We start from the raw sequence: 70,657 nt of genomic DNA on the forward strand, positions 1-70,657 counted from the left end.
TACTAGTAAAACTGAAGTCAGTGGAAAATTTCCACATGCGAGAATTAAAGTATTGGATCCTTTAAAACAACAACATGTGCACACACAGCCTCAGTGTTTCTGAATGTCTGGAAAGCCTGGTCAGGAATCCGAAAAGCAGGAAGTCAAGATCTTTTGCACCAACTGTGTTCCAAAAAATTTTTGCAGCGTGTGTTTTAATACCAAAAAAATGGTTTGGTTAGACTTAGCTTACTCTCATTTCCAGAGAGGATTTCTTCTTAATTATTGCTTTAAAAACATCTTACTCTACATCATAAAATAATAGACATCGGGTTCATGTCTTGGATTCTTTTTAAAAGTTAGGTAAATAGTGTAGAATGTGGTAATAAAGTATTGCTGGCTTTTGTAAAATAGCTAATGGGAAAGAACCAATCTTTCTTTGTTTTTGTTGTTGTCGTTTGTTTCTTCATCCACTCTCCCTTCTTCCTTAGTTGCTTAAACAACCATAATTAAGACTAACAGTTCACAAAAGACACTCTCTTTGGATATCTATTCCTGCTCTCAGATGGCAACTGTATACCTCTTATTTTGACTAAAAATGTCTTAGAATCTGGAAACAGGTGTTGAGTAGAAAACTAGAAAGGTACTAATTTTCAATGTTTGCCTTTGCTGTTTGGTCATCTCAGTTCCGCATGCCATGGTCTGATGCTTTCTTAATAGTTGTCCTGCCTTGAAATCGTTCTCTCCACTCAGACTCATTTTCATCTAGGTAAAGTCTTTTTTTCCTTTAAAAACCCATAGTTTCCATTACTGCGGGAACCTAAGTGCAGGTGGGGAGAGGTGGAAATGGAGGGTTATAGGATGGACCTAAGAGTGGGCTTGGGAAAAAAAGGTGACAAGCCAGTGGAGGGTGTAGGGATGGAATCACCATTGATCCAGGTCAGACTTATATGCGACGGGAAAGGAACTGGTGATGCTAAAAAGTTCCCAATTCAAACTGGGCTGGCCAATCAATTGATTGAGGTCCCTCTGCAGGAGATGCCATGAGCAGTGTCAGTACTGACATCAGGGGTGCTTGGTAATGGGTGTCTCCTCATTCCAACTCCACATCCAAACCATTGGCAAATCCTGTTGACTCTACTTCCCAAAGATGTTTTAAATCTGATATTCTCACCGCCTCTGCCATTAACCCTTGATGGGAGTCACGCTCCTCTCTTAGTTGGTTATCAAAGTATCTCCTAACTGGCTTCCCTGCTTCTGCTTTTGCCCCTGCATCTTGGTCTCAACCCAGCAGCCAGAGTAATTCTGTTAAAACCCAGTCAGGTCATATCACTCCTCAATGGCTCAAAGTAAAAGTCAAAATCCATACCAGGATTTGCAGGGCCCTCCACGGTCTCATCGTCATGTGCTCTCTCTCCCTCTCTCTGTCCTGGCGCCATGGTCTGTCTGCTGTTTTCCTTTTCATTCCAGGTACACACCCACCTCCATGCTCTGCTCTTCCCTCTGACCGGAGCGCCTTCCTCCCAGAATGCAGACCGGGCTGTTCCCCAGCTCCTCCGGGTCTTTGCTCACAGGTCACCTTCCTGGTGCGTCTTCCCTGGCTGCACCTTTAAACATGGCAGCCCCAACACTGGCTTATTCTGTACCTCTTTCTTGCCTTACTTTTCTCCATAGCACTCATCACTGTCTGATATACTATATAATTTACTTTTTTTTCTTTCTCAGCAGAATGTAAGGCTGTTTGCTTTGTAATATATCCCCAAAACTTAAAACAGTGCACAGCATAGCAAACACTTGATAAATATTTGTTTAATGAATGAAAGAGTTCATTAAACAGGCCCTCATTAATGAGAGGGAGAACAAAACAGCTCAGACAATGTTGGTGGCAGTGAACAGGATCTTCAAGGTCCCGATGCAGAGGAACAAGGATAGACTTTGGAAATACGAAAGCAGATGAGAGATCGTCCATGTTTCTCAGGTGCTCCCAAGGGAGGAGTCATGCACAGGGTGTTATCAGTCTGCCAGAGAATGATCAATGCCTATGGTCAGATGGGTCAAACACAGCCAAAGACTGGCACTTCAGGACTGTAGTTCTTTTGTGAACCTCTTTAAAAGTCACTGTTCCATCCATCCATCCATCCATCCATCCATCCATCCATCCATCCATCCATCTTGTCTTACGACAGTTATTTATCCGATGTCTTTCCAAATCCAGCTCTACGTTGTTCAGATTTTTCAGAGCCTCTTTCCTACAGAACTATACATTTTTGCAAGCAGGAACCCCCACAGCACCAAATCTTGACTCCTTTTATTCCCTAATATGATGCCTTGAATGAGTGAAAGAAAGTTCAGCAAGAGATTGTGCCTTGCTCTTTATAACCCAAGCAAAAGAATAATAAGAATAGATAAATTAATATGTCAAAGGCCTCAGAATTTTTAAAAGTTAGAATTCAAATTTCCTAATTGGTGCCAAACACTCTCAGTGTGTGTGCACTCCAAGCGAGATGTCTGGTTTCCCATGAGCAATTCCTTTTGTTTGGGACCATGATAAGCCCAAGTCTGGTCTCGACACTAGAAAAGAGGCTTTGTTCCTGGTTATTTATTCCATTGATTGCTAGGTAGTTTTTGTTCATCTCACTGACTTCATTTCTCTTTCTTATTCTATATTCTGCTTGTTATTAAATAACAGTTGCCTTTTCAAATATAAAGCTCTAAAATGGGTGTGTTAGCACTCCTCCAAACAGAATTTAATTCCTCGTTGTCTGTCTTAGTCTGTTCTGGCTGCCGTAACAATATATCACTGACTGTGCAGCTTGAACAATGGAAATTCATTTCTCATAGTTCTGGAGGCGAGAAGTCTGGGACCAGGGTGCCGGCATGGCTAGGTTCCGGTGAGAGCTCTCTTCCTGACTTGTAAATGGCCACCTTCTTGCTGTGTCCTCATACAGTTATTCTTCTTATAAGGCCACTGCTCCTATTGGATTAGGATTCTGCCCTTATGGCCTCATTTGACCTTAATTACCTCCCTTAAGGTCCTATTTTTGAATATAGTCACAGTGCAAGGGGTTTAGTTAATTTGGTGATGGGAAAATGTGGAAGTTCTTTTCCACTTTCCCAGTGAAATAAGACATAAAATATTGTCTTACATTTCTCCTATTAATAATTATTAATTATTGATAAGTCAAAAATAATTATTGACAAAAAATGACAGCTTTCTCATTTGTACTTGGCTCTTGCCAAGGACCCCAAATACTTTTGGATATGTACGTTTGTCTCCCCATTTCCCCTGTGCACAGGGGATTGAGACTCTGACTTGTTTAAATTTATTTGCAGACAGCTCTTTTGAACTGCCTGTGCCGTTCCCAGGCTGAAGTGCTGGTATTTTGATGTTTTTAACCCGTCACATATTTCTCTCCGTTGAGATAAACTTCTTCCAGAAGAAGCTGCCCATCTTGACAAGTCTGTTTTGCGTCTGTGCTCCACTGCACAGGAAGACCTGAAAGTGACAGGAACTGACAAACTCTCTGAACTTGTCCCATTGGATTTGTCTAATGGGCCTTTCTCTGACATAGACGAAAATGTCATTGACAGAAACAGACCATTTACCATGAACCTGGGCAGAGGTATAAGCAGCAACAGATGAAATAGGACTCAAAATAAAGCTGAGAATTTCAGGACGCATATGATGAGCCCAAGGAGATTCCTGTTTTCAAATGCCAAGATGAAATAGATGATACTGAGTTTTGCAGACTCGAGTCATCTGGCTGGTTAGTAAGAAAGCCAGGCCCCCTCCTTGCCTCTCTCTCCCTACACTCCACTAGAGAGAAGCTGCTAAGTGGTGACTTGGAGGTCAGGGATGGCTTTCAACAGGACAGTCCAGGCTTGAGGGGCTGAGTTCTCTTTCCAATGGTAGGGAGACTAAAGAGAAAAAAAGGACTATTTAAAATTGTGCAGCCAAAGAGCCATTCTAGTCTGTTGGCAGAACTCATGTTGAAGAAAGCTTTCAAAACAGGAGTCACATCTTAGGAGTGATATTTTTAGGTTCTGTCATCAACACTTAACGTGAACATCATATAAACTCAGTATTACCCTTGAAAAGCCCTTAGAGCACCCATAAAACATACAACCCAGAATTCTAATTTCTATTCACACTGAAATTTGAAAATCATTGCAGAGAGGAAAAAACGGAGAGGAAATCTGTGTGCAGATGTTTGGCCTTCAGACCACTAAGGCAGATATCAGACCCCTAACTGTGAGCACTGTTTGGAGAATGGCAAGTATTCTTGTCAGGCCACAGGTTTTACTTTGTTCCTTTTAAAATATTAAGCCCTGACAACTTTATAGATGGTAAAGGATGTGTCTGCAATTGTGAGGGTTAAATGGAATAGAGTCAATGCCTCACATCCAGGTTAGGGCTGAAGTCTGAGTGTTGATTGATGCTGAGATAGTACCACCTTACTCTACTTTTTTTAAGAAAAATATTTAGATAATCCTGTGAACATGTGAAGGTGAGGCCTAAGTCTCCTCTAAAAGGAGTACATTGGCTCAATGAAGAGTTAAAATTGTTTTATCAAGGCAATTTAATTTATTAAAATATTAAGGCGATTAATTTCTTAACCTAAAAAAAAAAAAAATACAACTCAGGGTAAGAGGGTCCCATGCCAAAAGATGGCAGATTGGTTACTTTTCAAAAGGGAAGAGAAGGACATCTCCAATAGCGGCCCAGCATCGAAGTCTGGAAAGTAGCCCTTTGAAGGGAGAGGGAGATGGTAGGATAAAAGAGGCCCTTGGGAGGAAGAGAGCCTGAGCATCATCATGGGCCATGGACAGGGAGAGAGGCCCAGCAAGGGCCTCTTCATGATAAGGCAGTGCTGAGGGACTCAGGGAATAGAGATATCAGGCCTTGATTTTTGTTTTGGTTTTCTGGCTTTTGAAACTCCCTGTGTTCTTCTCAACACTTTGGGGGTGTCAGTGACCTGGAGTGGTGGGGAAGTATGCAATAGGTCAGAGTCCAAGCTGGAAAATGGGGAATGGTGCCTAATCTTCCCATAATCCCCATCCCCTAAGGGTGAAACCAGCACCGTATTAAAGATAGATGGTTGTTGCAAGTCCAAGGAGGTGATGAATAGCAAAACCACTGGAGAAGTCCAAGGTAGAGCAGAGAAAGGAAATTAGGAGCTGGGCAATAGAGAGAACAGAGCTGGAGGACCAATGGAAGAGCAGACTGAGACTCTTCTCTCAAATATGCACATTCTCTCGAATATGCTCGAGTTAGAGTTGTTAACTCGAATGCCTGCGGGTGCCAGCCAGTAGCATAAATGATTGGAGGGACTTCAAGCCCTTCTATTTTTTCTACTGTGGTTAAACTTCACATCTGCTAAGTTACTTTGGCTTTTAAAACATTGTGAGGATGAGTCAAACAGTGTAACTAAACACTTTTTTGGGCTTCATATGCTGCAAATTTCCGGGCTACAGCCACTGTACTGGGAAGGCAGCCCTCCAAAGGGAAGTGCCATTCTGCTATGATGCGGATAGGACTTGTGCCTGTCATCTGTGTTTTCGATGAGGAGTCTGAGAACTAGGACTGCCTGTTCACCCTCTCAAGAGGGCATTTGGGACTGGGGGCCTGTGGATCTCAGCCTTTGGTCATTACAGAGATGAGCAGAAATCTGCTCTATTTATTTAGCATTTCAGGGCATTAAGGAAAATGTGCTCTCAAGCTTCCACCAGCATTTCTTGGTCCGCCACCACCAAGGCTGACTCATCTCTGTCTTGGTCTGAGTTCTCTTGGAAACAGAGTCTCGGTTGAGGATTGAGAGCAGATAATTACTTGGGATCTGATTCCAGGAAGCAGGAGTGAGGGAGTGGGAAGACTAAGGCAGGGAAGAAGGAAAAGCCAACATAAGGATGCGTGATGGAGATCTCTACTGTAGGTATACCGAAAGGGGCGAAGACACTTGGCCTTTGGCTTTTTCAGGAAAGGCCCCCAGGAGGAATAGCATAGAGTGTGGGCCATAAGAACAAGCATGAGTTAGGCATTGTCAGTGTGAGCCTGAATTTATGTGAGGGGGTGTGATGCAGGGCACCAAAAGTATCTGCTGCCATCTCTATTGCAAGAATCAGGATCCACCATTCCTAGGATGTGCCAGATTCTGGGTGCTGCTGACCTGACCTGGGCTTGGCTTCATGACACCTCTTTGCTGTTCCCTGCTGCTCCGTTGCTTAACCTAAGGTTTCCTCGCCGAGACTGTGCTTGTCCTCCTTGGTTTTCATATCACTCCCTCTCAATGCGTTTTCCACGCATTGATAGACGTGATGAGCCCAGTGTGTGGCAGTAACCCAGGGGACATGAGTTTTCTTCTGTTTCCTCTTTTACCTTCGAATGACCTTTCTGTTTCCTCTTTCTGTTCATCATAAAATATGGTTGTCTGTCTGGTTTGAGTCCTTCAGACTCTTACCTTCTTTCTCCCCACTTCCTCAAGCAACCACTTGGTCCCTAGTTTCGGCTCTCACCCCTGTGTCAGTACCTCCATCAGAATATCCTCATTGTAGAGTCTCTCTTTGCAGCTCTGGCCCTGTGTTCATCCTCACCTACCTCAGAGCCACCTGACTATGTTCATGCTAATTCAAATTTGTGAAATCCCTCCTTCTCTAGTGTGGAATCTCCAATGGTGAGTTGAACTTTTCTTTATGGCTGTCTCCCACTCACCTCAGTTTAATATTCCTAAAAGTGACCTTGCTTTCTACTCCCACCTCGTGCCTTCCTCACTCTCCCCAATAACCCTGCCCTCACTGGGGGGCGGGGGGACACTCACTCTGTTTCTGTTCATGTTTTTGCTAATTCATGTCTACATGTGTTCAAAGCTCTGGAACCACATTTAATTTCTCAGCCCATTCGGGAGGGCCAGTTGCATGCTATTCATAGACCACAGTGTGGGTTAGACAGAGGCACTGGCAAGACAGTCTGGGAAGATAGGTCAGGTGAATAGTCAAGTTCACTCAGGCGTCAGTGGGGGCTGTGGAGTCAGAATGCCCAAACTAGAAGGATCATGAGAGATCGGCTTGGATGACCCCTCGTTACCTAATGAAGAAACTAAAGCCCAGAGAGATGAAGAGCTGGACCCAGAGTGACAGCGCTCTGCCTTCCTTCCCAGAGTCCTTTCCACAATGACACAATTCAACAAGGAGCTCATGTCGGGGGAATTTTAAATGCAAGAAACAGAATACAGAGTTCAAAACATAAAGGAAATTTATTTCATATATGTGAAACCTTTAGAGGTGTCTGGCTTCAGGGGACATTTAAACCTGGGGATATTTAATGTCAAAGTATATCAACAAGAACAGGTAGATGGAGTGCCCTAATGAGCTTAACCTAGGCCATGGAACCCCCTGCATCATATGTGAGACTCAAGTAGAAATAAGGGTTGTTGGAGAGGGGGAAGGGAGACACAGAATGCTTCACAGGGGCAGTAAAAAGTTACTACAAGATCCAGAATTAAACCAAAGTTTGTGATCTGAAGTCTCAATGATGAAGGTTATGGCCAGACCATGTTCATTTCAGTACAGCCAGGGTAGAAATCTTGTTTTGAGGTTGAAGCATGAAGGGATTACAAAAGCCAGAGGGAGCTCTGGGACTTTTTGTTTGACATTGACCTTTCATAATTAATCCCTGTGCCCTGAACAGTCTACCTGTCTATTCAGAGGGCAGGGCTGCATTCCTGGGATGACCTGGAACTCCCGCTGGAGAGCCTGGTGTATTGGGTGATTCTACTACTGCTAAGAGGTGGAGAGGGGGAAGTAGGGAAAAGAGCTGGTCACCTAGACCTAGACCTTCCCTCTGGACAGTTGTCTTTCTCTGGGAGCTGGTCAGTGATCAGGACTCTGTTCCCTGTCCCCGACAGTCACTAAGACTCGAAGTTCCTCCTGTTTTTCACAGCACCTGCATCATCTGTCCCGTCCTCTTCTCATCACTGCCAACCTTCAGCTCAGGTGTGAGTCGCCTGGGCCTGGGCCACTGCCAGAGTCTGCAGGCTGGTCTCTCAGCTTTGCCTTTTACCTGCTCCAGTGTATCTTGTCCCCTGTGCCAGGGCGCTCACCTTTGACATAAGTTTTGTTATAATGTCATTCTCCCTGCTCAAAAGCCTTCGGTGAGCCCACATTGCTTTTAAGAACTGGTCCAAGCCCCTAATCCAAGCTCAAATATCACCTCCTCTGAGACTCCTTTACTGTGGCCATCATTTCTGCCTCTGAAACCCAATAGCACCGACTGTCTGTCCCGCTGAGTTGGAACTGATCAGTTTTTCCTGCTTTCCATCATTAATTATGGTTCACGTGTCTGTGTCTCCTTACTCCATTTCCATGATCCTGGAGGACAGAGATGTATATATCTAATTATTGCCCAGTGTATAGCCCTGTGCCTTGTACTTAGTGGATAAACAAATAGTGGATAATTCATTGGGGTTAGCTCTTTGGCTTGGAATCTCGGTCAATTAAGACTTCCTTATTGTCATATTTAAAAACCTCTAGAAATTTAGGTTTGAATTATGAGCTAGAAAGGAGACATATGGGAGATACTTTCCCACCCCTTTCTTACAATTAATTTTCCTTGTCTGCTTGAGTATATGTCAGCAATAATACCTAGTTTTGACTTGATTTTATCAGAAGATGCTCTTAAAGTCTAACCAGTGTGCATTCCTAGAATTCAAATGGGAATATGGATTGAAATATATGTCATATTTCCAGCATGCTGACTCAGAGGAGGATTTCAAAAAACAACACACACACACACACACACACACACACACACACACACACACACACGTTTAGGGCCAGAACGATTTTAAATGGGAATTTTTGAAGCTTTAAAACACATCACAGGAGTACTCTTTGTTGATTCTTACTCATTTAACTGTTCTGTAGTAATGATGCTGGAAGTCACTTCCTGAGAGGTCTCAGCATCCTCATCACAGTAATGGGCAGGCAGTTGGTCCTTTCCTGAACAAGGATACGTTTCAATTGGTACAAGCGTCTGCTCTGGGAAAAGAGGAGAAGAAGTAAAGAGGCTCCTTAAAGTAAATTTTGGCTGGGACAATGGCAACCAGGCCACCTGATGGGATCGGAGGGCTCCCTGGAAGAGGAGCAACATAGAATGGAGAGAGTCAGGTATAAACCTGCCATGTGGAGTTTTCCTGCAACTCGTGTTGCTCAAATGCTGAGTCCCCGTTTATGTTCAAAACAAATGGAACCTCATTCTGTGACCAAAATAGACTGCTCTGATGTGGTGTTGATAAAGAGGCAGCCGGGCAGAAGCCGCCTTCATGTAAAGGGACCGGCTACCTAAGAGAGGGAGCCTGCTAGCAGGAACGAAGAAATAAGGGGCCAGAAGTTAATCGGCCCCCAGAATGGTTATTCTTGACACTTATCCTCCTCCGCAGGTGGAACGATTCACTAAAAAATTAATACCTAAAAAAAAAATACCTTCTTTTCTTCTAGCACTACCTGAAACCTCGTCGAATTCTTTGGTCTCGCCTTGGTGGGGGGCGGGGGTGGGGGAGGCTAGTGCTGCCTGTGGGGACGCAGACACAGCAAGGGCAGATCCCGAGTCTCCCTGTGTCAGGAGCAGGGTCTGTGTTTACCAGAACATTTATGCAAACAGCTAATGTTTGGTCCTGGAACACAAAAATATAATTGTTGTTATAGGCGTTTTATCTTTTCCAAATCACATGTTGAAGTCCTAACCCCTAGGATGTGAGAGTGTCACTGCATTTGGAAACGGAGTCTTTAAAGGGGTAATTGAGGTAAAATGAGATCATATGGGTGGGCCCTAATCCACTGTGACTGGTGTCATTATAAGGAGAGGAGATAAGGACACAGTCTCACACGGAGTAAAGATCACGTAAAGACACAGGGAGAAGGCGGCCATCTATAAGCCAGAGAGAGGCCTTAGAAGGAATCAACCCTGCCAACACCATGATCTAGGAAGTCCAGCCTCCAAAACTGCGGAAAATAAGTTTCTGTTGTTTAAGCTGCCAGTCTGTGGTACTTTTTTATGGCAACTTGAGTAGGCTGCTATAGCTGTTAAGAAGGAGTGGAGGCAGATAGACTTCGAATGGAGAAACACAACTTCTGGGAAGCCCTGAGTCTTATTATGAATGAGTAAAAAAAGAATGTCTTTGGCACATACTTTTAGTTCAGACCCATGGAGGGCGGCACGCAGCAGCCGGAAGCTTTTCCTTTCACTTCCCTCAATAGAGAAAATGAAACGCACGAGGTAGGTTTAATAACCTCTGGCCACCAGCTGCTGCACCTCGTCTCTGGGAGGCAAGGATAAATCTGGTGATCCACTGATTACTGAACACATAATCATGATCACTGGAATGAAATAATTCTTATCTTTCCATATTTCCACCAGATCAATCCTTGCAGACCCAATGTTATCCCCGAGCTTCAAGTTCTCAGCCTGTATATAGTCCTAATTCAAATTGTGAATGTTCAAAATAGATAAAACATTTAATGCCTTTTTATTTGCCCCTCTGAGCAATATGCAGGTCCTGGTTGGCCTCACTCAGGGAGTATGGACAAGTGGCTCGCTCACTTAGCTGCTCTTACAAGCTGCCTTGCAAATGGCTCTGGCAGGTGGTGCTGTGTAGGGGGAGGGTTTGCAGTCTGTCTCTGGAGACTCAGTGAGTGTCTCCGGATAAAGTGCCATCTCGCAGGCTTGAGAAGCCCAAGCTCCCTGCGCCCCCCTCCTTCGGCTTATTTCTCTCTCCTGACTCATGTCTGCTGCCTCATTTGAGTTACTGTGCAAACGTTTAGCCAAGAAGCCATACCAGGCCTCATGCTTATTTACGACCGCCCCCAGGAGTTTACAGAGGAGGCACTGAGGCAGCGTTCCATGCTGAGCCTTCTGGTCAAATAAGGACAAAGCGAACCACGCCTTCCATTCTTGGCAGTGAAGCACGTGCCTTAGAACGCCGTGTGCTGGTGAAGCGGCCTCCTCCACTCGGGGCCCGTTCTTTCTTGGCTCCCAGAGACTCCAGAGTTGCAGGGCTGTTAATTAGAGAAAGAAGTGCGGACTGTTGCGCAGGGAGCATTAACGGTGCTGGAAGAGAAGAGGCCTCCTTGTTTCTTCCTCTTTCTGGACTTCCTGCAGGATTTGCATGGTGCATTCTTGTTGTTCTAAGGCAAATGTGATATTGGCATTGTGTATGTCCTGTTTGTCAGCAGGAAGCCTTCTAGAAAAACCCCTCAAAAGGGGCACGAAACAATGCAGTGTGTGTGTGTGCGCGTGTGCACGCGCATATACACATGTACACACATAACCAAAAAAAGACCCCAAAGGAACCAAGACATAGCTACCATTCTGGAGGAATGACCACAGAAGAAATCAACCTCAGAGGCTGGGGTTTTGAAAATGCGGTGGCTGCGGCAGGGTTTCTCACTCAGAAAGACTCAAGGTGTGCTTGCAACCAACCGGAAAATTTGAATTTGCTCTCTATAGCCCCCCGCTTTGTAGTCTTGTTGGGGACACAGAACCTCCCCACTCCGAGTCCGAGGCCAGGAGGAGTTTATAATTCTTCGACAATTTACGGCCAGCCAGCACTATGGGTGGATCTGGTGACCAGGTGAGCTGAACCCTTTTGGAAGTCCCAGTGCTGTGCTGTCATTCCATTTGCTTAAAAAAAAAAAAAAAAAGTTAAGCCTGGTGTCTAAGCGGTTAGACTAAGTGTGTTCAAACTCCCAGAGCCAGGGTGTCTGGTGGAAATAGTGTCAGCTGTGACTATGCCATCTATTGGGTCTTGCACGGAGCCCAGCCTATCTGGAGAACAGGCCTAATGCTACCAACTCTGTACTTCAAGGGCAGACAGAAGGAAAAAGCGAACAAAATCATGGGCATGATGATGCTCGGAACACTGAACGTGCTTTACAGGCATTTGAAGACGAGAGGGTAAACGGCCTTCCATTTCCTCCCCATACATTAGTGCTCGGCAAATATTTGGATGACCACGATGGGCAGGGTTTTTAAAGGAATCCTTCTAGGGTGGGAATGGAGAATGCTTCTTTATAAGATAAATATTTATAGCTAAAATAAAAGAGCAAGAGGAAAAGGAAATAGACCCTAGGCATCCCATAAATATTTCCCTTTCTCGTGGCCCTTTCTTTTTGGAGGCATTTTTTGTCTGTTTCATCCTCTCCACCCCCAGCCCTCTATGTGCTGCTTCTGCCTTATCTCCAGGAAAGTTTCTCCCCTCAGCCCTCCATTCACAGCCGTCCCAGGAGTCCAGGAGCCCCCACTCCCACTGGCTCGCTGAGGTGAAAGGAGCAGGCTGACGGAAGCTGCTTTTCCATCCTTTAATCAGCTTCCTTCCCAGTGTTTCCAAAAGCCTCCCTGACACACATGCTTTCCCAGCTTGGATAACAAGGGCCAGCTCTGCCTCACCCCCCTTCCCATCCTTCTTCTCGATCCCCTCTCGTCCCTCCTCCTGCCATGCGGGCTTTATCTAGAGAGCAGCCTTCAGGAGCACTGGAGATGTCCCACTGACAGGCACCCTTGGGAGGCCTTCGGGAGGCTGCACACTTCCACAGAGCACAGATCCTTGCGGGCAGTGTGAATTGCCACGTATACATGCAGGATACATTTGTGAAGGATTCTTTTTGGAGGAGGGGGTAGGAAAAGGAGGAAACAAAGGAAGACAAAAGGAGAAAGGTGGATAGCTCAGGACCTCACTTCTTCATTGTTCATTTCCAAATGAGATGGCAAAGCTCTGTCAAGTCCATAGAGGCTGTGTCTGGCATGAGTCAGCAACCAGTACGATTTACTGCCAGTTGATTAAATTAGCATTTGTTATAAGCCAGAAAGAAGGTTGGGGGGGGGGGGCGGAGTGGTGTGTGTAGGGATAGATGGAGAATGAAGAAAATCTTCTTCATGCCTTTTGAATTATTTATGGCCTGGAACTTTACATGCTAAAACCTAACCAGACTTGATAGAGAAAGCCTGTGAAGGATTCTCTCTTCCCTTAAAGCCATAGAGCACATGCTTTCGGTCCCCTGGGAGGAAGAGGAGAGCGCTAACAATGACAGACTATAGCAGAGAAAGTGGAACTGTTAATTTTACTGTGACCTTGAAAACAGAAATGCTGCATAGAAATCCTGCTTCCACTAGGCACAGGAAGACTTAGCTTTCTCAGTAACCTTTTGAGCGATGGACATGAATGTCTAAAAGCATTCCACTTTGATTTTGCCGAGTGGGAACACGGGATGACTGTCAGATCAGTGGACAAAGGATGGGTCTCTTCGATCTTCCCCTCTGGCTTCCAGCCAGATGGGAGAGAAACAAAGACTGGGAGCCTCTGCCTTCTTCCCCCACTCCTCTCCCTCCTCCCTCCTTTCTCTCCTCCTGCCTTAAATGCTTCGAGCCAATTATTTGGATAGAGTGTGCTGATTATTCCTACATTTTGGGAAATCACGTCTAATTGTTTAGGGTGTAAAAATGAAGCGATTCAATCTCAGAAAAAGACCGTCCTTTTGGGGGTTGCGTGCCTGCAGAAGAGAGCGAACTCCATGCTGGGTGGTGTGTGTAGGGAGCTAGGCAGGGCGGAGGGGAGTGAGGTGCAGGGGAGCCGGCGCCTGGAAGATACCCAGTGCTCTAACCGGGTACCAGGGTGGCCTGGCGAGCATCTTTTGTTCTTGGGTCTTATGACTGCTGGGAGCAGCAGAACAGTCCACATGCCAGCCCAAAGGAGCCCTCTGTTCATTGTCAATATTTGAAGCTTTTGTCTGTGAGTCCCAGTAAAGAGGCAAATTGTTGGGGTCCTCCTGTAGACTCATAGCCTGCTTCCAAAATAGCTTTGGGATTGAGAGGGCTTCTGGACCGCATTGTGATCCAAGATTTTCCACCGAACTAAAGCATCCAGGGGCGTGTGATTCCATCCCGAGAGATAGAGGAAGAATGGGGTAACGGAAGAGTGGCTGAATGAAAGAAAGACAAAAGCAAACGTGGCAGATCGCGGGACTGGAGTCAGACAAAGAACTGGGACATGTGCTTTGGCAAAAAAGCAGGGAACACAGTCATTTCCTCGCTTTAGCACTACCCGCTCAATTTACCCATCATGTAAAAATATACAGGAATAAACCAAGTGTAAGGCTGACCCTTTAGTAAGAACTGAGTCAATGGTTACTGTAATTCCTACATTTTCACCTGTGTGTTAGTGAAACAAAGCAGGTGATGTTTGTTGTAGTCCTGGTAGATGCAAAATGAGTAAATGATGAACACCCACAAATTTATAATGGAAAACAGGAGCGATCATAGTCCTGAACAACAAGGGGTTTCCTCTCTACCCCCATCCCAGCACCAAAGAGGATTCACGTACCCCAGGCCACAGGGGAAGGGCTCGGTTCTTACAGCCCAGCTGCCATGCGGTGCCCACTTGTCCCTTAGCTACACCAAGAAGTAAATTGAGGTCATTTTCATAATTTAGGCAAAACTTCCCTTGAATTAATGAGATATTTCAGGCAAATGCAGATTTCAAAAAAAAAAAATTTAAATGGCAGAATCTGAGTTTGGGAACTCATTAAGAAGCAGTGAGACTTCCTGTATTGCATCAATTATAAACAATTGGATGGAAAGAGAGGTTGTTTTTTTCTTTTTAAAGAAATTACCTGGAAAATCACCCAGGTCTTTGCTTCCTCTTTTCAGATGAGATATGGACAGGCTATATTAGATATAATAACTCATTAGGATGGGTTTAGATGATAAAACCAGGAGAAGAAACCAAGAAGCCCAGACTCTGCCCTTAGGCGTTTCTCTAACTAGCCTGGCCTCTGATTGGTCGGTTCATCTCTCCAGGCATTAGTGTCTTTTTTTCCCCCATTGATATCTAGCCAACCCCCTTCACCACTTGTCTACTTTATAGGAATGCTCTAAAAATTATTATTCACTCTAAAACCAGCAGAGCCTCAGAGGAATAATCCTATCTCAATACGAAGCATTATTAGTTTTGTTTTGCCTGCCACTCTGAGTTGGCATTGATATATTGTTCAGAATTTTTCTAAAAAAAAAAAAAAAAAAAAAAAATCTACTTTCTTTTTTGACCCGCATGACCAATAATGTCTGGAAACAGCGTACAAGAATAAATCCAAGAAAAAATTTTTTGCTTGTCAATCAACTCGGCCAATATGGTTTAATGTGACTATGATCATTTTAAGTGGTTCAATGAACGTATAAGCTATGTGCTATTGAAGAAGCGTCAGTCTCTGCCAATCTTATCTTTCCTTGCCCAGGTTTTTCTTAGTGTTTAAATTGGTATGGAGAGGAGGATGGAGATTTGAGTCTTAGGGATTTGGGGAGGTAAGTCATGCTGAAGGGCTATGTGATTTTACTCACTAAATGTTTCTAGAATCTACCCTCACCCTTTCCATCTCTAATACCCCACTGTGGTTTGGGCTCTTATCGTCTCTTGCCTGGATGTCTGAAGCAGCCTTGGAACCCATTCTCTTGACTCTAGTGTTATGTGCTAAAGAATTCTCCACACCGCTGCAAAGAGTCCTTCCAGAAAGCAGGCTTTGTCATGTTGGTGCCTCCATTGCCCAGAAGATACATCCCAGCTCTCTCGGGGGATAGACTTCCAGGCTCTGTTGACACCTTAGCTGCCTATGTCTCCAGCTTCAGCTCCTGCCATTCCCTGCCTTACAGATCCTTGTTCAGCGACAGCAGATTGCGTAAGCTTTCATGACATGGACATGCTATTGTTGATCTTTGGGCCTTTGCTCTTGCGGTGTTCCTGGCCAGGCGTATCTCAAAGTAAGCAGACAAAAACAAACAACAAACGAGGAGCGCCCATAGCAACTCTCCATTCTTCGGAACTCAGCTCATGTGGCACAGATCCTCTTTCCGTCTCCCATTTCTTGCCTTCTACTCCAGGGTGTGTCCGTTTTCTGAATCCCTTCCTTCCCCAGCTCTCCACACCCTGGGCAAAGCTATAGCATTAAGCTGACATGTAAAGTTATATGGATCTTGGGATATGCTTGCCCACCCACTGAATGAGGAGCTCTTTGACAAAGGGGGAACCTTTTTCGTCTTGCATCTTGAGCAATACCTGGCTCCAGAGGGATTCAAAAAATAGCTAAATATACACTTCTTAAGTAGCCTCTATGTGTAAGGCCCTGTGCTAGGTGTTTGGAGGAAGTCTCTAACACTAGGCTGTTCAAAGGGGAAAACTGATAAGTATATCAGTGCATACTTAAGTGAATTCTTTATTTTCCTTGGAATGAATGATCCAGAGTTATGCAAATAATTAGCAGTTGTGGGGAACCCTATGTCAACAGCAGGCCATCTGGTGGTGTGAAGTCATAGCAGGTTGCTTCTCTTTGCTGCTACTGTTCTGGGGCCTGGAGCTTTCTTGTGGCTGTGGCCTTGGGTATAGAGACCTCCCCCTTCTCTGGAGTTCTCTGCCTTGTGTTCTGTCGCCATGGCAACAACCCACTTTCATTCTGGACTTCCTATATGAGAGAGGGGAACCCTTTACTATCATGGCATAAATGATGAGGGTTTTTTAAAATATAATTTGACAAGGTTAATAATCAACACATTATACTAGGACAACAAATTCTGATTTAGTGGTAGAATAGTTTGTTAGGTGTTTTTGGCAATACTGAAAAATGGATTATCAGATATGAGATTTGGTGTATCCTTTGTTTAAATGTCTATGTGCCTGTTGGGATTCTATTTTTGATGCAAAAAATATTTTTATTTTCAAAGTATGTGGAAAACCTGTTCTCAGCCAATCCAACATATCAAAGAAGAGAGCAAAATTTCTAGAAGGGAGGCTGAGTGATCTTGCAACATAAGGGAGGCTAGGATTAAACCAAGATACTAACACCTGTCCAGCACTATAACAGATCTGTTCAAATCTGTTAAGAGATTATGTGGAAACATAGTAATGTATCCTTTAAGTACTTATTTGGAATAGAGTCAACTTAAAAAAAAAAAAAGAAATTGCTAGCAGACTTGCTTTTTAAACACCTTTATATATTCAGGTGAGCAAGTGCAGATATATATTGCAGAGCCTAGTTGATTATTCAAGGTCTGCAGAAGCCTGATATAGAGATCCCATGTGCTCTAAGCAAGATGTCTTAGTCTGGCTCTGTGAGCTCAGCCTCCTTATAGCTCAGCATCTCTTCCCTTTTCTCCCAGAGAAATTGGGACTCCCCTCCTAGTTCAAACACGATCTTCCCTGAGTTATTTTTGTCACTTTACCCAGGCAGCTTCTCTTTTCTGGTTTCCAGCTTTTACACCCAACACAGATGGAGGACCCTAGTTTATTGAAGTGGCAGGTCTCTGCTGAGCTGCAGCATGGAATGACTTGGTTCTCTGTCTCTTGCCTCTTGCGGATGCCTGAGTTTCTCTTTGATCAGATATACCTTGCAATCAGCCCATTTGTCTTTTCTTGGAGGAGCCAGACAAGACTCTCACTTACTCACCCCCAATCAGCTATCCCAATCGCATGGAGGCACGTGCATGAGCGTTATTACGCTGGGGGCGCTGTATACTTAGGGCATGGGCTTGTCTGAGACAGAACTGATCAATGGACAGTTTTTCCGATCAAAATGAAGCTGATACTCTGCTTACTAAGTATCGTTCTCAGTGGCTGCCCAGGGCCTGGCCCTGTGTGGGCCACCATATTTAGTTCCTTATGACTCAACAGGTAGCCACAGCTGATCGGATAGGGGAGGGGGGCAACCTAATGGACTGATCCAATTAGATTTTGTCCATTCGGGTTCTCAACTCAGAGATTCCCAGAGAGGTAGGGAGCAGTGGGGAGGCTGGAGTAGCCAAGACGGGCCAGCTCCAGGCTGCAGGTGTAAGGGAGCAGAAACTACAACTAAGTAGAAGCTGTTGAGTAGAGGAAGGCAACACAGAGCCTACAAAAAGCTATTCAGTAGCCAAAAGAGAACAGAGTAGACACAAGAAAAGAAGAATAGAAGTGCTGAGAGAGACAAAGAGAAGTGGAGGGAGAGGAGTGGAAAGAGAAGGGTGGAGGAAGAGAAAGAGTGGAAGGAGAGAGGAAGGGGGAATACTCAGTTCCATTCACGTTCCCATGGGGCAGCACAGTACTCAAAGAATATAGACTAGTGCTCGAAGGAACATTCCTCGGAACCAGCCTCTCTTAATTCAAATCCTGACTCGCCACTTTCTAGCTTTGTAACTTTGGGCAAGGCTCTTAATCTCTCTTAGTTTCCTCATCAGTAAAATGGACATAAGTACAGTGTGTACTTCGTAGGGATATTATAAGGAACAAATGACTTAGTACATGTAAAGCACTTATCAGGGTGCCTGACACAATATGTAAGTGTGATCTATTTCGTTACTAAGTTCTTGATTTCAACCGGATGCCTCTCTTATTACCTCATGCAGATCCCCATCTGAGTTGAACACATTTGTGAATATCTGCTCCCTTTGATAAAAAAAAAGACAGCATAACTAACATCCTAAATGTAATTTCTAAATTCTGAAGGTTAAAAAAAAAGTTATTTTCTTCTGAATATTATAAATTTAGGATAAAATGAGAAAGTGTGTGCCTATGGGAACAGAGTCAAAGAGGAACCTTGTAAAATGTATACATTGTCAAAACAAACCATCTTTAATTTGGGCAAACAGAGTGAAGTTGCTGCACCTCCCCTTCCCCCAGGGTTACTTCTTGGGGCTGAAGCCACGTGGGCAACACTTTCCTTTACAGAAAGCTTTCCTTGCTACTTCTGTATTGAATGAACACACTAAGTTTTTACTCCCCTCCATCACATCGTCTCATTTATCCCCTGAAGCTTGCAGCCTTCTCTCCTCCATTTCTGGGCAAAAATGGGATTCTTACATCATCACCCTACTAGCTGACAGCACTTACCTTGTGTGTTTTTGTTCCAGACACGGGCGTTTTCTGAGTAGTACTCATGGCTCTCGAAGCCTCCAAGTACAAGCCAGAGGTCAGAATTTTTATTCCAGCCTGCTGGAGCACAGGTCTCAGCGCTGGCATGGACCTCGAGGCCAGGCCCTCCCTCCTCTGCTTCTGCGCCCTCGCCTTGATCTCTGCCTTCATTCTCACATGACATTCTCCCTGTGAGTATGTCTCTCTGTCCTCTTTTTGTAAGGACACCCATTCATATTAGGATCCACCTTAATGGCCTCATTTTAAGTTGATTATCTCTATAAAGTCCCGTGTTCAGATTAGGTCATCATTCTGAGGTATTGGGGGTTAGGACTCCACGTAACTTATTTCGTTGACACAATTCTACCCATAATACTGATGCATCTGAGAGTGAACACTGAGATGGCTCTTGGGGTTGACAGGTTGGTGATTGAGTTGAATGCTGTTTGCGGTTAATGCGGTATTAGTGAAGCAAGCCCAATGAGTACAAAAAATCGTGAATCATATCCTCATTGCCTCACACCCTTAGCACTCTTTTGGCTTTTGTAATTTCATACTTCCCTGTTTTTTCTCTACTGCTTTTTCTTCCTTAGCAGTCTCTGCTGAACTTCTAAGTGTTGGTTTACCCCAGGATCTGCACTTCGACCCTTTTCTTCTCCATCTGTATCCTCTCTTTGGGCGTCTCATCCAATTCCATGGCTTTAAATACCATCATTAGGCTGACATCTCTCAAATTGATATTATATGTCTTTAGCTCTGATCCCTTCCCTGAAATCCATACTCGTATATCCCATTATGTATTGCCTCCTAGTCATGTTCACTTGGATATTTAATAGCATCTTAAACTTTTAATGTCCAGAGCTAAAATCTTGATTTTCTCCAATCAGTGTGTCCCTTCTCCTGTCTGTTTTTTTCCTCAGTAAATGGCATCTCTGTGGCTCAAGTCTAGTCCTATGAACCCCCCGTGATCCCATGCCTTTCATCATCACCTCCCTCCAACATTCAATCCAGTTGTAAGTCCTGTTGATTTGTACTCTGCGATCTCTCTCGCATCTGTTTACCTCTCATCCTCCCTGCAGCCCCCATGGTCATCCAGGCCATCAGTATCTCTCACCTGGATGATCACAATAGCCCCTAAATGATCTCCCTCCCTTTTTTCTTATTACCCCAAAACAGCCCTTCCTGATGTTGTTCAGTCACGTAGGTCAGATCTTATTTCCTGCTTTGCAATGAATTATCCATAGCTCCTCATTGCACGAGAAGAAAATACAAGCTCTCTACTCTGACCAAATGGCATGCAATGGTCAGACCTCTGCCCAGCACTCTCCCATTCCTTGTGTAAAGCCCCTAAGTCCATTCCTGTCTTAGGGCCATCACTAGCTACTTTCTCTTTCTAGAAAGCTCTTAGAGGTTCAGTTGACTGAAGTCTTTGTCATTGAAGTCTCAGCTTAAATTTTACTTCCCCAGAGAGGCCCTCTCTCACTACTTAATATAAAGCAGATCACCACCATCCCAAATTTATTTCCCATCATTTCTTCCTGATTAACTGTAATCTTAGCACTTAATCAACTGCCTGCTATTTTTTTTTTTCTTTCAGAAAAGTAAAGCTGGAGTTTTTGAAGGAGCAAGGCATGAAGCCATTCCATCCTGTATGAGATATCTTAATCTGGTCAAGAATCTTTGGTAGCAAAGACCCCCTTCAGTAACTTTAAATACCCTCAAAAGTTGTAGGACACATTATAAAGGTATGCTATTTTGTATTTATAGTTTGAAACCATCTATAAAAATGATTTAGAGGAGGTTGTTGAGCTTCGCAGTGTCCAAATGAAAAACGAATTCAGGAGGTGTTCTAATTACTGCTGTGAGCTTACATCTAATTTTATTTGATCATGACATGTGGCCAAGTAAATTAAGGTATTAACATGTAATCCCCCCACGTGCCTGAAATTCTCAAAAGTTGAGCATTTTTAAGATCAGACTTGGTGGAAACATTTGTATTTTACAATTTTTAATGAATTAAGTCTATTTCAATTAAGTTAACTTAGTAAATGAGGTAAGCAGACATTTTAGTTTGCCTGCTATCTGTTTATTCATTCACAGTTTGTCTTCTCCTACTAGACTAGGAGCCAGGTAACACCAGGTGCATTGTCCTACTTATTGGGTTTGTATCCTCAGGGCCTGAAGCAATGCCTTGCACAATTTAAGCACCAGTGCTTATATGTTGTATGAATGAATGAAGAGTTCATGGGCAAGAAAAGTGAAAGGAACCTACAGCTAGCATGTATAACAATGTGTCAGGCCTATTTTGAACCTTTACCACCAGCATCCATCTTGATCCTCATAAAATCCTCTTAGTGAGGTGTTATCCACATTTGACAAATGAGGAAACTGAGGCTCTGAGAAACTAAATAAGGAGACTGATCCAATAGTTTATAAATTATAGAGCTGACGTTCTTAACTGGTTTCCTCATACTTTCTACTATGACAGGAGCCGGAGGGGATAAGTACATAATATATCCAATGTTTTAGACATAAGAGTGTAAGCAAATTATTGAAAAGTATTAAGAACAATGTTTAATTCTGCTCAACTAAAGAAGATACTCTTTTGTACCAAATCTTTCTATAGCAGGAAAAACTAATTGAAGGATTAAAGATTTTTACAGTAGAAGGTATGTATGTTCAGGGCAGATGATCTGAAATGTGAGCTTTAAATTTAGTGAAAACAAAGGTATTAAAAGGAAAAAAAAAACAGTGGAATATTTTTAATATACTTTTTTGGGATTTAAGACCAAGAGACACATTGTAAGTCTTGACTGGTCCTGGTGGGAGCGAGGTGAAGAGGACGTGCTCTATGCCCAGCATGGCCTTACTCAGGCAGAGCACCATGGCAGGGGCTCAGGAATGTCAGCTGAGTGAATGAATGGGGAGGATCGATTAAAGTATATGTGACTTTATGTGGACACTCATTCCCTCCTCCCATGTGCCCTTTACTGTGAGCAGACATGGAGCTGGGGAGACTTCATGCATCTAGGTGGCTGGAAATCGGTCAAGAGACTGCACCAGAATGCACAGGCAAGCCCCAGCACTCAGTGTGTGAATGAATACTCCCCTCCCCGCTCCTGGACCCCATCCCCTGTCACTTGCACATTTATCCCGTGTATGCCTGTGAGAGTGTGAAGACTTGACGTGTCGCTATGCAAAGATCACTAACTCTCTCTCCTATTACGCTCTAATGACCCAGCATCCCTCTTTTGTTGGTCGTAGTTATGTTCTGAAAGAGCACAATTTAATCCATGATATAGTGTATTGTTGGTGATAATGAGCTATAAAGAAAGGGTTCCTACTGGAACTTATTTCCGTACATTTCAAATTACTATATAGAAATGCTAGGAATAATCTCATGAATAAAAGAAATAAAACAGGAATTTATGAGATCTTTACATTCCCTAAGGAAATAATTCAAGTACCAAAAGAAGAAACTAAATTTTGATAATCGAAAATTCAAGGTGTTTAAAGAAGAGCTGTTGTTTTACAAGACCTGAAACAACCACTTGGAATGCAATAAAAAGTGGGAAGGACGCCAGCTTACAGAGAACCTGTAGCATGAGCCAATACGACCATGTACGGGTAAAGTTATCCAGGTCACATCAAACTAGGTGATTAAATTTACAAAGGACGTAAAAGGCAATAGGAAAAGATATTTTTTTGTGCAGAGCAGAAAAGCACCAGGGAAGCTCTACCTCTTGATTAGATGTTGAGCTGCCAAGACAGATAACACCGAAGACAAATTTTCATAGAAAGTTGTGCTAACATTGGAACCGTAGGCCAGGTTCCCATGATTTGCATGCAGGTGATCTGGGAAGAGTGCTCTGGGGAACAACCCCTGTCAGGGAAAGCGGGAAATCAGATGGGGCAGAGGAGAAACGGAATTGTGGTATAGCTGCAATAAGGCCTCAGTGGGTCCCACCTGGAGCTCTAGAGCTGGATGGTCCTTCAGAGATCTCCGGAACTGAGGTAAAATAGTAGGCCTTTGTACCCTATATTGACTAATTAATTAATTGTGATGTTTCCAGGAAGGAGAGTGTATCTTAGAGCAGTTGTCTGCAAACTTTTTGCACCAGGGACCGGTGCTCATATGAGAATCTAATGCCTGATGATCTGAGGTGGAGCTGAATTGGTGATGCCAGCGCCGAGGAGTGCTTACGAATACAGATGAAGCTTTGCTCATTCACCTGCCACTCACCTCCTGCTGTGCGGCCTGGTTCCCAACAGGCCTCAGACCATTACCGGTCTGCTGGTTGGGAATTGGGGACCCCTGTCTTAGAGCAAGGCAGCTCCTGCCAGTAATTCTTGGGGAGGGACTCAGCTGTGAGCTATTGACAGCCAACGATTTTGGAAGTTGAGGGGATAAATCCTGAGAGGCCAGATGTTGGCGAAGCACCATGAGGTCTAGTTTACTGGAACCAGCACTGGGGGCTTGAAAAGGAAGATGGTAGAAAGTCGTATTTTCTAAATGTATTTTCTAAATGTGATACTCTGTTGACCGTTCATCCACTTACCCCCGAGCCACTATAATAGCCTAACTATAGCTCTCTCCCTTCCACAGCTGACCCCCTTCAGACTACAGGTAGAACATTCTGTAAATGTAAATCCAATCCTGTCATACCTCTGATTAATAATACCCTTCAATGATTTTCCATCTTACATATTATAAAATCCCAGCCTTTTACATGAATCGGGTGACCGTATTATTTATTGTGCAAATCAGGACTCTTTTGAGAGTGAAAGGAGGCCCTGTAGAGAGTTATACAGGGACAAAGGTTTAAACCTGGACTGTTCCTTGGAAACTGGAATGCATGTTCACCCTACTTGTAAGGCTCCTGATAACATGGCCATGCCTCACCGACATCCACCTTTTTCTCAAAATCCACTTCCACTTGTCTTCCATTAGGTCCTAGACCAAATGGACCTTTATGATCATCACTTCCTTCCACCTACTTCTTAAGGCTGTGCCTCCCCCTTTTATACTTCACATCCCAACTTAAAATTTTTCTATTCAGAGAGGCCTTCCCATTTGTTCTTCATTATAGGACCTGTTTATTTTACCCATAGTCTTAACTACAATTTGAAATTACAATCATGAGATTTTAAGCTCCAAAAGGACATAAATCTGCTCTGTCCTGCACACCAATATAATGCCAGCGATTAGCCTAATGCTAGTTAGGACTAGTCGGTCCGTACATTTTTGGTACTCAATAAATACAAAGAAGTGTATGAATGATGAGCGTGGGAAATTACTGTAAGGGACTTATTTTCAAACAAAAATTGCATAAGTGTGTGTATCTTCAATGAAATGCCCAAAGATCAGCAAAGGACAAAACCTACACTGGGATCCATAGATGTGGGAGATGTAGCTGCTGACCCTGGCAGTGTGGACATAGAGGAATGAAAAACATTAAACAGTCAATTTGCAAACACCCAGAGGACCACAGGCTTTAGAATAATAACCAGTAGTTTAGTGATGAGGCAATATTGCCAGGACAATCTAATTTCCTTTTAAGACAGAAGGACCTTCATCAAAAGCATTTATTAAGTGTCTGCACACAGCCAAGAGAAGCCTGTCGGAAGTGGAGGGGCTTTGAAGCATCAGATTTAATATATGTCTTGACTTCAGCTAAAATCTGATTTTGCTTCTGTGATAATTTCCTTTCTCAGGCCAAGCAAATATGAGTTCCTTACAGTAAAAGGTGGTAGCAGAATAGAGTTAAGCTCAGAGTAATTACTAAAGCTTTAAAAGTTGAAAAAAGCCTAATGATTAAAGTATTCGAAAGTGAAAAAGAGTGACGTTTTCTCAGTTCACATGAGGTTAACTTTCCAGTGCTCTGCCTCCTGACAGCGGACTGTCCCAGAAAACAGAACTGCGCTCAGATTAGCAGGTGCGTTGTCTGGGCTCATTTTGAATGGTTGCTGAATGCCTTCCTTTGAGAGAGGGTCCAAATGATCTGCTGGAAGTACAAACTTTGATACTGATTCACATACAGAATTGCAGGCTGAAAACAATTGAATACAAAACAGCTGAAAAATTCCACAAGAAAAGATACTTAGAAAATCTTAAAGACAATGTCCTGGGATGTGAGATCCTCAAACATAGGGATATGACTTGACCCGGCTATGCGGATGGGCAGGCCACCAGGAAAGTACCACTAGCCCATGAGAAGTCTACAACAGAGAGGTTGGCAAGGGTACTGGGCACCTGGCCTCAGCAACAACATCCTGCCCTATAAAGACTGAAGAGCAAGACTGGACCCCAACCCCATGAAATGCCAGGTTGGGGAAAGTTGAAAAAAATGCCTCACATCTGGCCATGGAGGGATAAGGTGGTGGTGGCCTAGTTACCAGGAGAAGCCACATACAGCGCCGATGGTGGGAGGTCGAATGGGATTTAATATTTCCTCATGTACTCAATGTTTGAAAGATTTTATTTGTGGGTAGGCACAGTCCTTAGGTGCTAGGATTCAACATGAACAAGATGGATGCCATCTTTGTTTTCGCGGAGCTTATAGCTTCCAGAAAATCTACATCAACTAACCTTGTGGATCGTTATGTTTCTGAGCTTGTGGAGGGTCATGGAGTTTGGAGAATAAGTGAACTTATAAGAACAAAAATTGAGAGGGGTAGAGGCAGTTGGTATTAAGTAATCCCAGCTATCCGGTAACAGAATCCTGCAGGGACAGAGGACACAGAAAAGAATTTTACCATCCATCTTATGTTCTAGAATTTAGAACAGAATTTAGAATTTAGAATTTTGCTCTGTAGGGAGCAAAAGGCATTTAAATGTTCACTAAATTCAGTGGTTACAGGAAGATTCTTTTCCTCCATATCAGTGAGGAGCATTCAACACAATTGACCACAACCTGCTCCTTGTGGACTGTACCCCCTTAGTTTCGGTCATGCTGTGTGTACCTCCTCACTGCCCCTTCCTTCACTGGCCATTCCTCAGTCTCCCTTGCTGGTTCCTTCTCAGCTCTTTGACCCATAAATTGGCGTGTCCAACGTCTCTGTCCTGGACACCTCTCTCTTTTAATCACTGTCTTCAGGTGACCTCATGCAGTCCAAGGTTTATATTACCTTCACGCCAGTGACCTCCAACCTGTTCCTTCGGCGCTGAACTCTCCCCAAGACCTTAGGCCCACATGGCCCTCCACACCCTTGGCCTCTCCCTGTCCTAAGAAACTGCTCAGACTCGAGCTGCTGCGCCCTCAAGCCTGCTGCTCACTTAGTCTCTTCCATTTCAGTTCTTCCATTTACTGAACAAAGATCTAGGTGTTTCCCCTGATTCCTCTCTCTCTCCATTACCTTCTACATTCAATTCATCCCGAATCCTGTCACTTCTTCCCCTAAAACACACTTCCCTTAATCTCCATTACGATAACGTTGGCCCACACTAAATTACTGCAGGAGCTTCCTGATTCCCTTCTTCAACTTTCGCCTCTTAATAACCACTCTACGCCCATCGGCCAGTGGGATTCATTTAAATATTAATCAGATTGTTACTCTCTTGTTTTTAAAAAGAAGTGATGATAGCTCGTACAGTGCATTTAGCATAAAATCCAAATTCTTTCCCTGGCTTAAAAGCCCTACATACTCTGTCTCTTGTGCCCCCTGGCCCCCAAACCCCTTGCTCTTTCCCACTGTGCTGTAAACATGAAGTTCCCTTTCTGTTCCTGAGGCACCCCACATTCCAGCCCCAGGGCTTCTGTGCTTGCTCCTGCCTCTGCTTAGAGTGCCCTTCGCCCAGTTGTTACGTGACCCCCTCTGCACTGACATTCAGATCACAAGTCTACATGTTTCTTCCGTGAGGCTTCCCTGGCCATTCACCTAAAGTAGACACAAATTATCCTTTATCATATACCCTTTTAAATGGTCTGTGTATTGCTTACTCTTAGCTGATATTTTTTATCTTTTATTTACTCATGTATGTATCTGTGGTTTGTCTTCACCCATTGGAATGCAAACTCTAAGAAAGTAGGAACTTTGCACCCCCAGAGTCTGGAATGGTACCTGTTCTATGGCAGGAGTTCAACCAATATTTGTGGAATAAATAAGTATGTGAATGACTAAAGGATACTATTATATCACCCTGTCATGCACGTGTTCTTTCTCTTAAATGGGTAAGCGTATCAATCAGTTGGCTATTGCTATGTAGCAAGTCACTCCAAAACTTAGTGACTTAAAACGACAAGCATTTATTATCGCTCACTAGCCTGCAGTTCAGCTGGGTAGTTCTGCTGACCTGGGTCAGCTTCTGTTGATTTTGGTTTGGCTCACTCAAGTATCTGTGGCGGCTGGCAGGTTGGCTAAGGGCTTCTTGGTCGAGGAAGGTTTCACTCAGAAGTCTGGCAATTGTTTGGCTGTCAGCAAGGGTGACAGCAAGGGACTAGGTCATGTGTCTCTTTTGTCCAGAAGTTCCAGCTTGTTCATGCAGTAATCGTGGGGTCGAAGAGAAAGAGCAGAGTGCTCAATGCCTACTGAGGCTAAGGCTTAAAGTGGTCCACCATTACTTATATTCTATTGGCCAAAGCAAGTCACAAAGCCAGCCCAGATTTAAAGGGCAGGGAAATTAACTCCAGGTACACATGGGAGGAAATGCAGGGTTGCCTTGCAAAGGCCTGGCTACAGGGGAAGGTGAAGGACCACCAGCATTTTAACAATCCACCCAGCACATTAAGGATGACAAAAAAATTAGCCGCTGCTCATTGCCATATTCCTCTTTCCAAATGAGGGCGTAAAGAGCATGTGTGAGGCTCAGAAGTGACTTTCTATGAGTCCACAGGCATTTGATTGGTCACAAGATCCAGAATGACCTTGATCACGTAGTGGTAGTGCCTGGGAGGGGCAGGACTTGATTCCTGGGTATGCTGCTGTCCGCACCACTCTGCAGACTCACCTGTGGCCATGGGGCCCCCAGTTCTTCCTAATTCTTCTGCACTCTCTCAGGACTAGCGCCTCATTCCATGCTGAACTCCAGGCAGGGACAGGCGAGGTGCTAATGCCTCTGAGAATCCACCTCAAGGCAGCAAACATCAGGGCTACTTCCAGCAACATTCAGTCTCCCAACCTGCAGACAATGTTGATTCAAACTGCCCTTTTTGGAATAGAGCTCAAATGGCTCTGAATGAAAAGGCCTTGGCATAGGCATCTTAAGAAAACTTAAAAATTCAAGGAAACAGCACGTTCAGCCTTGTCCATGCCTTCTGAGTATAGTAGTTATTATGTTTGTATCCTGAGAAATTTAAGGTAAAGGCAAAAAGAAAAAGCATTTGTTTCAACAGATAATTTTTTTTTTTTTTTTTTTTTTCAGAATGCATATGCTATCCCAAGTACTTAACAGTTACTCAGGATATCAAGATGATGAAACTAGCCACAGAGCCACAGAATTTAGAAGCTAACTCTAGGGGATTAACGACTTGTCCCAAATCACTCACTTAGTGGGAAAGACCTCCCCTGTCCTGGCTTCCTGTTCCAGTTTAAGAAGTTCTCTCTCCACACTCAGATGACAATGACTATGTCTGACTTGAACATACTGATTTCAGGCAGGTGAAAGTGGCTGTAGAGATTCAGCCTGACAAATATTTAGATCAGTCGAACACCCTTTGGAAATCACTTGAACCGAATGTTTCCTTTCCCCAGCCGTTTCACTCAGCGACCTACCCCCCAGCATAAAATATTCAAACTCTTTCTAAATTTCATCTATTAAAAGAAAATACTTCCAGGCCCGTAGCTACATGATATCTCCACTGGCAGCCTTGTTCCTTCTTATACCCTGAGTAAATAAGATCTGAAACAGATTGAAATGACTCAGCAGTAGGACTTGGGTCTCTGTACCTATTTACTTGTGTAGTGGGGCCCTCTTGCAGCCGCTGCATAGAAAGAAAAAAAAAATCAGTGATTCCATTCCACTGTATCTGAAATTTTCTTGCTTTCCACAGATACATTCCTGGAGGCAGCAGTCATGGGTGGAGAACTCCGCCCCGGGTCAGAGTTGGACCCCTCTAGGCCGTTTGGGACATGTGGGTGAAGCAGCTGAGCCTCGGTGTTCTCGGAGCCTCTCGTTCATGATTCACGGCTCTTTGCCACAAGCAGCGGGATTCGCCCAACTTGACCACAGAAGGAAACAGACCGTAAGCTTGGAGGGCCAGGGAGGAAACTGGAGGCACATCTGGGATGATTAGAAACAGGAAAAACTCATCATGGTTAAGGGTGGTGAGGTCCTCTTGTCATCCTCTTTGGCTGGAGGTGCATAGAGTATAATAAAGACAGCTTTTGAACATGGTCGATGATAAGGCTCACGTTGGATGCACGTGTAGAATAAAGGTTTCCTGTCATCTTTGCTAAAGCAAGGGAAGGCTTTGGATAGCAGAGGTGGCTTTCATGATGGGGTAAAGGAGCCAGTGTGCATGTGGTGGTTACAAACTGCTTTCTATTCCTCTGCACGGGGAAAGCCCACTTCTCTGTAGCAATGGAAGCTTTGGTGCTTGAAGGCACCCAAGTTACTAACCTCTAATCACTAGAGACAGGGTAGCAGGACTGGTTCTGGTAGACCAGATATCTCCTGACATCCTTAAAAGGGGGCCGGAATCTTTAAATTCTGGTGTGACTAATAGATCCCCAAACTTTACCAGCAGGTGAACAAGAATAAGGTCCCATTATGTTTGGTACTCACATCTCTACTAACGCCATAGATGTTTACAAAGTTTCCCTCTTTCCCTTGTCTCCTTTCACCAAACTACATTCCTAAGAGTCCCAAGGGGTATCTTGCATGGGCCCACGAATTAGCCCACCCCTCTGGCCTCTGGTGCTCTGAGCCGAGCCACCCTTCTTTCTTAGCCTGAATGACCCAGGTTGGTCTCTACCCTGGTGCCCACCACTCCTACTCAGTCACCTTGACAACTTTGTAGAGCTTTGGCAAAGAAGGAAGGAGAGCTCATGTTGCTCTGTATTACATTCAGCTAAGGGGATCTCATGGCAGGGTTACTTGGGCCCCAGAGCGTTACAGGGTTTAATAAGACAGCCCTTCATTTCAGGCTTTTTATCTTTCTCTTTCTGGTGCACACACATGGGGCATCTGAGACGGGAGCATTGAAAGATCTGACAGCAGCTTGAGTCAGAACCATGACTCCTTTGGCCTGTTCAGGCCTGTTGCTGAGTCCGGCTCACCATCTAGGCTCTTGCCCTCATGGTGTGGCCTTTCTCCTTCCTGCAGACTGACTCAGGGGGTCACCCCTTCTCCCTTCCCTCCCACTTCATCACATGCGCCCATGTGTCTGAACCCCGACAGTACACAGAAGTCATGTATTCCTTGGCAGTGCCCTCGGGCCCCATGTAAATCAGTTGAAATAAAAGCAGGGGTGTGGTTTTGCCCAGCTTTGTCCTTCCAGTCCAGTGGAGACTTGGTAAGTGTTACCATTTCTGTTTGCTCATTTGTAAAAGCCTTCCCAGTGTCTGAGTCACTGCACTCAAAGGGCCACAAGGGTTCTCAGTCAGGATACCAGTCACATGGCACACCCCAGGTGACTAGGGATGTGTTGCCCATGGAAGGCAACCCAGGGCTTGGAAAGCCAGAAGAGGGGCAGGCGCGTATCAAGCACTGGCGAGACCTTGTCCAAAAAGGATTCTAAAGAGGATGGCCTAAAAAGGATGCAGATCCAGGGGTCTAGAAGAGGCACCAGGATCACATCAAAATCTAAGCATGTTGGATCAAGTAATGGTGTTTGAGGGTTGCTGTTTTGAATACCTACAATTATTTGCTACTCATCTGCACCTTCTTGTGCTCAGAGGATTATTTACAAACATAAAGAGACCCAATGACTATAATTCCTTAGTATTGTTGGAATTAAAATCTAAATTAATATTCTAACATGATCAGAAATTGGGACTTTTTATGGAAATTCGGTTATTTTGAATTTCAGCTGCAGACACTGGTTATCTCCCACCCCATAAGGGGAGGTATCTAGCAATCTGGGCATTCTCTTATTGATGTAAAGATAATAATTTCTTAGTTTTCTCAAATTTCCTCTCATTCTCTGTTCTGCAGCAAGAATTGCTTTATATTTTGCTTTTCTTTTTCAATTACTGTCCACTGGGACTTGCAACACCTTCTTAATATCATCCTCAGCTCTTCTCACAGTGCCTGTTGTGTGGGACAACGTGGTTGCTTAAGGGAAACACAGTAAGGGCAGCTCTTGTACTCCCGGGAATGAGGCTCCTCTCGGGTGGCCTGTGAACAATGAACTGAAGGTCGTTCGCTCTGTTTCTAGCTCTACCACTGAGCAGCAACATCACGACTCACCAACCTTTCATCGTTTATTCTCTTACCCATTTAATTAGAAGCTACTGTGCGCCCATCACTTCCCTTGGCCTTGTGGACTATTAGACATGGCCCCTGTCCTCAAATCGCTTATATACCAGTTGGAGATCCAGAAGTTCCACCCACGAAACAATTAACAGTCCCTTATGTGCTCAACAGCTCAACGACCCTGAATGAAGAAGGAGAGCTCAGTGTGGCTTGGAATGAGAGAGCAGCCTCACGAAGGAGATGAGCACAGAAGTAGAAAGAGCCTGAGTCCCAGAAGTTCTGATGCCTCTGCATCCACTAGGAGAAAACTGAAGATGGCGGTTCCCACACGACAGGCCAGTGTTGGGTAGCAGGAGCCCTGAAATGGTTACTAAGGGGCCTTGGGGGCCAGCACTGGGTTCAGGTAGGAAAAGTAAGGCATCTGGGCACTCGCATGACTTCGAGTAAGTACATCCTTCAGTTTTGTGCCTATTGCCTCAACCCAGTCCCAGCGTTCTACCAGTCTTATTACTTAGACACTCGAGCGCTCTCTCGATTTCGTTCTCTAGCTCCGCCTCCTCGTTCTCTTTTTATTAGGACTATCTTTCTACCTCCTGGCTGTTTCTCTGTTCTTTCTCTGCTGTTCTTTTCCTTTCTCTTTTTACCAGTTTGTCTCTGATACCCTTTCGGTGCCCCTCAGTGATGGGTTCCAGACATCACTAGGTTCTAGTGTAGGCTGGCGTCCGGAGGTCATGTGGTGGGTGCAAGCAATGACTATGACCTGCGTCAGCATCGTTATTTTTAATACTGTGATAACAATAATACTGATACATGCAAGAATCCATGTTTTTGGAACTTAAGAAACCTTACATTCTTTTCATGTAAGATCTCTTATGTAAAGGGTAAAATGATTTAAACTACATGGGAAAATTAACTTTAACAAAAGGAGACTAATAAATTTGATATTCTTGGCCAACTAAGGCTTCTAAACATCTTCCCTTTGAAATGGAAGTTTCTTCCTTATCTACCTTGTTCTTCACTGACCCTTCTCCACTTTGTTTCCAGCACTTTGAATAGGGCTTGGTACATATTAGGTGCTCAATACACATTTGTAGAATGAATGGAGTTTTAGGAGTTGAAGGGTGTTTTTAAATGAGGAAGAGGCTGAGGCACAAATAATCTCAGGAATGGGGCCAAATTATTTAACAACTTAGAGATAAAGTTTGAAATAGAAATCATAATATAGCTAAACATCCTTGACCTCTGAAGTAATCACTGGCACATAAACTTGGTCTCATCATATAACTGCTGTTGGCCTCAGTCCCTTCCTTTGTCTATAAAATGGAAGGGAAAAGATCTAGAAGATCTTTCTGCTTAAAAAAAATTATCTATTTACTTCCCAGCATGAGGTTTGGGTGGCCCCACTGGAAATGTCTCCATCTGATTTTGACTTCGAATTTATTGCCTTTCCTCCCACTTCCATCTCCAAACGGTGTGTGGCTCAGTCCACACAGCCTTGCTTAGGAGCTCTGGGAATAGAAGTAACTTTCTCATCCACATTTCCATAGTTTAAGCTTGTGTTTTCTTAGTTTTGTTCTGTATTACCATTGGTTACAAGCATTCAGTGCATGGATTATACCTTTGGTTCCTGCGTTCCCGCTTTTGTAGGCATAGTGGCTTGTTAAATAATGAAAATCAGCTGAGCAGCCACAGATTAAGTGGCTTGAAAATCACAGTCCGCATGGTCTAAAAGGAAAAATGAAGATTACAGTCCCACCTCCGCCCTACTTTCCTCTGACACTCTCTGGGTACCTGGCATTTACTTGGTACTGTCCAAGTATTTAATACGTGTTCCTACTTTCCTTTTCTTCAAGAAGGAGGAAGCTATCTTGAGATGCTGAAGACTGATTCTATATAAAGAGCTGGGGTAGTAAATCTGAATAATCTTGGAAGTCTTCACCCTGCCCCTCATTTTCTACTGTTGCTCAACATTTTACTTTTTCTACTTGGTCAATGTCTTCCCTTCCATTTTGGCAGTTACACTGACTATTTTTCTGAGCTAGAAATGGTGACAGCAAAGACACACAGAGGGGTATGCGGGAAAAAAATTTTTTGGCGTAGAATAAAACATTAATCTAACTGAGACCACCAATTCAATTGTGAGTGTGAACAATGGTAACAGCAGGTGATTGTTTGAGATCATCTGGAATGGTCTTCATCTTTTAGAATGGGGGTTGCAAATTGGCATCTAGAGTTAACGTTAGCTACTAACATAATAGTTTAGCCAGTAAAGTTTTAGAAAATGTTTCTGCCAGGTACAGCCTAGGACAGGTTCATGGTTGTCACCACTCCCTGTTGTTTTCACCTGGACATGTAACACACTTACACGCATTGCCTGTTCCCTCTTTGGAACTTATTTTAATAATCCATACTCCGATATCAGTTGAAACTCCTTTATGGAAGTTCCTCCACCAAAAGAAGACCTATACCAACTCATCACCAGCTCTTTTATGCTTCGTCTTGGTATTGCCCAGAGTAGTTTAGGCCATCATCGTGAAGTTTGATGACCATGTCTGCAGACAGTAACTTCAAAAATTAGTATCCTAATTACCAACTAGAAATTGGCTTACTCTCTTCTACTTTTCCCTACCATGTTAGAAATGTGACAAGCCAAACTCTCTCTGTGTCCGTCTTTACCATGCTGAGCTCTATCCGCAGCCTCTGGGAGCTCAGTATGCGAAGGAGATAAGCCAGGGGCATGATGCTTGTTTAACGGTTCTCTCTGTAGTATCCTTGTATTCTTAGCTCCTTTTTTCTTGCCCGTTTCCTTGGACTTTTATCATAAATTCTCTGTAGTTTCTATACCACTCTTGATAGGATGGCCCACTGTATTCCTTCATTAGCTAGTCTTTATAAGGGTAAATACCAGGGTACCATTTGATGGGGTATTTTGCTAGCTGTGAGGTACTCACATTTACTGGACCCTCACACTTTAATGCTTTTATATATCATCATTTTTGCCCATTCCAAGAAGCTTTTCTCCTTTTCTGACCCCTAGTTCATCACTTTACAGAGTTCCATAGCTACTAGTATCAGAGAATTTCCCTCCCTGGCGTGGCTCTGCCTCCTCCTAACTGCCGTATGAAAGTATGGAACCTCAAACACTGGGCAGGTTTGAGAGAAGGCCACTTGGCTTTCTCCTAAGGATATCACAGAGGGGATTCTATAGTGACGGGAGGAGGTTGAATTTCAAGACTACTTCAATCTATTCTAGCTTTTTTTTTTTTAAAGCAATAATTTTGGGGAGGTAATGCTCTCAGGATCAACATAGTTAAGGGAGTAAATAAAGCAGGATCGAGCGGAGGGAGATGTTGAACTTCAATGCAATCACAGCATTTTTCTACCACTTTTTACAGGGCTCTCTGGATCCAGAACAGAGTTTCAGAGATGTCCTAAAACGAGGCAAGGGGACCAGGTCTTTATGCCCGACACAGACCAGTAAATTGTTGTAGGATGCCCTCAGGAAGGGGGCATAAGCTTGGACATATTCCATCTTTTAAATTCAGAAAATGTGTTCAAGGATGTGCTTCGCCATTTGTACAGAAGGGTCTGCATCTCCAATGCCCTCAGGGTCTGATGCCTCAGTAAGGTTTTCTGTAAGATTATTGCCTTGAAAATATTGTCTATTGATGACACTGGTAACCACATTTATTAGTTACCTGGGTGTTTGCTTCAGCTAGAAGCCAGGGAACAAAGAAAACACAGCAGGCCAGTACGTAAGACTGACTGCGGAGAATGATAGGGAGGTGGGGAGCAGCGAGTGTAGGGAACGCAGGAGACCTTACCTCTCAGAATGGGATCTGCTTAATTTTTAATGTTCTGCCTTGAGCATAAAGCGTGCCTTGTTTTATCTTTAGCTTCTACTAAAGGGGTCTGAGTGTTTTCTCAGCTTACCTTTTCCAACCTCTAGGGCTCTTCACTGTGGGGTGCCTTGCTTGTGGTTTTAACCTTTTATGTTTCTTTGTGATGGTTGTTTTGAGTTTACAACTCATTAGATATTCCACAGGCACCCTGGAGTTGCTCCCTCAGTGAGGAGCCAGAGACAATTCAGAGCCGATTTCCCACTTTCCAAACTCACTGAGTGACTTGAGGAAAGAAGGGAGCTCCTAACACATGGAGTGTGAATTGTGTGCGTAAGCAACTTGAAACCCAGGCAACCTTCAGCTCAGGGTTTCCTGTTAATCAGCTGGGTTTTCTGGCAGAGCAATGAGCAAGTGGCATTAATGAGGTAGGCACAGATGATGCCACAGGGGCTTGTACAGTTAGTACGAGCCGGGCATAGCAATGGTGGGAAAACAATAAATGAGGGGGTTATTTTATCCCCTCCTGATTTTTTTACAGTGGCAACTTTTTTGGCTGATTAAAGTACTTTTCATGGTTCCAGGAGGGAAGTGTCTTTTGTATTACACAGTAGAATGTCAGTTCTCATTACTAAGCCCTGGCCGTTCAAATGCTATCTGAATCTCCCCAAGGCCTCCTTGGGGAGGCTGCAGGCAAAATTTCAAACTTATGCCAATTATTTTCTTTCTATCTACATATTGGTTGCTGACCCACAGTAATCGCGTGAGTCAGGTGCTATGAACACAGTATCCTTTATTTCATTCATAGCTTTTAGGACAGATAAGGTTTTTTTGTTTTTTTTTTTTTAAGACTCTTTTCCTCTCATCTTTTGCAATTGCCATTTTTGTTTTCTACTTGAGTGACATGGCAGACCAGACAGAAAGTGAGGCAGAGGTTTTTTTGGCAATGATTTGGGCCTTTCCACACTGATTACCAAGAATTAGTAGGGATTATATAACATGAATATTATTCTCAGGCATCAGCAATGGCAGCAGGTATAAAGCTCTGGGCTTCATTGTTTTAAAAGTCTATCATTTAGGGTCCTTTTATTCTATGTTACAGATATTAACATGACAGCTCACGAGGGAAAAAAACAATCAACTGAAGGATATGTAGTAGTCGCTTATTAAAAACCAAAGCTGAAGATCAAGTATCAGAAAGTACTAGAATCAGTGCATTTAGGTAGCAGGAAGTAATGGACAGTCTCTGTAGGGAAGTAGCAGTGTTTTGAGGTGGCTTCAATTTATGTCCTTGTTCTGTTCAAGATTAAAATTCCCATGAGAATCTGGTTGACCCACCTTGGACCTCATGCTACTCTCTTGGCTAGGTAAGGTAAGGATCATTAACTGATAGTCCTTCTAACACTGTTGACAACAAAGAATGAAAACAAAGTATAGCAGAAGGGTAACTAGGTTCTGAACAGGCTAAATCAGCAGGTGCCCATCACAAACTGAAAGGGCCCAGATTACCCTAGAAAGAGATGATCAATGTCCCAGTCTTACACTGATTATTGTCATTACTAAGTGGCAGGAGAGACTGCTATGGACTGAATGTTTGTGACCCACCCACCCCCACCCATTCAGAAAAAAATGTATATGTTGAAACCCTGGTCCCTAATGTGATGATTTTTGGAGGTGGGGACTTTGGGACATGGAGTTAGACTAGGCCATGAGGGCACGGATTAATGCTCTTATAGCATGAGAATTGGAAATGAGGTCACCTCCCTCCCACCCCCCGACGTGTACGCATCAAGGAAAGGCATGTGAGGACATAACAAGAAGACAGCCATCTGAAAACTAGGAAGAAGGCTCTCAACAGACACTGAATCTGCAAGCACCTTCATCTTGGACTTCCCAGCACCTTGGGAGAGTCCTCGGACTCTCCTAGACTGTGAGGAACAAAAGGCTATGGTATTTGTTTTGTAGCTGCTTGAACTGACAATGACAGAGCCTCTTTCTTCGTTTCCCAAAACAGCCAGATGGTCCATGTTGTCTCTTGTGGCCAGAAGATGAACCACAGTTATCTTTCTGCACAGTAAACTGGTCACTAAGAACAACTGGGTTTAGCAGATTCCATCCCTGCTGAGAGAGGAAGCCAGGATACAGTATGGGCAAAGACTCTATCTTCCTAGTCTTTGAAGATTTTTCTTGAGTGGCTAGAAAAGCCAGAGGGGAAGGTGATGGCTCTCCAAAACCTCTGTTTCTCAGGCTCTTTGGTCACAGTCATTCTCCTCAGCTGATCCTACAGGCTTCTATCAAGACTTAGCAGGCCTCATGTGTATTATTTATTTGATTAAAAAAATTGTCAATTGTTTTTAAGGAGCCTCTGTGAATAAGCATAATTAAACATAGATTAAAATGTCTGAAAGACTGAAAACCACCATACGATACAGTGAAACGAATGTAAGAAGCTTAAAAACATCCTCACGTCATCATCCCATCAAAGCATCCCAACTCACAGTGATACCTGAAAAGCCGAGCCTCACAGAAATGATCAAACTGAGATTCCAGCTGCTGAAGACAGGCAACGATTCTAACAATTTGGGATGATTAATTTGGAAAAGAGCTCATCTGCACCATCGGCGGAGGCATAACGGGTGTCGCTCAGAGTTAAAGGAGGAGAACGAAGAGAAGAAGGAAGGAGGAAGGAGAGAAGGAGGAGGAAAAGAAGAGGAAGAAGGAGCAGGAGGAGGAGGAGGAGGGGAAGGACCCACCGAGACACCTTAACACACAGCAGGGATCGGCGGAGGATTGCACATCAACGTCTACACACCAGCGGTGCCAGGAGATGTTGTGGGTGAGTAAGACAGGCAAACTGACTAGTGCAGAGAGATTTTAAACAAATACTCATGCAGAGTGAGACGTTCCATGAAGAACACACACAGTGCACAGGACAGAGAGTTAGTTGCTGGGTGGCGCTACTCAGGGCTAGGTGGTCAGGGGACTTCTCCCTGTCGATGTGCTTTTGAGCTGGGTAAAGAGAAGGAAGCAGCCCTGTGAAGATGTGGAGGGAGAGAGGATCTCCCTGCAGACAGAGCAGTGCTTTGAAGGCCAGAAAATGAGGCAGGACCTTGGCTAGGTTATCCCTTTTGGAGCCTCTGGGTGAAGGGAACAAGATATGGGGGAGGGGAGGCAGGCAGTGACTGACACTAAGGACAAGAAGTCATTCTGCACCCTTTCCGGAGGGTTGCTTTTAGGTACCTCTGTTAGTCAGGTGCTTTTGGCTATAAATAACGGAAAACCTACTAATAGGAGATTAATAATAAAAATTTTAAAGTCTTTTTTTTTTTTTATCACACAATAAATCTGAAAGTGGGCATTTCAAGGGGTTGGTATAACAGCTCAATGACATCATCAAGTTCTGAGGACTTTTCTCTCCACGTTTTTATCCTTAGCACGTCAGAGCAAAATCTCTCTTGGCTGCAAGGTAGATGCCACAGCTCTGAGCTCTGCATCCTCACGTAGCAGCAGACCAAGCAGGAAAGAGGATGCAAGCAAAAACACATTTTCCTTGGGGAGGGTCTCTCCTTTCATCTGAGGGGAAAGTCTTCCCCCAGCATCTGCCAGCAGATTGCCTCTTACACATCCTAAACGGGACTGACTAGATGTATACCCCAGACTAGGAAGGACTGGAGGGGATTAGCTGAGGCTTGGGCCTGTCTGCCCAGCACGGCAGCCGTCCATGAGGTGGTACTTGCAATGTGCTTGCCCAGCTTCTCTTAGGAGAGGAAACCCATGGAATAACTGAAATTGGATGTTCCAGAGGAGCCTGTCGTTTCAGGCCCCTGTGCAGGAGCTAGGCCACCGCGGTCTTGGCAGGGTTTGGTGGAGTGAGAGGGAAGGGCTTCTGGAGTGCCCGTGAGGATGCAGCAGACCAAGTTGTCCTTAGAGTATAAGATGGAGAAGGTGGGGGAGATTAAGTATGAAAGGATGGGGTTAGCAGGGTAGAGGTGCAGCGTCTGAGCTGGAGGTAATGGGTGCAGCTTCTGGGTAGGCCCTGTGGGTGCATGTCCTAGCCGTGCACTGCCCTGTACCTCATCATCTATAAAATAGGGCAATAATAGGACCTGTCTCACAAGGTCTTCATCCAAACAGGCATTGGGTACATAAAGGCACACAGGACAATCCTGTTATATGGCAACCAAGTCACAAAAGCTGGCTGTGATTTTACTGTTATTCTCTACCACACACCTCTTCCTGAGTCAGATTATCCTTCATTTCTTTTTAGAGCTTTCATTTGTTTTCAGATCGCAAAAGGTCGTCACATGTGCTACCTCAGTGGCTCCTAGGTCTCACCACTCTCCTATTATAGCATCTGTGCCTGAGGAATATTTTGGTGGTGCCAGACCCATGCACGGTACTTTGAGCCTTTGTGGAAGGCCGCCCTGTGCTCTTCTCGTGGAACAGCTCACCGAGGGAGAGTTCTCTGGGTACGTGGATGAGAGCAGTTTTGGATTGCGCCTCCGTTAGACCCAGTCAGTGCAGCAGCAGCTTCTTCGATGCTCGAGGGGTAAGAAGTGTTCTTGGCATTGCCTCAGTTGCTTCTCACTGTGCCTGGGAGGTTGGGCTGGTGGGGGAGGAGGGTGGCGAGGAGAGGTGTGAATGGAGAAGCGTGACCTTTGGATTTCTTTCCTTCCCCACAGGAGTGTTTACTCCCTCCAGAATCTGGGCATCTGTGGGAGAGCTGAACTCTGTTTTATGAGAGGACTTTTTTTTTTCCTCCTTTTTTTTTCTTTTCCCATCAACACTTGTCAGGGATTCAAAGCAAAAAGCCTGGCAAAGGCCTGGGCTTCTGCACCAGCTCAGGCAAAAGATGGGTCTAAACAGGGAACAGAGCGAGGCATTGTTCCAAAACTGCGGAGTGGGAAAAGTAGGTCAGGGAAGAAAATGCAGGTTTGACAGAACTGGGAATTGAACTTGTCACCTCAGAGCCCATTGGTGTAGAAAGTGAACAGCCAGCAAGGGACCGGGGAGTAACTGAAGTCTGCTGCCTGGGCAGGGGCAGACACACGCTGTGAAAAGCCGCCTGTGTGATGCTCATTGCCTCCTTGTAGGGCCAAGCACTGCTGTCTTCCCCCTTCCCCCACACGCAACCCTTACCCTGGGAAACTAAACCAAGTGATGATTCTAGCCGGCCAGAGCAGCTGAGACTCTCTCTAGAGAGAATGCCAGGCGGCAGCTTCCCAGCCACCAGCTGCATTTGCAGGACTGGGAATTGAGACAAACTCCCCCTCTCAGAGACGAGCCTCTAATTACAATCAACATCACCTTCTAGGAAACTTCTTGGGTGGATGGCTACCAGGATAGAAAAGCTTTGTCCTTGCCACCCCCCTGATTAGTTCTGTAGCCAGGGGTTCAGTTATAGCCTGGGAAGAGAAAAAATACCTCTTTCAACTTGTCCAAATCTTGGTAATTCTCCAACTTTCTCCCAGAGTCAAGGCGCTGAGTTATTTTGGATGAAGTATTCTCACTCTTAGTTTGTTTCATTTTGGAAATGTCTCCAATTTCTTGCTCCGGACACTCTTATTGCCTAACATACACCTCCTTCTCCTTGCAGGTCTCAAAAGTCTTTCGGTAGCAATAAGAGTGACTTCAGACTGGTGGTTTCAGACCTGCCTGTCACAGCATTGGCACCAAGAAATTCGGGTTCACTGGCTGCTCCTCCACGGAACACTTTCAACATGCATCTGAAGAAACTTGTAGCTTAAGACCAAAATCCTCTATGCCTACCACTCATTCCTGGGCTTGCTTCTGTAATTAATGGCGTCTTTTCCCTCTCTGCGAAATGAGGATAACGCAACTCATTTAATATGGAAAGACTATTGGACTAGATCCAAAGACGCAAATTCTAGTCCCGTCAGCTATTTACCTAGTGACTTTAGGCCATTTACTTAAATTCATCACCTTTGCATTCCTCAGCTATGAACTGGGGGTAATATTGCTTATAGTAGAGTCGTAAAGTTTCAACCTCATATAAATGAGGTTCTCATGCGAAAGCACCTTTCCCAGACCTGGCACTGAGAAGAAGCCTCATCCAGCGTTTGCTTCCTTCTGTCCTCATTTTTAATAATACTGAAAGAATTTCTGGAGGAAACGTTTGGAGTTAGGTATACTTGAGACTGCTTTAAAAAAAAATTGAATAGAAAAGAGAATAGAATATGCCTTGACATCTAGTCCTTGCACTGTCCGATACAATAACATTAGCCACATGCGATTATTAAAATTAATTAAAATAAAATAAGATATTAATTAAATTATAATTAAATTAAAATAAAATATTAATTAAAATAAAATTTTTAAAATGCAACTCCTCAATCACATTAGCTATATAATTCAGCTCTTCAATGGACAGATGTAGCTAGTGGCTATCATCTTGGACAATGCAGATAAGAAACATTTCCATCATTGCAAAAATTTCTGTTAGACAGTGTTGACAGAATTCTTATACAAACGACTTTACCAAACTTTAGAACGCGTTTCTAAAGGCAAAACTCAGATTGCCTTTTGCCTTGGGGTGGAACATCTTCTTTCAGTGACTTTGCCTTTAATACACAAAGTATTTATTTCAAATTACGACCAAAAAAGAAAAACAACGCACTTTGTACACAGGCGGGCTCACATCCTCCTTCTAGCCTTACACACATGCACATGTGTCTCCTGACCTGTTTCCACTCTTCCTGCCAAGCTCATCAGGAAGAAAGGCCTGTGAGTACAGCTTAGGTGAAAATTGAGCTTTCGTGGACCTCACCGTCCTGTGTGGCTTTGTGCCTGGAATATGAGGGAGAAAACACCGCCACGCTGTGACCGTGCGTGGGGTGGAGGAGGTGACTTTAAAGCCGATAGGAGTGTCTGCGTCTGCCTGGCTTCCAAAAGCTGAATGAGATGAGGAATTTTTTTTTTTTTTTTTTGGTGGGATGAAGCAGGTTTTTGTTGCTGTTTGGTGGTGGTGAGTAAGAAAGGAGGGAAAAAAAGAATCTTTAAAGAAAAATGAGTGTTGGGAAACTAGAAAGAGGGACATTTTCTAAGCCTGAAATTGCTTTAGCCTCTGGCTTCCAGTAATAGAAGGACATTTGGTGGTCATTGTCCATGGGTGTGGCTGATGCCCCAAGGACCGGTCACTGTAGGTTTCCATATGACACCCCTTCCCGCAGGGCAGTGAGCACAAGCTTATCCAACTGCGCTCACTTTCTGTGATCCAAATAGAGCGGAAGAAGTTTCCTAGAGGGATTAAGATGCACACCTGAATGACTCCAGCCAACTCCAGCTTGGAGAGAAGCAAAAGTCCAGGTGATGGGGGCAGGAAAGCATGAAATAAGCCAAGGTTAATTTAGCATGTGAGGAAAGTTTGAATTATTTATTTTTTGACCCTGTACGAGGTACTTTTTACTGCAGCCTGTTACAGCCTCTTTTCGGGCAGTAGAGTCACACAGGTTTCTCAACCATCTTTTTAAAACATGCCTTGTCCTCTAGTTTTAAACAAAGTGATTGCTAACGTAGGGCTCTTGTGCCAGAGGCAGTCTGGAAGGTGTCCTCTAGGAGAAAGGAAATGTGGCCCAGCTAAGAGGAAGGAGACAGCCACCACTTAGCACTTCATTCCCATTTGGGCTGCGTGATTGGGAAGGAGAAGAGAGATTAAAAGCAAGAAGTGAGAAAAGCATCTCGGGATTTGGAAGAAGGAGGGGAGGAGGAGGAAGTTTCATAGAAGATGCGTGATTTAGTTTCATTAAGTCATGGGAGCTCTTTCTTTTGTCTTTAAATGACATTTCCAATTAGAATTCATCTGAACCAGAAGAAAAATCTAGACAAAGCTATATGGACTTACGTAAGCAGGAACATCATGGAAAGAGGCTAGTGTCCGTTCACAGAAATCAGAAGAACTGTGGGCCGTGGTCAGGATGTTCTTCCATGTCGGGGGCTATTTCTCACATTTCCCTGCACTGTGAAGTGAGTGTCACAGAATATGCCAAGCAGTTTCTGGATCTCTGAGGCTGCCTTGGCTGGCATTTTATTTAGCTTGTGACATTTATGACTGTTCATATTCTGGTGGGCCTCGATACTGCCCAAACCTGCAGTTGTCACTGAATTTCAAATATGTTTGGATACCCCTTTGTTCTCATTGCCACCTCATGGCCGCCATTCCTGACCAGCTCGAAATAGCTGAACGTGTGTATTCCAGAGCTGCCTCCCTGCATCTGTGAAGGTGGCAGCTTCTCACAGAGCTGTGGGCATGTTTGTACGAGGCCCCCATCCGCGCAAGGCTAGAGGAGAACCTTTCCGGAGCAGGAACTGAGAAGCGCCCACATGCAGACGGCGATTCGGAGCTCCAGAATGTAACCTTTTATTTCTCGTTGAACTTAACTCAGCAGCCATTTAAAGTAGAGGTCACAAACTCAGATAACTACAGGGTTCCGGGTAGATGTAAACAAGTCAAGTAAATGAGTGGAGTGGGTTGGGGATAAAGTAATGGGGAGTGGTGAGGGCTGGGCAAACTGGAGAATATATGGCTGCTATATGAAGAAGGCTGGCACTCAGCTCCAGAAGCTGGTGTCATGCGGGAACGCTGGCACAGCATTGCCAGATGTGCTGGTTTTTTTGTGAGATCTCTCGATTATTCAGTATTGGCCCAGAGCAAACAGTTTCGCCAAGTGAAAGCAGCCATGGGCCAGGTCCACTCGTTTGTAAAGCATGATTTGGAATCACCTATGACAAGGCTGCTTCTAGTACACTGATTTGCGAAAGTAATTAGTTTTATAGCTCCCATGATCCTGAAATCCCCCTAAATGGCATTCGTATCAAATAAGGCCAAAGGGGCGAGCTCCCCACTCCTTTCATGTGCAGCCATTTTGCTAAGTGGCTCTTACCAGCCATCGCTGTGGAGCTCCTCAGCCTCTTCCAAGCATGGCCTGGTCCTTCTTGGGGATTGGAAATTGCGCTCTCACTCATCTTCCAGCTAATTGCTTTAATGCATCCTGAATGTATCTAGGCTGCCGCCCCTAACCACTGGGTCATCATTTATTCACAGGCCTGAAGTCCCTTAAGCAGCCTCCTGCTGGCCCTCACGCTGCAGGGGGTTAATGTAGTCTGGTTAGTGAGTCAAAAAGAAAGATGACATCATTTTCATGTCAGAAATGAGGATGTGTGTTTGTGTACGTAAAGGTTAGGGAGTGCAGAGACAGGAACACCGAGACCGCTTCTCTTATAAGGTGGCCGTGTGTTGTCGCCCCCCCCACCTCGCCGTTCGCTTTCAATCCAATCTGGCTTCTCCCAAGTGAGTTATTAATATGGGACACAGCCTGGCTTCCTCCCTTCTGTCTCCTCATATAAATCCAACTAATTAATTTACTTTAACAAGAGGAATCTTTTTCTATCTCTTTTAATCTTTGTCGTTCAGCTTAGGTTCTCTTAATTCAAACCCAAGACACTCTCACAATCTCACGTAGAACCTTTCCTGTGAGGCCAGGGGTACGAAGACCTCTTATTTTGCATCATCAGCTCCATCGCCATAAACTGGAAGAAAAGGCATCTTAAGGGGCTATCAAATGAGAAGACAGGTTAGAGGGCAGGTAAGAGCTAGAAATCACACTCTGTCTGGTCCAATTAATGAAAGGAAAATGGAAAATCCCTGCTGGAAATTGGACATTCTGAAGAGATTTACAAATGCTTTTTAGAAAGCTCCACTACATGTGTTCATACAATCCCACGGAATGGTGGCATAAGAAGGCCTACTCTTAAACAATTACTTATTCAAATCTCTGCCTCCTTTCTGTGTATGAATGGAAAACCCCGCTAAAATACACGCCATGTGTTGCCAGTTTGGAAAATCCGCCCCCTGCCTCCAGAAGCCGAGGCATCCGGGCTGTGCTGGTTTCAGCGTTGCCCAGTTTTCTGTAACGCGGTGCTATAGAACAAGGTCGATCTGGCAGGCAAGATTTAGGTCAGATGACAAAGGTGAGGTCCGGGCAAGGCAAGGTCATTTGAAGACCTGTTCTCATCAGCAGCAGGAAGGTGTGGGGCTGATTTTGAAAGTAAATGAGGGCTGGTGGAACGTCCCAGATCATTCCTTAGAGCGCCTTTAATTCTTTCCTTAGTACTTCAACGAATTTTCCTGCTTGGTGGAAAGTGTCAATGCTTGCCTTTCAAAAGCCAAAAAAAAAAAAAAAAAAAAAGAAAAGAAAAAGCGCCTTGCTGCTCGTTTGCGCACTTGCTAGGAGAGAGGAGTCAGGAACGGCTAATGAATGCGCCAGCTGTGTATAGAAAATCAGCCAAGCTCTGCTGAGATCCTTGTTCTAGACTGCCTGTGGGAAACAGGAGCACGGCTTCTACCAAGATGTGAATAAAGAGCCAGGGGAACGAAGGTGAGGCTATCCTGGGACGTTAGTTAGACAAGAACCCCACCTCGAGGCAAAGCGGCCACAATTCCGATGTTACCTTCTGATAGTCTGGTAGCACCTCAAAATACAGGCAACCCCCGCTCCCCCCCCCCCCCCCCCCCCCCCCCCCCCCCCCCCCCCCGCCAACCACCACCACCACTGGCCTTTTTAGGACCTGAGACTTTTTAAACTCCACGTTCCAGGATTTGAGGACTAAAAAGCTGTGTTACTTCTTTAGGTTATGTTTCCTCCCTCTCTCTCCCTCCCCCCCTCCCCTCCCAGCCTTCTTCTCCTTCTCTTTTTTCCCCCTCCAGCTATATTGAATTATAATGGACAAAACTGTAATATATTTAAAGTGTACAGCAATGTATACGTATACATTGTGAAAGGATTCCCACCATCAGAATAACTAAAATACTCATAGCCTCACATATTTTATTTGCTTTTTTGGGGGGGGAGGGGTAAGAATGTTTAAATTCTATTCTCTCAGCCAATTTCAATTTTTACAGTATTATCAACTATAGTCACGTTATACATTAGATCTTCAGGCCTCATTCATCTTGTAACTGAGAGTTTGTACCCTATTACCAGCTGGCGACCAGTCCCTGGCAACCACCATTCTACTCTTTCTGTTTCTATAAGTTCAGTAATTTTTTTTTTTCCAGATTCCACATATAACTGATACTATGCAGTATATGGTATTTGCTTTTCTCTGTCTGGCTTCTTTCACTTAGCATAATGCCCTCCAGTATTACCTTTGTCACAGATGGCAAGATTTCCTTTTTTTTTTTTTTTTTTTTTTTTAGTATTCCATTGTCCGTAGACCACGTTTTCTGTATCCATTCATATGTCGACTGACAATTGGGTTGTCACCACACCTTGGCTATCAGGAAGAAGGCTGCAGTGAACATGAGAGAACAGATATCTTTTTGAGATTATGATTGTGTTTCCTTCGGATAGATACCCAGCAGTAGAATTGCTGGATCATAGCATAGTTCTATTTTTAATTTTTGAGGAGCCTCCATGCTGTTTCCTATTGTGGCTGCATCAATTTACATTCCTGCCAGCAGTGCACAAGGGTTCCCTTTTCTCCACATCCTCGCCAGCATTTGTTATCTCTTGTCTTTTTGATAATGGACCTCCTAACAAGTGTGAGGTGGTATCTCATTGTGGTTTTGATTTGCATTTCCCTGGTAATTAGTGATTTTGAGTACCTTTTCATATGCCTGTTGGTCTTTTATATCTTCTTTGGGAAAATGTCTATTCAGGTCTTTTGTTTATTTTTAATTAGGTTATTTGTGAGGTTTTTTGTTTTTGTTTATGTTTTTGTTATTGAGTCATAATGAGTCCCTTGTATATTTTGGATATTAACCTCTTATCTATTGGATGGATGTACGGTTTTCAAATATTTTTCTCATCCCATAGGATGCCTTTCCTTTTGTCTGTGGTTTACTCTGCTGTGCAGCGGTTTAGTTTGATGTAGTCCTGCTTGTTTACTTTTATTTTTGTTGCCTTTGCTTTTGTTTTCCAGTCCAAAAAATCATTACTGAGACCAATGTCACGGAGCTTACCAACTGTTTCCTTCTAGGAGTTTTATGCATTCAGGTCTTACATTTAAGTCTTTAATTTGCATTTAAGTTTTGAGTTGATGCTGTGTATGACATAAAGTAGGAGTCCAGTTTTATTCCTTTCTCCTTTTTAATACTATACACAACCTAGCTGCCTTTTGAGTAAAATGGATCAAAATCCCACTGTGTGTGAACTTAAGGATGACTGCTATCGTATGTCCACATTCATGTGCATTTGTGAAGTGAAAAATACAGTTTACCCTTTGTGTAGCTCTTCTGCACATTCACTTCTATAGAAATAATAGCTACTGTTTATTGAGCCCTTAGTATGCACAAAGCCCCAAACTAAGGGCTTGGCATGTATTTCCTTATTTAGCGCAATTACTAAAACTGGGAGAAGTGAAATATCTTCTTTTTGTATTCCAGTAATTCTTTATTAATGGATTACTTCATAGATAAGATTATGCTGCTATACCTAGCCTGAGCCCACATCATAACTATTGCCAAAGATAAAATTGTTTAGCTACATAAATATTATTCTTATTCTAGAAGAAAGAGAGGAAATGTATTTTCTAAAACAGGGAGTCCGTGCCCATTTGGGGGAAGTTTGCTCACAAGGGACTTGGATGCCTCAAGGTGAATTAAATTCTTTGCTCTCAAAGCTTGGTCTTGGTCGAGCTACTTAATCTCTTGTGCTCTAATTTCCTAGTCTGTAAAATGAGACTTAATGGGCTTATGTAAGGGGTGTAGAACAGTGTATGGCATATTGTAAGCATTCAACGAGTGTTAGTTATTATCATCGTCATTATTAAATCATCACAACATTCTGGAGAAGGTGTTTTTATCCTCATTTTGCAGATGGAGAAACTGAGGCAAAAAGATTTAACAATTTGCTCAAGTTGATATAGTCAGTCAGCGATGGAGGCAATGATTCTAACCCTAGGTCACCCTCGGTCCAGAGCTTACAACTAAGATTCAATGTTGCTACATTACAGCAGGTAATATCTGGTCGTGGCTGTATAGAATACAATTTCTTTCTCCTGTAGGAAACCTGAGCTGTAAAGCAAATATAAAATGTCCCGAAGACTGGACACATGTCATATGAGAAGCATTTTCGATCCCTCTGATAGAAAGGGAGTGCTTAATTACCATGTGCCACTGCTGTTAACCTCTGCAAATAAGTCTAATTATCACAGATTAATGAACAGAGCTTAGGCACATCTAAAGGGGCTTTGCTGAGGGGTTTTCATTTCTGCATTTCATTATCTCCGTAAACGCTGTTGTTCCCAATGCACACGGTTATGGGACTTTTATTATTTTTTTTTAGCTGCGCTCTGTGAAATATCAACAACAGTGCCTGTGAAATAGCTCAGGGCAGGGATCGCTTTCCAGGAAATCTTTAGGAAGCCCGTAAGTTGGGTGGCTGCTGCTTCTCTGTTTACTGATGAATCATGCCACGTTGGTTCGTAGGGAATAAAGCTTAGACAGTTGCTAAGGAAACAGGATGAGATTTTGGAAATACTGTGGTGAAATTTCCAGGAAAAATCAATGCCTTAGTCAAGAGTCAGGTTAAGCCTTCTCTGCATCAGGGTAAGTAGCAACAATTCAAATACAGCTTTAAAGATTCACTGCTGTCGGCACCATGAGTTAAAACCACATACACCATGTCGAGATTCTCAGGATCGTTTTGTATGAATAGAAGTAACCGTGTTTGCTGTACCTATACTGGAAAGTGCCCATCCTGCTGGTTCGTAGATCAGAGTTGTGCTTGGCAGCCATCTTTAAATATGCCTGTGAGCTCAGAAAGTCCTTGGTGAGGACCTTGGGAATCTCAATGTCATATGTGGCTAGAGAGCAAGCTGGCAGCTAGCAAAGGGCTTCAGCCATGCAGAGGCTGGGACCTAAGGAAGATCTTGGGTGCAATCCACTAGACACGTTTCATTAATAAATGATTAGATGTGCAAATCTTGTCAGTAGAGATTGCTATCACAGAATTAATGAAATAAATAATGAAACATTTCCCATGTTTCTGCTGGCTTTCAGAGCAGAGTAGATCTCTCTGCCTTTGCTGCAATTTATGGCTGTCTCTTTGATCAACTCCTGCGGAGTTCAAGGAATGATTTTACTGCTTCCAACACCTGCCTTCGGCTTTTAGGCTTGCCTTTTTTTTTTTTTAACTTGACTTTTCATATCATTTTGTGCTTCAAACACAAAAGTTCCCCAGGATACTTTCAGATAAAGAAATCCAACAGGGTAAATAATCTGCAGTGAAGAAAATCTGAATCGTACTTGGAGAAAATCCATTTGGTTAGAAAAGGGGAGGGATTTTTACTTACCAATGAACACAAAAAGGTTCATGGTTTTATTTGAATGTCTCCATTCTGCAGAGCCTAACGCCCAGAGCACTTCCAAATCCAGAAGCAAACCCAGATACCACCCAGTGTGGATTACCCAGCAGGAAGATGAAGCATATGCTCAGGACATTAGCCAGGCAGGGTAGCTCACATTTCTTTTGTTAAAAAAAAAAAAAAAAAATCAGATATTTGATATCTCAAAGAAAGTATTAAAATAGTCATGGAGAAATCAGAACGTTGCTGGGTTTCTTTATACTTATTTTCTGACTTAATATTATTTTAATTTAAATTACTATTAGGAGAAGGAGGGGCTGGAGCCCCAACGTGTATTCATTCACTGTATGGGACCTTACAAAGGCTTCATGCACCCTGGTAATTATGAGATGTCTTCCTTGACCAACACCAGTCAAAAGGTGATAATAGCCATTGCCCATGTGCCTGACACTTGGGTAATATTTCAGAGATTGATACTCTATTATACTAATACAGATCTATAAACATATTTTCAATTTTCTCCCTCTGCATCCCTACCCAGTTTATGAATGGGCACACACAGACACAAACTTACCATTTCTTGGAAATCACAGTGAATCCAAAGGTCAGGGGTCTAATGAATTGTTTGGCTCCTGGACTTACCTTCTTGGGAGTTGCCATTGTGTTCATTTTGTTTTCGCCATTGAAAAGGTTACAATAGAACCAAGTTCAAATTCATCCAATTTTAAAAAATCCAATTGAAAAATGTATCTTCGAGTGTCTTTATCTTTTCTAGCTTCATCCTATGGCACAGCAGTTCCATAGGAAAAACACATGGGACATTTCCTGTCTATATGATTTAGATTATTTCTTCCCTTACCAGGAAACTTCTTAGTAGAAAATGACTTGAAAATGCAGTGAATTGTTAAGCTGAGGAAACAAAGTGAATGCTAAAATTGTAAGGATCAGAATAAAATAAAAAATAAAAACTCCCCTTTGAGCTCGCAGAGGAGGTATAGGGCCTATCTACAGAAGGATAAGTATTATTTTGCTTTAACTTTATGATACATCTTTTCACTTATCCCTTATAATTGGTTAGTTCTCTAACAGGAGTATATGTAGTTGGTTCTCCTCTCCAAGATAAGAATTAGATTTTATTATCACATTTTTACTGCATTTCATTGATTTTAAGATGCACAATTTTTACACATTTTGTCATTTCTGAAACCGGGAGCCATATCATAATTACCATCATTGGGCAGCATTTGTGACGTGGCTTTAATACTATACTTAGGCATCGAAACTTTCTGAATGGGGCCAGCTACTGCAAAGGAAATCCCAGAGGCGGCAAGAGACTCTGCATCACCAGTGTGCTTAATGGGTAGAAAATGTGGACATTGATGACAGTGGTTCAGGTATAAAATAGAAGCCACAGATTGCAAAACTGTAGTATGACTGGCAAAGTAGACTAACTATCCAAACCATGCAGAGTGAACTAAGGTTAAAGTGTATTAACACCGGCTTGTTCAGACCCATTCGTTTCAAGGTAAAACCACTGACTTTCAGCAACTCATCTCATTTCAAAATCTGACCTATCCCTGCCAAGCCCTCACTTACTCTCTTCTGCCTCAAACCACCCTAAGACTACCCACAGATTGCCATCAACCCTACAACTTGCCTTCCCTGCCCCCCTTTTGAACTCTCTTCTGCCTCAAACCACCCTAAGACTACCCACAGATTGCCATCAACCCTACAACTTGCCTTCCCTGCCCCCCTTTTGAAAACACTGCGGAGACTCTATCAAGGTGGTGCTTTCTCTTGCTCAGCAAGTTTAATCAACCCTGTTTTGTGTGATCAGCATTTTCCCCTGGTGGTCTTGGTACAGAACTTTGATAATGCAAAAAGAAATTCAGTAGAATCAGGCACTAATGCTAAACAGTTTGGGGAAAACCTTAAAGTATTTCACTTACATTTCCCTTTTAATGTGCACACAAAAGTAATATATGATGCAATACATACCTAATAAGTTCGAAAGAACTTTTGCAAAAGTATCAAAAGAAAAACTGCAAGTAAAAGTAGTCTATTGACATTAATTTTTCTTTCTTGGTGACACATAAAATAATTCCGTATCATACAATGGATGGCATTTTGCATTTAATAAAATATGTTAATAATAGCTAGCTAGCTAACTTTTACCGGACATTAATCATGAGCCATGAACTGTGCTAAGTGCTTTACCTACACTAACTCATTTAATTTTTATAGCCTTGCTAGGAGGTAGGTCTTATGATTACCCTCATTTTATAGATGTACAAACTGAGGTATGGAGCAGGTCCATAGTTGCTTTGAGTTATATACCTAATAAGTGATGGAGGAGTTAGGGCTCAGGTCCAGGTACTGTGCCTCTGTTAAACTAGGATTGGAGGGGAGAAATAGTGCTTGCAGCACTATTTTCTTAAAACTGGCAGAAAGCATTAATTAGAATGATAGTGCTTGCACAAGGCATGTACTAAATTTTGGGATTTGGGCTTTTAAGGGTAATAAATTAACCAGCTCTTTGGTGCTCCTGGAAGTCAAATTGTTTCCCCCAGGTACTTAAGAGAAGGTGCATTCTGAACCTAAAATATTTGCCAGCTTATTATATATTTTTTTTCCTAAAAAAAGAGAGTCCCTTGGTGTTCAAAGTCATATATCAGGGTTAAAAAACAAGCAACCAAATGAAAACAAACCCAGCACTTGGGTCATCCATTTAAGTCACTGCTTGACAGCTGTTCTGGGAATGGCTGTTGCCACGGGTTACTGCAGAGCACTCAGTATCTCAGCCCTACCCATCACTTCCAGGCTGGGCTCCTGTCTCTCTAGAGAGATGACCCTTCCTTCCTTTCCCCAACCCCACTCCCACCCCCATCTTGCTGGTTCATATGAAAGATTTTTTTTTTTTCCTTTAAAAGAGAAATGAAATTATATGCTGAAAATTCTGTAGATGTCGCCTAGGGTATTTTCTGCCTTTGATGCTTTTGTCGCCCTGTTTTTCCTTGTAGATCACAGCATCAGCACTGCTTTCTCTGTAAACCTCAACACAGGGCTCCAACCCGCTGCCTTTTGCAGGTGGGGCCACAGTCGGGCATTGTCCACCAATGAATGTGCCAATCTAGATGTTGAGCAATTAATATAGTTTTAATTGGACTCTTCAGGTTGTTGGCTATGGCTGTGTTTTCAGGACTTTCGTTGTCTTTGTTCTTGCTTTCTTTTCTTTCTCTCTTATCCTATGCACATATTCTTATTGATCAAGAGATTTGACTAAGATGCACTGATTTTTCTTCTACCATCTGCTTCCTACCCTTCACATCCCGAAGGTTTCAGAAATACTTTAAAATGCCATTTCACCCCTACTTCTATGTTTTAGAAAAGGGGGCATTGAGGAAGAACATCTTAGTTAAGTGCTATTTATTAAAAATGTACATGCAAAATACCAGCACTACATATAATCTATGAGGCTAATTGTGTTTAAAGTTTATTAGTAAAGCCTTCAAAATCATGAAACATTCTTGTCATCTATTACACTTAACAAAAAAGATAATTTGTGGGAAGCGCTTTGAGTTTCTTATAAGAATTTTAGAATATTAACATCCTCTGGTTTAAGGTATTAGTTAATATTTAAGAATCATAGCTTCCATTGTTGCTTTGAGTCAAATCGAGTCTTGTCAAATATGTCATTGGTTTCTCTGACATTTTATAAAAAGGAATTTGCTACCCATTACATTACTTCTTCTTTGCCTTTTCTTCCTGTCACCTGCCCCCCAACCATTATTTTCTAGTCAGCACATGCCCCTTTTCTATGGGTTGCTTATAGATTATTAAGAAAAAAGATGTAAACTCATAGAGAGGATTAAGGTAGACACAGCTGGTATCAACAAAAACAGAGAGAGATGAAAGACTATTGAGCAGGTCTGAATGGAGTGCCCGTGGGGCTTTCTCGTGACTCATCCTTAACCTTTACCCTCCCAAACCATGCCTAAGGCAAGTAAACAGCTTTTCAAAGCAGGCTACCTTCTGGGACTCTTCGTACATTTTCATTTTAATCTCTTTGCAAAGTGGTCAAAAATAAATGTCCCTATGAAGAGAAGTACTACAGTACTGACAAAAGTTGAATTTGAAGTGACATAGAATCACACTCTGTTACCTATCACATAGAGGGTCCTAAACTGCTTATCGGTTTATTCCTAATAAAGAGGAAAGGAAACAATCTTCAATGAGTGTTTTAAACATCTCTGAGTCATTCAAATGGTTATGTGGGCCTTTGAAAATATTGCCTGGAGGCATTATGGGTGATTTAATTTTTTCTTTGTATTTTGCAGATTATCTATAATGAGCATGCATTACTTCTATAATCCACAAAAAGATTTTCAATGGAAATGGAACTACAGTACAAATTTTTGAATATGATAATACCACTCACTGAGTTGCTTTTATAAATGAATGGAATAAAGAAAGTCAAATTATTTAATAATGTAGATAAACTGTCATATACTTAAGAAGTATTTTCTGATATAAAAGATGAGTTAAAGATGGACTGAAATGTTTCTTAGTTACCAGATCAAGATTATAGCCAAAACCACATAACACCTCTCCCTTTGTGTATCACTCAGCCCAAAAAGAAAAAAGACATTTTTCTACCTACACCTGTGGTTTGCAAGTTATAAGCAATTTTTGTAATTAGATACACTCAGCTGTGTGAAAAGAAACACGAGACCCCCAAATCATTTAACCTATAAAACTGCAGTCAGTATTGGCTAACAAATAGGATTTTTGGAACTGCACACCGGAAAGATGTGTGGGCAGAGATCTGTAACCATCCTTCCTTCTCATTTTCAGTGATTTGTTGTTGTTGTTGTTGTTGTTGTTGTTGTTGTTTGTTGTTCTTACAGTACCACTTCCTTTATTTAAGGTTCAGTTATGTTAAATATTGAAAATATAGATAAGGGAGTTAACTAGTTCTTGGGGTCAATCCAGAGAGACGAGGAAACAGGCCTGTTCTCATGTTGTATGAAAATGACTTCAGACAATCATTTATCCAGTGAAGTACATACACATTGGCAGGGAAAACCTACCCAAACAAAACAATAAATCTTATTTCAGTTAAAGCAAACTGTTGAAAAATCTAATAGAGAAATATGTTCCAAGTGCTAGTTACACTAAATCCTGACCATCCAGCTTTTTACAGACTTGCAAATCAAATTGCTTTATGGTTAGAAGAGCATTTAATACAGTGTGACCATTTTTAAGTTAACATTTTGTATTCACGATGATTAATGACACCATATTGTATTTCAATTACTACAAGATACTTCTCTGTAATAAACGATGGCAATAATATTCACATTAAGTCAATAAAATGCATCTTCAAAGTGTGATGTATAAGTGCCATTATTATAGTATAAGTTGATCACATCATACAATGAATTATCAACAGGGTAACAGGAAACCTCTATACCAAAGCATATATTTTCATTTTAGTGCACAGGGATTTTGGCAGATTACCCTCATTAGTATTAATAGTAGTCAAATGCAAATCTTCACACATTAGCGAGAGGGCTGCTCCTTCTCCCCACAGACTAGCTACACTATTCTCTCTTCAAACTGCATTCTGGTAAGTCCAAGTGTGAGAAACCAGCTTACTTCTCAGACCATTCAAGTTCAAAGGAAAATAGGTGCGACAAGTTACTTAACAATTTATATTCTGGAAAACCAATACTTGGGGAAAACAAGTCCCAAATAATAGCTATTTGTTTTCCAAAAGGGGCTATCCACTTGAGGGAAGGAGTTTGAGCATCATGAAACTTGGAAAAGCTTCTGGATGATAAATCCGTGGCTTTTAAATTTGCTCTGAATGGTGTCTGGTTATAGAAATAAGGTCACCGATGGACCGAAAAGCTCAGTAAGGTAGGCATTGGGGAGAAGGTAGTGAAGGTAGGTGGGTTCTGCCCTCACCCCCATCTGCTCTCCTGCTTCTTCCTACGTGGTCTCAGCTGAGTTGGTTACTGTGGAAGGGTGACTGAAGTAGAGACACCCTTAGATTGGTGTCAGGAGTGAGGGCCAAAGCCACAGCTCTAATGACACCCAAGAACTTCGTATTTGGAGCTGCACTCTGCTTAGAGTGGTGGCTGCAGGAGGGAGTGAGTATCAGATGAAAGAGCAATGTTTGTCAGGAGCAGCAATGTTTGTCAGTACAGCTGTTCCCTGCACGTTTGGGCAGACACGCAATTGTCTGATTGCATTTCCATAACAGTTACACACAGATACGGTCTGCAGACTATAGGGAGGGCAACACACTCTCCTTTTCTTCTACCAGTTCAAAAAATTATTATTTTTTAAACGAAATTCTTTTTTTCAGACCTCATGACACCAGGTAATTACTAGTGATATTATGGAATCAAGTGACTTTTTAAATAACCTTAGATGTATTCCCTAAAATTGGTCATTAGAAGGAAATGGAGTCACTGGTTTGACTGATAAACATCAGAATAAGAGGCCCTGTTTACAACCCAAAGTCATCAAGGAAGAATTCCAAAATAGGGAGAGACATCAGAGAATAATGGCAATGCCAATAAGCAGCAACATGCGATGAATACAGATTCCAGAATATGCTTAAATTAAATTCACATCATCAAAATTTGGGTTCGCTACACATGAATGCCTTTGTCATGTGACTCTGTATAGTAAAAACAAACACACAGTGAGATCCATGTAGTCAAATCCTGTTACCTACCGATAGCTGTGGTTTCAAGTCTTAAGTGAATTCTGAGACAACTGTGAGGATGTTAGCCTCCTGGGGCCTCAGTTTCCTCATTTTGCAGTAGAGATGATGCCTGTCATCCAAGATTCAATCCACCAGGTACATGGAGGTCCTTACACACTTTATAAGTTCAGACTTCATACTAAATTCTAAAAAACAAAAGTTTTATGTGTTTGTAAGTTGATGTCAAAACTCATTTGGTGCCAAAGCCTGAACTGAACTGACATGAGGCTATTTACTAGCTCTGTTTAATCCCACTTAGTGTGATTTGCTGCAGACATATTATTGCACTGAAATTAATTAATGTATCTAAAATCCAAAAATTCTGAATTTGAGAGCACATCTGGGTTATGGGGTTCTGAGAGGAGATTGTGACGATGATGATGAAGATGATGATGCATACTCCCAACACTTTCATCTCTCGTTAGCTTGTTTCTTTCTTCTCCTTACAATATTTGGTTCTTGACTTCTGGCACCTTTGCCGCCTAATGACCTCCCTGTATTGTTCCTTTGTTGCCACTGCGACACGGTTTCTGAGAAGAGCCATCCACCCACTTTCTTTTGGTTCCTGGTACTACTCTGCACACCCCTGGTTTTGATTTGTCTTACCCTCTGGTGCTCTGGGCCCAACTGTCAGTGGCTTCTGGGAATGAGGAACTAGACTATATATTTGTCAGATGGATCAGGACAAAGACTCTGTTGTTCAATTTGGCTGGGAAAAACAGATGGCTTGCTTAGTAAGGATGGAAGAAAGACATGGAGGGTAAGGACAATTCATCTTATAAAATAGAATCCATTCACACACTGGTACCTTTTTCTTTTTCTTATTCATTATGATTCATTGTATATAAAAAGGCTCCCTTTGAACAACATGCTTTGTGGTATGAATTTAATTATCAGAAACAGGAATGCCATGGGAACTCCATGGATGTTGTCTAGAAAGGGGTTCCCTCCTTTTGGTACTCCAACATGTGAGGTGGGCAGGGCTCTTCGGTCTCTGCCCCAGTGAGGTGAAGGTTCTATCTCTATCCATTGACATATGGCCATAGCCCAAGGAAACTTTCTTATTTTCAAGAACCTTCCTCAGGCATCTAGAACAATCCTAGACTGCCTTGAGGACAGGCCTCTGCTGGAGATATTCACTGATGGCTTTACTTCAGCTACCGCTGACCCAGCATCAAGGACACTAAAATCTTCTGGGTCCAAGTTCCTCATATTGTTTAAAGATATTTTCTTCCAGAATTCATCAATCAAGGTGTTTGGGGGAAATGTGCATGTTTTGAACTGCATCCAAAAGAAATGAATCAAAAGGCTTTGTTGTAAGACAATTGCACCTGTAAGGTGGTCCCTTGGTTTGGAAATGAAGGATATCCTCATTTAACTACAAAAATAAAACAAACACGAGAAAGAAGGAGTTCAAGCATGGCAATACGTACTTTGCAGCATAAACTACATGGGAAATAGGTGTCAACTACAGGGTTTAGTGGAGAAGGAGACTAGTTTGGGTTGGAGTATCAAGAAGACATTTATGAAGGACGCTGTATTTGAAGTAGGCCTTAAAATGTTTGCACCTTTGGATGATGGAGAAGGAATAGAGATGAAGGGGGGAAGAACGATATGAATAGTGAACAGTAATGAAATGGAGGTGGGATGGGAAGGTACTTAAGGTCTGAGAGTAAAAGGCCATGAATGAGAGGCCCAAGTGTTTGGTATTTGTCTTATATGCTGGTCTTGGTCCGATCTTGGAACAGAAGATGTTGCTGCTTTATTTTAGTTAGAGAAACTTGAAATAAGTTATTGAGCATAGTAAAGAGGGAATCAATTGATTATGCAAAATAGTTTTAAAATAATTTAAGCTCTTTGTATGCATTATCTTGATTATTTTAACAACCCTAAAGGTAGTTATTTACTGTATCTGTTTTTCAGATGAGGCTTGGAAATGTAAAATAATGTGTCCAAAGTCACACAGCTAGGGAGTGTCTGGTCCAGAACTTGAACCCAGATTTATTTGCATCCAGAGTTGAATTCTTATCTACAATAAACTGATGATTGCAATAATTCAGTTGTTAGATTATAATGACCACTATTAAAGTAATAACAGTGGGAATAAAAATGAAGGCTGGAGGCGAGAGATTTTGTAGAGGAAATATCCACAAACCTACTGACCGAATGTGAGTGGCAAAGTGAGAACAAGGCAAAGATCTGATTTCACTGCTCCAGGCCTAGGTGTTTAGGAGAATTGTGGTAACATCAGTTGAGAAAAAGTACGGAAGAAGCCTTGGTTTGGAGAAACAGATTATGAATTATTAATGAAGCCACAATCAACTGGCCTCTAATTCTTTCTTCTATCTTTATCCTCTGTCTTATCTTCACTATCTGTCCCCTTTATTACTAGCATCTACTGCAAGACCGTAAGACACTCCTTTTTGTCTTATGCTGAGTCCTGTAAGATAAGGCTTTTACAATGTGTATGAGTGAGGTGAGAGTAGAGAGGGAGGAGGGGTAATTAGTATTTAATGAGGATCCTCAACAGAATTTATTCTCAGTCCTCAGAATTTATCGTAAGTAGATTTCACTGTAAAAATACTATTATACTTACTTTGCACCATTCTCTCAGTAATGGCATTGGGCCCAAGGTGCAGTTATAGGACCAAATCGCAGTAGGCATTTAAAATTCATGATCTTGCTGCTATATAGCAGAACAATGTAAATTGAAAGGCACAGCCTGGATACCATCTTGTGGTCTTTATAAGGGGAAAATTAGTGGCACTTTGATTCACGAAAGGCTATGACAGGCCTGTGCCTGTGGTGGCACTAATATAGCCATCACTGGAATGCCAAGAGGTAGCCTGCTGTGTTAACAGCTGTCATTTTGTGCCACACTCACATAACTGAAATGTTATGGGCCAATAAAAAAAATAAAAAAAAAAAAGATGCTGCTCTTCTACTTTGGTTATGAGATGCAAGAGTGAGCACTTTGGAAAGCAAGCCACTTTGTTTCCTGCTAAAACATGCCTGTCTAAATGGCCAGTTTCTATGGTGGAAGACATTTTGTAAACATGTCCAGGTCAGCATTTCTTTGTCGGTGAGTCTTGCTAGAGTATTGTCCTTAGAGCTGGATACTGGGCAAGCAGGGGAAACAGACTTAGGATGGAGTTACTTTAACATTTTCATCCGGATGGTGGCCAAGGTGACCCTGAGAGGCGAAGTGCAGCGATGCAAAAAGCCTGAGAAAGAACTGCTTCTGACAAGTTACTTACTCTCAATGTGCCTCGGTCTCATAAAGAAATACCTCGTAATGTTGGTGTGAAGATTAAAATGAGTTAATACTTAAGTCGCACATAAGAACAAAGGGCACACTGTAAAAAAAGTTAGCTATCATTATTCTACTGAAAGGTAAGATCAGTATTTTCTTCCTTGCTATATCTAGAGCATTTAGACAAATGTCTGATACACAGCAGGTACCCAAGAACTATAATGAATGAATGTATAGTGGAATTATAAGAGCTTGTATATAGTCCTGGGGGCCAAATAAGATTTAGATTTTATTAGGGCCGACTTCTAATCAACATCATTTGACAACAAAAATATAAAAAATAAGAGCACCACGGTATTTAGGAACTAGGAACTTCTGTCATACCATCTACCGTACCTCATTGTAAATAAGTAAAGTGAGGTGACACAGTGTGAGGTAACTCACTGAATTGACAAAACTTGCATTAAAATTTAGGTTATTTTATTTCTCAAGAATGCCATAAGCCTGGTGGAACTATCCCAGGTGTAATTTGATCTCAGTCATTTTTTTAAGGAAACTACCTTCTTATAGTTTTCCATGGAAGGAGGTAAACACGGTGAAAAAAGGACCATCTCCTTTGAAGCTATGAGCTAATCCAAAATAGAATCTTCATAATGTTTGTGATATAATTCTACATCTCAGCTCTGGTTCCTGGCCTTGGAATTGGACGTGAGTTAGGATCTCCTCTCTGTAATTTGTGATCTCTGTGACCTTGGGCATATCACTTAACTTCTCTGAGCTCCAGCATATCTCATCTATTAAGTTAGTTATCATTGCAGACTCAAAGGGTCATCATGAGGATTAAATAAGACTAGGTAACTAGAACATTTAGCACAGGGCTGGGCACAAAGTAAGCTCTCAGTAGCAGGAATCCTTATTGTGAATCGTGTTGGTTCTCTCTATAGAATATCTCACTTCACTATCCCTTTTTATCTGTGGGGTTACTACCCCACTGTAGACTCTAGATCTACTACTTGTCTAATACCTCTTTGTCTATCCCCTTTGAGTCCTTCTTCATATAACTGCTAGCTTTGTTAAATACTCTCCCAAACTGTCCATTGGTCCTGATTTCCTATTTCTGTACCAAATCTAGATCATCTGATCTGTTTTTCAAAGGCTTACTTTGCCTCTCTGATCCCTTTCTCATGACTCTCAAAGTATACTTCTCCATTGGTCCATCTCTGCTCTTGGTCCTAACTTCTTCAGGTTCACATACTTGGCTACCCCCTCTATCCAAATCCTACTTATGTTTCAAGGCACAGCTCAAGTTCCAACATTTCCAAAAAGCCTCCTCTGGTTATCCAAGTACTCATTGAGTTACTACTATGAATTCTGATAGTGCTTTTGAAACTTGTGAGGATAGTGCCAGATTTTCACTGCAGTGGGTGTCCATCGACTGTGACTGAAAGTAAATTGCTATAAAACTATAAATGCGATCTTATTTTGGGTGTTTGTATATGATCAAGAACTATACCAAATATATTATTCTAATATCAATTTATCATATTGCTAAATAATGTCAGTAAGTTATATAGAGTAATAGTAAATATATGCATGAATTTCTATAAAGTAGGCACAGACAAATACTTGACAATAATTTGCTAAAAGGAAACCAATTTATTTTTAATGGTACATTTTTCTTGTCAAAATATTCATGTAAGTGTGCAAAAATACACAGGGATGTTTTCGGTAGCATTGTTTAAAATATCAAAACATCGAAAACACTATAAATATATGCCAATAAGTCTTAAAGTTATGATATATCTATACACAGAATACCAGGCATTTATGGAAAAGAACAAAATGGCTCTCTATGCATTGACAAGGAAGGATATCCTTGTTATGCTATGTACAAAAGACAAGCTACAGAGTAGTATATGTGACTAAATTTTTGTAAAATAAGCACATATAGCCTAAGCTGTTAAAGGTGCTTATCTCTGAGGAGTTAGATATTGGATATGGATTAGGGTAACTAGAAGAATAGTTATGTGTTTTAAGTATCTATGCAACAATAAGAGTCTTCCAAATGTCATATGTTCAGATCAAAGCACAAGTCAATTATGATATATATTTAAAATTTTACATAAAATCTTGTGCTTGTTTCCTAATAATCTTAGGTGTATATATATTATATACATAATGTGTTTGACTGCAAGGATTGATTTTTTTTCTCAGTATTAATTTTCTCCCAGCAATGAGTGTCATTCATATTGCCTTCTCTTAACCTTAGAGCTGCATTCAGGTTTGACATTATTCCTCTCAAAAAACCAACAGTCAGTGTCCTCAAATTTCAGGGACCCATTAAGGACATTATGAGTGATAATATTTTTAAAATATGTCACATTCTGAACGGCTTTTGCACTGCCAGTCAGGGCGGATGCTGGCTGGTATGTTAGACCCGGGCCTCCTGGCAGAATGCCAGCCCTGGCCTTGGATTTGGCAGAAGGCAGTCTCTTGAATCTGTTCTTCACAGTGTCTTCTCGTGCTTGATCTCTCCCTTTGCCCACCCAACCCAGAATCAGGGGCCGTTTTGAAGACTATTACATAGTATTGCGGATGAGACAGTGGTTATTCATGCACTTTGGCCAAGAAGATAGAAGGTGTGATCCAGACAATAGTGGGGTTGAAAGAGCGTGAGCTGTGGGGCAGACAGGCTTGGGTTTGAGTTTTGTCTGGATCATTTCCTGGCTGTGTGTGACCTGGGGCAAAACAGGTAATCTCTCTGAGCTGCTGTTTCTTAATGTGTAATATGGTGATGTTACTCTCTACCTCACAGGGCCTTTGTTAAGGGAAAATGAGGCAACCTGTGAAGTGTCTGGGCCAAGCTGCTCCTCATAAATGTTAGTAATTCTCTAGATCTTCCCTTCTGCCCAGTGCTCCTTTCCACGTGTCCCTGAGTCACTCTTGGAATGTAAGGTTGGGTCTTTTCAGCATCCGCTGGTGAATCTACTCTTTCCCCTGCCATGTACTACATGTCTCAGTGCCAGGTCATATGCCCACTGTGTCACCGTATTAAAGCAATGCCGAGTGAAGTACAGGTGTATCAGGCAGCTTTGACTGCATAATCATCACACAGTCCATAGTGCAGTATGCCCCAACCTAGCAATTTAGCCATAATTACACGTGGGTTCACATGGGTCAGTTTCACCTCTTCTAACACTATCAGAAGCAACTCGAGGGCAGAAGCCAACGATTCTCCTACATCTACAATAATGCCTTGCACAATTATGAGTACATATACCAAATATTCGTCTGCTGACCGATGTCACCCCAGGGGTAGCAGGGCCTCTTTAGTTTGGACAAAGCAGCTTTCCAACTGGTTAACAGGGCTTGATAAGAAATAAAGCCCAAATCTGACTGTTGGAGTTTAATTACACTTTATAAGCAAACACATCTACACCTACATCATTGCAAATTGGAAAAAATCTTCCATCTGTAGCTATTCTTCATTTTCTCATTGGTTTTGCCTTGGCTCATTAACATAATGGAGATGCCTTGAGGTAAACTTTGATAGCCTTAGAGCACAGGCAGCCCTCCCTGAGCTCAGCAAAGTACCTGGCCAGGCCCTAAAAGCAGGAGGGAAAGCTTTGGAGAAGGCAATTGAGAAACCTCCTGGTGAGACATTGTCTGCGGATCACTGGCCCGGCATCACATAAAGGCCCCATCTGAGCCATTACAGCCTATTGTGTCAATGTGTTTTCTGGGAGGCTGTCATCCATAGATCACATTCTGCAGTGAAGGTAATGCCTCCATGGGCACTGTTACTATTTCCCATCGGTGAATTCTATTAGAGGTCCGTGGGTTACTGCCACTGGAGTTCATATTAACTCGGTCAAAGGGATGGTGATTGATTCTGTGAAATTTTGTGAATACACACAAAATACATTTCATACTGTCATCTGGGTTTTGTATTGCACTTCCATGATCCCTGCTACATGGTAAATCCAATATCATCTACTTGAATTGCTCCAGAGGAAAAAAAAAATTTACCATGCCATTTTAAAGCTAAAATAGCTGCCCATTTCCTTTCTTCTCCAGTCACAAAAGACTTAGAACTAACTATAAACCATGGACTCCTCTTCTGACTTGACAACTTGATATTATGGGGAGGGCATTTATTAAATGCCTACTGTGTGCCCAGAAATAGCAGTGGGAATTCTAGGATGATATCAGAAAATTAATGTACTAGGTTTATGCCTACAGAAAATTTACAGTATAGTTAGAAGCACTCATAAAATGATTAAAGAATATAATTACAAAACAAATAACAGGAAGTGCCAAATTACTATACAGTGGTGTCACATACATAGTACATTAACTCTATTCTTGAAATGATGAATGCGCAGTGAATCATATGAAGCACTGAAAAAATATAGCTATTTACAGGGGTCCTTTATGGTAAATAGTGTCGATAGTCTAATTTTATAGTCTAATAGTCTTGTATAGTCTCATTTATTGGTATTAAATTCACTAAAGTTTGTGAATCTCTCTGTTCCTTAAAGTAGGTTATATAGACTTTGGGATCCTGGGCCAGGAACAACACCAAGTTTAAGAGTAACCTTAGAAAATTTCCTAGATTAATTGAATTTTGGATTAGATGCTGAAAGTGAAGGACGTGAACGGTTTTCGTGAGGTTTTCCCACATGCTCAAAGCAGAAAAACATAGCCCAACGTCTCCATTTCCTTCCTGAGTAGATGTTGCTCGACTCGGGGGGAGCTAGCGCTGGGACACTCATGTTATTCGCCCTGGAGTTTTGCCACTGGTATGTGAGCCCTTTCTGTAACATGACTTCCTGAACTGCATTTCAACATGTTCTGCGTTCAGCACCTCAACAGCCTGAGACCATGTATGCGCACATGGATATTTGGTGGTCCTCCGACCCTGTGTCTGTACTCCTGGAGGAGAAGCAGGTGCTCTCAGGGCATCCAGTTACTGTGGCCAGTGACACACTGAGTGAAAGGGCCCAAGAGTCTCATTCATTGTGGAAATTCCTTTGATCCATTTTTCTCTTGACAGTTTTCAAAATGGCATTAACACTGGGAGTTTTCCTTACATTGAGGTCTCCATTCTGAAGATGGAGTGATGATCTGGATGAACAAAGTTTTTCCTAATTCCTTCCTAACAACTCTTACAATGTCACTTGAGTTTGTACATTCCTTTAATTTCTATTGGTTGTTTGGATTTGGGTTCTCTTTGATAGAGATAGATAGATAGATAGATAGATAGATAGATAGATAGATAGATAGATAATAGATAGATAAATAGATAGGGCCTCTTGGATGTTTGTTCTCATTTTCATCTCTTGTTGGTGCAGCCCTGATAAAACCAGCTGGTAATGCAACTATCCTCAAGTACAGAGACCATCCCTTACTCCTCTGATCAAGAATTCCCTACTGCTTATATTAACAAGTCCAAAATTTTCACTCCAACATCAAGGTCCCTCACAAACTCCCTCTCCCTGCAAGTAAACACCTCTCTCAAACCCTTTCTTTAATCATCAGCATTTCTCCTTCCTTTGTACTCTCTGCTATCTCCTAAGTAAAGTCTCTCCCTTCCTCTTCTGTGGTTTTGGGTGAGATATGCCACTACTCAAAAGCTGCATTCACTCCTCCCTTCCAGGCCAAACCCTTCAAAGCATAGGTTTTTTAGATTATAAATTGCATGCTGTTTAAAGAACAAGTGAGGCATGTAGGCACCTTGTTTCCATGATGTTGTGGTGTGATCAAATCTAAGACCCACGGAGCCAATTGAGATGAATTGTGAGCCTTTATTAGCCGGCCGGCGACTGACTCTCTACCACACAGGGTTAGAGGAGATCAGCTCTGAGCTCCCAAAAGAGGCAGTTTATAAAGCCTAGAACCACACCCTGGTTAACATCAAACAAGCAAGCAGATTACAGAAGCAGATATTGACTCACTTGAAATTTTTCCACTCTTAACAATGGGACAATGGTTCCACAGTATGACAAGGAGGGGTCATAGAGAACTGAGGAATGCTTGTGCAGGAGTCCCAGACTTGGCAAAAATGGAGCCCAAGATCCAAACACCCCCTTTGCGGGGAGCCAGCATTGGGCAAATGCAGACATTAGTTCTGCAGAGCTGAGAAAGAATAGAGAACACCTGCCTTGGGCAAGACCAAAAGCCGAAAACCATGAGCAGAGGAGTAATTTAAGCTAGAAAATAGAAGGAAAGCTGAAGATCAAACCCCAGAAAGGCCAAATCCCAACAAGCAGTTCTGAGGTCAGAGGGCAAGGATGACACAACTGAGAGTTCCCAGTGAGGCAGGAGTGAGCGGCAACGAAGAAACCCTGGGAGTTTATGGCTCCTTTCAGTGGTGGTGAGGCGGCTGGGGGTTGGCCGGTATGTAGTGTGAGAGGACCCTCGCCCCTCCCAGGAGCAGTGGCCTGAAGAATGCAGTGACAAAAGGCTGCCTCTCGCTCTCTTCACCTCTTGGGACTAGAGTGCTCCCTTTGGTCCGGGACAGGTAAGCATTTATAATAGGGATTATTACATCCAATAAGGGACCTTAGCTCTATGACAGTAAAGGTGAGATTTGTCATGGTCACCACTATGCCCCCAGAGCCAGCAGGCTGTCTGGTGTCATTTCCAATGGGCTTGTAGCTGCAGAGTGGATAAAGTCTTGAGAACATTAAATTAAATGATATATGGGAAGTTGATATGGGCTGAATGTTTGTGTGCCTCCAAAATTTATATGTTGAAGTCATAATCTCCAGTGTGATGGTATTTGGAGATAGGGTCTTTGAGAGGTAACTAGGTTTGAGTGAGCTCATAGGGGTGGAGTTCCACTAATGGGATTGGTGTCCTAGTAAAGGGAAGACTAGACCAGACACACCTCTCCTTTTCTCTCTATCTCTCTCTCTCCCCTGCCCCCCAACCCCTATTTCTCTGCCATGTGAGGATACAGTGAGAAGGCAGGTGTCTAAAAACCAACAAGCAGGCTCTTAATAGATACCAAATTTTCCAAAGCCTTGATCTTGGACTTCCCAGCTTCCAGAACTGTAAGAAATAAATGTCCCAAGACTATGGTATTTTTGCCATAGCTCCATGAACTAAGATCAAAAGGCTTAGTCAAAAGTGAATCACATACAGTAGCCCTCCTCTTATCCATGGGAGATGTGTTCTAGGACCCCTAGCGGATGCCTGAAATCACGGATAGTATGTTTTTTTTATATGCACATACCTATGATAAAGTTTAATTTATAAATAAGGCACATAAGAGATTAACAACAATAATGATAGTAAAATAGAGCAATTGTAACGATATGCTGTAATAAAAGTTATGTGAATATGGCCTCTTTCTACCTCTCTTAAAATATCTTATTACACTATACTCACCCTTCTTGTGATAATGTGAGATGATACGATGCCTTGTTAAGTTGAGAACCTTCACCTTTTCACTTAAAGGTAGCACTTTACAGCTTCTCTTTGGCATGCCTGAATTGCCAGCATCACCACTCTTGTGCTTTGGGGTCTTTATTAAGTAACATAAAAGTGACTTGAACACAAGCGCTTGAACACAAGCACTGCAACTCAACAGTCGATCTGATCACAGGGACAGCAGGGAGAGTACACAGCATGGATATACTGGACAAGAGATAATTCGTGTCCCAGATGGGATGGAGTGGGACCACCTGAGATTTCATCATGCTGCAAAGAACATCACACAACATAAAACTTATGAACTGTTTATTTCTGGGATTTTCTGCCTAATATTTTCAGACCATAGTTGACCCTGGGTAACTGAAACTGTGGAAAGTGAAGTCATAGATAAGAGGACTACTAAGTATTGAAAGTCTGGTTTAATGATACTAATTAATTAGTGAACAGATCTAACTTGAAATTCCATATCTATATCTCAGCGAGGGATAACATTTTTGCCATAATGTGCTAAATATATCCCTGGGGGGAAAATGTGTTCTGCAAAAGCACGCACCAAAAATAGCAGCACTTTTGGGAAAAATAAGATTGAGGCAGATCAATTAACCCTGAGGCAACATTGTAAACAGAGTGCCAATAATTTCACTTAAATTCTAGTATTGTATAAATCAAAGTCATGCTAATTCTTCTTAATAAATACATACTATAGTAGATATAAGACTTTAAAAGATAAAGGTAGCTTAATAAAAGGGATGTTAAAGGAAGAATTGAGTCTGCAGGTGATGGAGATAAGACCAAAGAACAAAAGATTGGAGAAAACTGTGTAAATAATCACATCTAAGACAGAATAGGGTGAACAGAACAATGCTGTATTCCTCTGTGATTTGCTGCTTTGAGCTGGGCTAACGGACTTTGCGTCTGGCTGCCATTACTATACGACACGAAACATTAATGTGCTGGCAGAAAACTTGTGTAAACCAACGTGTCATTTATGTTCTATTAACACAATTCCCTTATTAACTGATCATAGATTAACTCTTTTACATTCTAGACACATGTTTAGAAGCAGAACAGACTAGAGTTACACATTTTAAATAAAAATGAATATCATGAGTTTTATATTGAAGAAGGTTCGTGATGGCTCATAGACATTTTTGTGTGTGTGTGGCCTACTCAGTATTTTAAAAGTTTTGAATTGGCACATTTGACATTTAAACATTCAGAGATTTTATATAAAATATGGATGTGCTCCTCCTTATTCCCATGTGGTAATAGTTCAGTGGCCTGGATAGTGGCTGTCTCCTTTAAGAGAGTGGCTCTATTCATTAATGTTACCTTCATGATCCTGTAGGCACTGGGGTTGGCAAGACTGGTCATACTTTTCATTCTTCAGGGCTCTGTTCGTGTGTATGTGTATTCATAAGTTGGATATTTGTAACTTAGGGAATACCTGCATTTTATTTATATCCACAGTCCTTTTGTGGACTTCTCATTACCCCAAAATGCATTCTCTTTAATTTAAAAGTGACCCAGATCCATACTAAACAGGTCACAGGTAAGTGAGATAAATGAATACCAGAAATAGAAAAAGAAATAATGAGTTTTATGGGCAAATCAAACATTAACCTCCTAATTATCACAGTTAGATGCTTAAGGAAGATCTGTTGATCACCTTTGAGCAGTGAGTATTTTAGTGCATTCTTTTAAATTTAATTTGATTTGATTGCTATAGTTCTTGTGGAAACATAAGTATATATAATGTCAACGTAATTTTATTAGCTGCCTCCCACATAATTGCTTTAAAATAAGCTAATTCCTCATTGCTATACCTTGAGGTCATATTAATATTATTATAAACATAAACAGAAATAAGACCTTTAATTATTGTGTGACAAGTATTATTTTTACTGTTGATCTTGTTATTGAGATGAAATCAATACAGTTTTACATATTAGAATTTTATTTTTCAAACAAGAAGAACATATCTCTATGTTAATCTAGAAAACAAAATGGGCAATATGCTATCCCTTAATATAATTTTTACATCTAAAAAATTTTGGTTTTGAATTTGGCATTTCTTTACATCTGACTTCTATGGTATACAACCACCCACCCACCAGCCAGCCCTCAATAGAGTCCTGTTTCTGCATCTGATAATGAATAAGTTTGTATTATCTTTAAGCTTTACCTAAACCAGAGAATTCATATTCTTTGACTTGCATTTGATGGTATGTGTTCACTACATCAAATTCACCTTGTTCTGTTCCAACAATGATGGACAGCCTTTATTTAAGACCAGTTAGTTAAAGGCAGATCATTCTAAGAATGGCTACCATTCCTTATCAGGATGTAAATGGTTTATCAAAGATATACAGCTCACAGCCTTGGTTATAATGTTTCAAACAAAGAGTGGAAAGAGATCATCAAAATACAAATATATAAAATACTAATGTCAGGAGTTCTTATGATTTTACTTAAGTTAAAAGATTATCAACACTGATTGTGAACAGTCATCCAGCAAGAGGTAATTAAGTGAATTATAACTGAATTTTTACAAGTCATTGTTAATTTAATATCCTACCAGACCTGGAAGCTCAATTTACTGTTCCTTTTGGTGTTATTGATAATTAGTTGTGTTTTCAGGGGCAGAAATAGTCAATATATTTTTTGTCCCCATTCTTCCATCACTCGTGTTATACAGATAAATATTTTTACAGATTTTATTGTTGATTCTCTAGTCAGTCGAAGACCTTGTGATTTTCCACCTCCAAGACTTTCTGATATCACAGTATTTCCATGGAAAGTACGGTGATGTCAGAAATAGATGACCAAGTGTATTTCCCAGAAGAGAATCTCTCTCACCTTCTAAACATCTTCTACTATTGCATCTACTGCTGTTTTCTCAGACCATCTTTACAAGTTTCTTTTTTTAGCTTTTATCTCTGAGTTCTTAAGTACAAAAGTACTTTACACAAATTTCCCTTCCAAATTGTCATGGTTTCTAACAAGGATTTCTACTCTCACCTTTGAAATAAGTTATTGAAAAGATACTTGAATTGCCTCTATTTTTACCCGTGAAAACACTTTTAAAAAATCATTCTCAAAGAAGTTCAAGTTAGGAAGGAAGCCTATACATATAAACAGCATGCTGCTCACTACTGCAAATTCATGGCCCTGGAGACATAGCAGATTTGTCAATGACCGTGAAGTAACAGCGAGCCCTGGGCTTCTGACATGCTACTCTCTTTGGAAAGAGCACTGCATTGAGGGTTAGGAGAACTGTCCTGAATTTTAGTTCTCCACCTCTTGCCACAAATGATTTGAAACTCCTTACAACAATATTGCAACAATAATAAAGCCATACAAGTCAGGACAAATAAAATGAGAACCTGAAATGTGCTAAGCCTGGACTCGACATAGTTGCTGTTGTTGAACTTGAAGCCAGAGGACAGGGTTACAGCCCAGGCTCCATCCTTAACATACTGGTCACCTTCAGCAAGATAATGCATCTCTCTGGGCTGTAACTTCCTCCACTAGAAAATTACAAGGATTGCATTATTATGTTATTTCTGAAATATCATCCAGCTTTATAGTTCAGATCTCTTGGTTTGGGGGCTTTTCATCAATCAGCTGAATATAAAGAAAAAGTTGGTTTTAGGGCTCCAGGAGTAGCTTGCAAGTCTAGCAAGTAATCTTGCAGCTGAGGGTACTGTCAGTCATGATGCAGACAGTGCAGGAAAGTGCAGACATGTCTCCACATGGGGGATGAGATGG

General features: G+C 42.3%; 1 long non-coding RNA gene across 1 annotated transcript; it reads left to right on the top strand.

Annotated features, from left to right (window-relative positions):
- The first annotated feature begins 28,843 nt into the window (after positions 1-28,843).
- Positions 28,844-41,331, top strand: LOC118613817. The gene is made up of 4 exons (XR_004955921.1): positions 28,844-29,077; positions 31,423-37,926; positions 39,358-39,639; positions 40,687-41,331. It is a non-coding gene; the product is annotated as an uncharacterized LOC118613817 (long non-coding RNA).
- The last annotated feature ends 29,326 nt before the right edge of the window (positions 41,332-70,657 follow it).

Source organism: Rousettus aegyptiacus, unplaced genomic scaffold (genome assembly GCF_014176215.1).
Source record: "Rousettus aegyptiacus isolate mRouAeg1 unplaced genomic scaffold, mRouAeg1.p scaffold_m13_p_2, whole genome shotgun sequence".
Classification (NCBI taxonomy): domain Eukaryota; kingdom Metazoa; phylum Chordata; class Mammalia; order Chiroptera; family Pteropodidae; genus Rousettus; species Rousettus aegyptiacus.